The sequence below is a fragment of the Pinus tabuliformis genome, chromosome 2_2 (assembly GCF_031772625.1).
Source record: "Pinus tabuliformis cultivar Carrire ecotype Pingquan chromosome 2_2, CPIR1, whole genome shotgun sequence".
Taxonomy (NCBI): Eukaryota; Viridiplantae; Streptophyta; class Pinopsida; order Pinales; family Pinaceae; genus Pinus; species Pinus tabuliformis.
This window is the reverse complement of record NC_142300.1, coordinates 382,428,747-382,500,835: the sequence shown is the minus strand read 5'-3', so window position 1 is coordinate 382,500,835 and position 72,089 is coordinate 382,428,747. Positions and strand designations below refer to the sequence as shown.

Here is a 72,089-nt window from a genome sequence, read left to right as displayed (position 1 = left end):
CATGTGAACTATGGAATTTCTTTCCATCAAATCAAATGAAAAATCATAGGTGAAATGGTAACAGAGTGAAAAGAAGTTTAATGTTGTCAAAATTATTACGAAATGGAAATTTAATAATATATACAATCGTCAAGACTGGGAGGTCTTATTCTAAAGAGACATTGATGTCTTGCACACACAACCACTACTATGCGTCTCTATGAGCTAAGCGAAATTGTTTCATCTTCCTCTAAAGTATTATATAACTCTTAAATGAATATGAGTGATGTACGACATTGATTGGATTGTTGTAATGTATGATGAAAAATGTGAATGATATAATTCAGTTATTTAGATCATCAATTTTTCAAAATGATAAAAAAGTAAACGGTTAAAAAGAAAAAGAAAAAAAAATAGACAGTATAATATATAAACATTTTTTTTTCTCAAATATAAATATAATTATAAATTCATGCCCATTCTTTTACATTTTCTTACTGGACAACAGTTTGAAATATATTAATTGCATACTTATATTTCAAACCATCTAAACATTAATCCGCAAGGCAATCTCGACACGTTTTATTGAGCTAATATCATTAAACCTAAAGTTCTTAGAAATTCATGTCAATTCTTTTTCATTTTCTTACTGAACAACGTCATCAGTTTGAAATATATTAATTGCATACTTCTATTTCAAACCATCTAAACATTAATCCGCAAGACAACCTCAACACCTTTTCTTGAAAACTAAAGTTCTTAGAAATTCATGTCAATTCTTTTTCATATTATTACTGAACAACATTTTAATAATATGAAATTTTTTCAAACTATAAATGCATATCATATACTTAGTAGTTACTCCTTCAAACAAAAAACGAGGAGTGTTTACGTATTGTTTCAAATTAAAAATGGAAAAAACGTTTACTCACCCATTATTAAAAAAAGTAAAACATAATAAAAAAAATATTATCAGATCAATTAAATAACTTACTTTCATTTAACTTAAATATTTGAATTAAAAAAAAAATATTATAATTATTTTATTTTTTAAATATAATTATTTTTTAATTTATTTATAAAAAAATTGTAATTAATAAAATTCACTTTTAATTATCATTATTTTAAAAAATTTCACATACTTCTATTTCAAACCATCTAAATATTAATCCGCAAGGCAATCTCGATACCTTTTCGTGAGCTAATATCATTAAACCTAAGTTCCTAGAGTACACTGTACTATTATTATGGTTTACATAATCATATTATCAAAAAAACAACAATGTGTAAACTGTATAAATATTGCGATAAATTTACAACGGATTAAAAAATTTAATTTAAAATTAAGAGACACAATTCTATTTTACTATGTGTGGAATTTAATTTAAAATTTAGGACAACATTCACAAACTTGCAATAAGAAAAACCAACATGTAGAGTATTTTTTTAGGGAAAGCCAATTAGGAAAAATGCCTCGATCCTCTTGGCAATAGTCACATGAATAGAAGATGTATTACAACTATTTTCTCGTTGTGAACTTGCAAGTGAACAACCTATCTCTCTGCTCAATGACCCAAACTTAGTCAATTTATGGCTTTGCTTGAGCTCCTATTTCGTTGCGTAATTTGTGAGGAATAAGGCCCCTATTTTTTAGGATATTTCGTCCAATTGATTGCGCAATTCCAGGGTCTCACTGCATGCAAGAGGTGTACACTCAGACTAGTTTACAAATTCTTGTTACATTGCCTTGGAATCTCCACCAAAGCTGAAGAACTCGAATTATTTGCATGCACTAGCTATTTTAAGCTAATTGATGAGTTATGTAGATGATCATTGAGTTGTATCATTGCACAAGTTACCTCCAACTAGTTATATCAACAGTTAGAACTCCAAGACCTCTAACTCAAATTTGTTGTGCTAACTAAGTGAAAAAAGCCATGTCACCTCAAATGACTACCACCTAGTTATCTACTGATGTTTGAGGGGAAGAAATTCCTGCCAATGCATTTAGCGAAATAACTGGTTCGTCAGATACAATCTCCTTTTGGTTGTCTTCTTCGATTGCCTCCGGTTCCTCAAGTGGTGGATCTTCCTCGGTGGAGCTGTAGTCAGTGGCATCTATTTGAAAAAACTTGGGCTCCTTTCATTTATGACCCGGGGAATATATTTCATCACAGTAGTAACATAGTCCTTGCTTCCTTCTTTCAGCCATTTCCGCAGGTGACACCTTTTGAATCTTAAGTGTCTGAGTCGTGTTGGGAGCTTGTGGGGGACGACCTTTAGCAGGGAAATTGGGGCGGCTGTATTGGGCTGCTAATGCATGTTCCACCTTACGAGCTACCTGGCAAGCCTCTATCCACGTGGGAGGGTGGTGGAGTAGCACTCTAGCTTTGATGGCTTCTTTAAGACCACTGATAAAACATTCCATGTAGAACTCATCTGTGAGACCTTTAGTGCGGAAGGCTAAGGCTTCAAAAGCGGTAATATATTCATCCACTGTACCCGTCTGTCGGAGCTTAGTGAGACGCCCCAAAAAAGAGTCTTCCTGTTCAAAGAGATTTCGAGGAGCTTTGGTAAATTGGGCCCAATTCTGAAAAGGTCCATTGCAACGCTGATGCCATTCCCCCCATTTCCATCGTTCATTGTCCAAGTACATGGTCCCCACCATAAGCTTAGTCCAATCATCTAGGATATGATTCAATTTGAAATACTGCTCCATTTGTGCTAGCCATGCAGACGTGTGAGAACCGTCAAATTTATGCATATAAAACTTGGAAGGTCGCTGACTGGGTGGTGGATGGGTGTGCCAGACGTGAGGAGAGTGGCTCGACTCACCCTCATGGTATTCCTGGCCATTATACACCTTCTCGTGGGCTGGCTCCTTGCCCTTCGAGAGTGCTTGCTGTATCGAGAGACTTAGTCCGCAAATCTCACGTTGAAGGGAGCTCATATTTGCTTCAAGTTTGTCCAGCCTTTCATTGGCCATCGCTTGAACTCTAGTTTCTGCCATACACCAACTTGATGAAAAATTTGGGACCGCCTAATTTTTTTTACTAATAAATTGAATGGTACCACCTTGCCCAGCTCGTCGTCCTGATGCTGATGGGCTAGATCACCAATAAGCGCCTCAGAAGATCTCAGAATCGTTTTTTTTTTTAATCATAATTAGGAACTTATCATGGAGGAAATTATTATAATTGGAATCGTTCATTTCACTACGTCATTGGTGATGGCATGGCATAAGTTTACATACAGAAATAAGTGCATATGTATATATTCTTATGAAAAATGTAGAATACATATATCCATTTGCATGTATGAGCTAAATAACAAAATATTTTGTTATGCTCTTAACCTGCAAAATCATACCCAAATACAGAATATGTGAAGAAAAATATACCCAGAACACAGAATAGCAAAGATTTTATTATTCAGAGAGCAATGTTCACATGCCTCTTCGAGGGGGCAACCTCCAATAGAGCAGAGCTCGATTACAAAAATAAGACACAATACTCCTCGCAGGGAGTCTCTATCCTTTATATATGACTCATACATGCAATACCATGAACCAATACCGTAGGTTTTATTAATACCATCTATCTAATACTACGGCCCATTTGCAACTAACTGTGGTCCCGTCATTAATTGCGGGTTAACCACTTACAAATATTAATATGGGCTTTATTGACTCTTGACTATGACGTGATCCCATGACATAAATAAGGGGGTTAGGGTGGGACCCTAACATATTTTAACACCAATCAACATACAATTATACACATGCCGAACCAAAATTGAAACAAAAACAGAAAATCATAACAAGAAATCAACTCCAAATTCATAAATCAAATATTTAGATATTTCTTGGGTTTGATATTATAGATCAAGGCACCCATTTTTTTAATGTGGGTTGCTTGGAGCTCCATATTAAAAAGTTATGAATTGTTATCAATAATTATTAGGTGGGTGGTAAGGATTTAACCTCCATGAAACACTATAGAATATTCATAGTAGTATACACAAATCAATGATTGAGATTTATCTCCAAGTTATTTGTGTAATTTTTATGCTTTTAACTGAATTAATTAATTAAGAAAAAATGTTATATGAACAAGGGTCATATGAAATTAGTTATGGTTTTTGGGGTATGTAGTATTGCTAAGTCATATGTTATGAAACCAACTCACAAAAAGATAGGAAAGAAAGATAAACGCCTTAGAATTCAGCCTCTTCAAGGGGGAAACCTCCTTTACATTACACAAATGAATAATTCTTAGACGATACGAATGACAAGACCTCCTTTCTATATATAGGAGTCAAGGGGTCATAATATAATTAGAGCCAACATAACAATAATAATCTAAGGGTACAATAATAACAGTAGTGAGCTTCTATGGGGCACAATAATAACAATATGGGGACTACATGGGCACAACAATATAATAAGGGGGTTGTACTAATAACAATAAGGGGTTACACTAGTAGTATAGGGACCTAACATGCCCCTATCCTTAAAAAAGTGTTGTCCTTAAAGCTTGAGTAGTTCTTGATGCTTCTGTATAAAATTCTTGTCCTCTCTTGTAAAACCTTTAGTAGGTAAGTTCTTCCACTTCATGAGATACTGTAAAATTGACCGATTTCGTAGCTATCGGGTTCCTGTTTCTGTGACTGTTCCAGGTTCCAATATGATTTTTCCTTCCTCGTCAATTTCTGGCCATATTGTTTGAACTAGGATCTTCTAAAACTTTAGAACGAGTGGCCACACTTCATCATCCATCTTCCATTCATCCCTGCTTCGTCCACCCAATCTGGTTGGATAATAGAAATAGCCCAAAAAAATGCTTCCACATCCACATCATTTATTGAGAGTGCATCTGCAAGAACATTTTGCTTCGCTTTTTTGTAGATGATTTCAAAGTCATAACCCAACATATTTGTGACCCATTTTTCTGTTCTTCTTAAGATGATCATTATTCTAAAAAGTATTTAAGACTATCATGATCCATTTTTACCTTGAATTATCTTCCGATTAGGTAATGTCACCATTTATTAAGTGCATGTAGTATTGCCAACATTTCCTTCTCATAAATAGCTTGCTTGAGATGTAGACGTAAAAATACCCAATCGCCTACATTAAAACTTCTTTCACTACGATGTTGATATGTCTGTTGTTTCATTCGATTTTGCACCAAAGTGGCGTTATCTTTTAAAAGTTGGAGAACTCGTTGTTGATGCTCAATGTCATATTTCACTAATGTCATATTTCACTGCTTGAATCTTGGGAGTTTGAGTGGTAGTTTCTTCCAATGCATTACAAGATATGGTTGGATTCATTTCTTGATGCTCGATGTGATCTTTCACTTCTTGAACATTTTTCTTCTTGATATGTCCTCAATGTGCTCTGCCATTGAACCCTTTTGTTTGAGATTTATCAATTTGCTAAAGAAGGTGTTTCTCTTTGTATCCTCATAATGTGCTATCATTTCCTCTGTGAAAATTCACCACATAACAAGTGGTTTATGACAAAAAATCCCTTTATACCATAAAAATTGATCTGGTTCTAAATATGAAGATGCAATATGTACTTTTTGTAACAATTGCACCTCATGTAGATCAAAATATTGCTCCATTTGTAGTATCCAATTTACCAGATCCTTGCCATGAAACTTCCTCATATTGTCTTTCTTGATTTTAGGAGCTCAATCGTGAAATGGCTGTAACTTTGTAGTTTTAGATCTCCAAGTTCTAAAATTTGGTCGTGCAGTAGCCCTCTAAGTCCTCTTTCTAATCCCACAATTCGGATCAAGATTGGATTCTGAAAGGAAGAGTTATGTCAAATCGCCCACGATGGCCTGATTATAGACTAGTTTAGTAGAACCCACGTGTATGAAGTCACACGTGTCATTGTTTCAACCTGAGGACCTGACACTAATACACAGAAAACAACAATCCATGTTATTTTTGCAACTTCTGATGAAGTTTAAATTTGATGCTCAAAGAGAAAGTTATGATGATTTTCCTAAGGTTAACTATTTAGAATGTGATTTAGGATTTTGAAAAAACCCTAACTTCCTCATATTATATATCCAAAAATATAGTGACACAAGATATAAAATTCGAACCCAAGCTTCACCACAATTTCGGCTAAAATGGGTTTTAATTTCAGAGTCTCACCCTTCCTAGAAAAAAAATTATGGCGAAAATTCCACTATGACCTGTTTCAGATGAAATTCTGAAGCTTGCAAAAATCCTAACTTATATCATATCTCTGAAAATATAAGGATACAAGATCTGAAATTCAAACCCAAGGTTCAGACCAATTTCTTCTCAAATGGGTTTTTTTTTTAGCTTCTGAAACTTTGTAGTGAAAAAGTTATAGTGAAAATTCCACGCTGACCTTCTTGGAGCAGCGAAACCCTAGAATCCAAAGTTGTGATACCAAACGTTATGAAACCAGCTCACAAAAAGATAGAACAGGAAGATAAACACCTTATAATTCAGCTTCTTCGAAGGGGAAATGTCCTTTACATTACACAAATCAACAATTCTTGGATGATAGAAATGATAAGACCTCCTTTCTATATATAGGAGTCTAAGGGGTCATAATATAATCATAGCCGACATAACAATAATAATGTAAGTGCACGATAATAACAATAGTGGGCTTCTATGGGGCACAATAATAACAATATGGGGACTATATGGGCACAACAATATAATAAGGGGTTTGTACTAATAACTATAAGGGGTTACACTAGTAGTATAGGGACCTAACATCATATCAATGGCCCGTTATATTATAACAAAACATGTTTACATATTAATAATATTGATGATAAAGTAGGAATAATATATTTAATTAATTTTTAATATCTAAGTTAAAATCAAGTTTGTTATTTATTTGTTTTTAATGTTTTTGAAAATAATAATAATAATAAAGATAATTTAATTTTAAGGTTATGACTAAATTAGGTATTAAATTAGTATATGAGATATTTTCATTTAAAGTTTATAAAAGTATATATATTTGAACCATCTTTGAATTTGAACCTATAACATTTTAGCAAACAAAACACTCTTAACTGTAGTTTTATATATATTAAATTTCTCTCCTTTATATTTACGTTTTTAATATGAAATTGAGATTTATAATTTCTCCATCCCACATACAAAACAAATGTATGTAAAATCAACATTTCAATAATATGAAATTTTTCCAAACTATAAATGCATATCATATACTTAGTAGTTACTCCTTCAAACAAAGAGCGAGGAGTGTTTACGTATTGTTTCAAATTAAAAATGGAGAAAACGTTTACTCACCCATTATTAAAAAAAGTAAAGCATAATAAAAAAAATATTATCACATCAATTAAAAGACTTACTTTCATTTAACCTAAATATTTCAATTTAAAAGAAAAATATTATAACTATTTTATTTTTTAAATATATTTATTTTTAATTTATTTTTAAAAGAATTGTAATTAATCAAATTCACTTTTAATTATCATTATTTTAAAAAATTTCACATTTAGATCTTTATATTAATAAAAACTTGATAACATTACTTTTTACAATTATATTACATATTTAAATTACTAAGAATAATAAATAAATATGAATCACTATAATATGATATTGAAAATAAAATATAAATAAGCAGGCTCATGCAACATATCAATTCCCAAAGTCATAAAAATTTTTACAAGAAAATAGTTCTTACTTCATTAAAATATAATAAATTATCTTCATCTTGAAACTAAGAAAGATACAAGGGTTTTAGATAGGTTGATTCAGATACCTATATTTCAGAGTAGAATATTTATTTACGTATCATAAATAAAAGCTAAATATATTCATTTTTAGGATGTGGTTAAGGAGATTCATATTCAAAATCCATGATACCTATGATGGAGTGGGGAAGACACACCTTAAATTAAATTAAATTTAAAGAAACCATTTTCGGCATGGCCTTTTACACTATTCTTGATACTAGCATATTAATAAATATGATGTGATTTACATTAAATTATGTATTTTAAAAGATTCCATTCAGGTATTTGAGGGATTTTTTTAGGTAGAATGATACAAAATGTTTAATTGAAGAATTAAATGGGCTTAATTTTGATTTTTTTCCACCAATTTATAGCTAGATCATAACCTACCCAATTTTTTATATAACAGACATCCACACCAGTGTGACACTATTGCAACCCTGGACACATTTCCTCCCCTCCATCCTAACCTACCCAATTTATTTAAATATAACAAACATCCACACCAGTGTGACACTATTGCAAGCCTGAACACATTTTCTCGCCTCCATTCCCTCAAGTTTTTTTATATAACAGACATCCACACCAGTGTGACATTATTGCAAGCATGAACACATTTCCTCCCCTCCATCCTCCATCCTTTAGGCCGTTACCTTTATTTTGTTGTGATATTTTTGCAATAACATCATAGGCATGTTCAATTACTTCAGTGTATCTTTGTACCTTTAGTGGAAATTTCTAGTAAATATTAATAACAAAAATAATCCATATAGAGATAAATAAACATGTAATATTTTATTTTATTTTTATAGCAAAACTAATTATATATAAAGAGTCCTTTACAAATATGTTAATATTTTTTTTTTTTATAGAAAAACTAATTATATATAAAGATTCCTTTGGAAATATGTTTTGTATATCCAAATATAAATGCAACATGCATTAATATTTAATATGTAGAAAATGAATCATAAATAAATTATTTCAATATCGACTATATATACTATATAATGCTAAATAGAAAAAATAATAGTTAAAATTGTTTAATATAAATTTCATATGTATACATTATTTTTATTAATTTTCATTAACTAAATATTTAAAACAATAAAAACAAAGATAAATAAAATAAAATAATTTATTTATCACCTTTATATATCATATATATATAAACAGAAAGCATTACAATAGAACACCACATGAAAAATATCAAATCTTATTTATATAAATTTTAAATATTAATTTTTATTATTAATTATACAGATTTAATCTTCATTAAATATATCGTAATCTTAAAAAGTAAGCAACTATTGAAATTGTTAAATGTAATATTTTTGGTACAATGGATATTTAAATGTTGATATGATAGGAATCAAATTTTTAAATGTTAAGTTGAAAACATTAATGCTAAAATGTTGATGTTGAATTTGATTTTCTTTTTTATTATCTTTTTAAATAAAATATTTAAAATAAATTTGATGTTTATGGGAATTTCTCTGGCATGTCCATCACAGGTTAGTAGCTTTCTATTTTAAAATATCTTATTGCTAACTTATGGTTTTGTGTTTCAACTAAATGTTACACTTACACTAAATCTGTAGATATTATTTAGTGAAATTTGTAATTTATTCATTTTCATTGTGGAATTAACATGTAATATTTTCAATATTAATAATAAAAATAATACATATTTAAATATTTTATACATTATAAAAAAATATTTCAGTGTTATATACAAATATATATAAAAGTTTAATATGGATTAGATATATATAAAAAAATCATTTTTATTTCATTAATATGTATTTTAGAAGATTTGTAATTAGTATAGAATTAACATGTAACAATTTAAATATTAATAATAGAAATAATGGATAGAAAAAATAAATAAATCTGTAACAATAGAAATAGTGGATAGAAAAAATAAATAAATTTGTAATTTCTAAAAGATATTTATTAAAAAAATAAGTTTATTTAAAGAAAGAGTAATAGCATATAGTGTTTTATTTAAATTTTAAAATTAATTTAAATATTAAAGTGATATATAAAAATTTTCTATTTAAAATTTATAAATATATATATATATATATATATTAATTTTAACCTATAACATTTTATAAAAAAACACATACTCTTAACAATAGTCTTAAGCAAGACTGCACGAGTTAAAGCAGCATCATGGGCAAGATATACATTTAGGAAAACTGTGGAAAGGTAGGGCAGGATGTGTGGGGCACTGCACGACCGGACAGAGGTCGCACTAAGATTGCGGCAAGATGCACAATTTTGGTGGACGATTTGTTTGGCAACGCAACTCCCACAACTTTATAATTTGTAAACTTTGTATGTTGTTTACGTAAGTTTGATATGCATTGGGAAAATTGTTGGTAGTTTTATTATTATATATATAACTATTTTATTATTATATATATAATAAAAGCATTAGTCACTTAATCAAACTCATCTTCCTTAGTAAAATGCTCATATTTATTGATTTTAGACACATCTCGCTCCCACAACAGTATTCTAAAATACCATAATAAATAAAATTTAAAATACCAAAATATTCTTTTATATATATATATATATAGATATATATATATATATATATATATTTTCTTAAAAGGGACATTAACCATCAATGTATTTTACTATGCTCAGTGGCTGCGATAGCTTGTCTTATCTCCAAGAAGAGGAAGGTATAGCAACGGTTTAATCCGTACATAAAGAATGCCCTCACTAGCTCAGGGATGTGCATTGTAAATTTGATTCCGCTTCGCTTATGGGTCAACTTCTGCCAAACAACGTTCTGGAGTAGTTCTGGAGTAAATACATTTTCCAATTAAGATCCAGGAACTCTCAGAATTACGATCAGACTCGTCGATGACTTAAGAGATTTCGAGGTATTTGGAAGCTAAATTCCCATTTATTTTAAAAGCGTTTAAACAAGATCGGATGCAAAAGACTCGCTCACACCTTTGCCACTTTCTTTCACTATTGCAATGAAGGATGAGAAGGAACAAGGGGAGATGGCTTCAATTATAGAGTGTTTCATGAGAGACAATCCTGATTCTACCGTGGAAAATGCTTTAAATCAAATCAAGCGCATCCTTCATCTCTCCTTCTAGGAAATGAATTGGGAGTTTCTTAAGGATGAAAGTGCACCATTGCGTTGCAATAACTTCACTTACAATATAACACGATAAATCAAATCAAGCGCATCCTTCATCTCTCCTTCTAGGAAATGAATTGGGAGTTTCTTAAGGATGAAAGTGCACCATTGCGTTGCAATAACTTCACTTACAATATAACACGAGGTCTTCAAGTCCTCTACAAATACGGAGAACGGCGATGTAATACCCATTTTTAGCAGGGAAGTGATGAATACGGAGAACGAAGATGTAATACCCATTTCTAGCAGGGAAGCGAAGGAAACGATATTCAAAATTCTCGTCGACCCAGTGCCAATTGAGGAATAATGGCGACCTTGTTAGTAGCTGCATTTAATGTCACGACCTCTTTAACATAATATGTATAACAGTAAATTATAAATTTTTTTAATGGTAATGGTGGTCAACTCATGAACCCACCCCCTAACTCTAAGGAACATAACCTAAGTATTAACCAGGTTTAAGCGCTTGTATACACATACATAACCTTTATTATGTGTCTACCATGGAAAATTTTAGGGGCTAATGTTCGCCCAGTGGGCTAATTTTCCATGATTTGTCCACAAAAAAGATTCGCCAATTTCCAATTTTATAACAGACGATTCGCCCAAATTTTAGAATATAAAATTATTTTACCTTAAAAATCGCCAAAATTATATAGAGACTATATATAAAATAATTATAAATTTGATTAATTTTACAAATATATCAATAAACATTTATAATTTGCATATTAGGGATTAGTGAGATTCGCCAATGTTTTAAACTTCAAGAAAATTTTCCATCCTTAAAATTTTCCTTGGGACTCACTGTCTACCCCATCGAACTTGTGCTATCACCTGCGCATAAACACATGGACATAATTCTTATGGTGTCATGGTTAACATTAGTCGTTTACCCAACCCACACAATTCGATTTAACCCCAGATGGTGAGCGGATATTAAGCCAGCTCATTCCCTCCGTAGCCAAGTGGCATGAATTCACGTGAAACCATGTGGTTGACCCACTGTGGTTTCCGCGCCAGGTTTTCCCGCTCTGATGGACGATGGAGATCTCTCTGACCCATCGTGTGGCTCAGATCAGTTTAAGGGTTCGGAAACCAATACTTAAGGTGTCGGGTTCTTCGGATCAGCTCATTTGTTCACTACCGCCTCAGCCGAGCGTTTCCTCAGCTTGTCAACTTCCTCTGCACTACCCTGTCGTTCAGGTAATAACCTCTCCCCGTTTTCACACCTGGTATTCATTTACAGTCATGTATTGCGTACTCCTTGAAGTCATTTGATTATTCGACTGTTCTAGTTTGCTTACCGTAAGTTCTCAATGTGCAGGTGGGTCGGCCGTTCGCAGTCTCCTACTGCCGCAAGGGTTTTGCCGTCTTCCAGCTTCACAGGTATGCTCATTTCGCTCTTATAGTTTTTCCTTAGAAAGTGAGGTTTAATTGAGAAGTGTAAGGCATCGTTCTATGGTCTGAGGCGTGGCTCATGACCCTTTTACTTACATGTCTCAGGTCTGGTTATTATTCCTCCAAACCCTTGTTACATTTGCAGACGACCTCCTCTTGCCGGGACTTGTACTGCGTTAACTGTTAGGGTTTAGCTAGGGTTTATTTATGGCTTTCATGCCGTCCATATAATGTATATTTAATGTTGACGCTGATCTCCAGATATGGTGTGAATGTATTGAAGTTTGTGTATATACTTTTAAGCTTCCTCTGAGCTATCTACAGTTCCTTAAGCGGCAATGTTTCAGTACAGTTGTATTGTCTTGTTTGGTTCTAAGAGCTCTTCAATCCTCGACAGGACTCCTTATAAGACTACGTTATCAGTTCACCTGTTATTTAAATGAAATGCATTGCTCTTTGTTCACAGATTTTGTCCATGTATTTGATGGCCGGATCCGTCTTTGTACTGCCGGTTTTGCTATGAAACGATTTACCGTTCTAATGTTATTACTGTTATATCGTTCTTCCTTTGCTTACTGTACAATGCTACCCTAAAGGGTTTATGAGACAGTCGTGCTTTTATTTACGGCAATGTCTCATATCTTACAGATTTGGTTTCGCATGTATACGTTTTCGTCTGAAATATTCATATGTTTCATATTGTTTAATTGTGGCCTTAAGGGAAGTCATGCATTCGGTATGTGCATGCATTGGCAACCCTCTTCCGTATACACAGTCATTATCATGGCCGGTATTTACCTGAATCTGGTTTATATATATATATATATATATATATATATATATATATATTGTTTAGCTTCATGTTTCTAGTAACATTAGCCTCATCTTCGGTAATCCGAGAATATCTCCTTATAAGCTTGACTTACATCGTTAAATGCTAGTTGTTTCCTTTAGTCTTGGTTACCTCGACGGCGATTGATAATGTATCTATGCTTACGCCGTGCTAATCTTCTTGCCAATCTCTCGTTTACAGCACTATTTCATATATTATTCCTTAAGTTTGCACAGCATCAATATATAACAGTCTTGCTTGGGTTTACACAATATTGTTATCTACGCATTAATGCTTGGTCTATACTGTAATAATATTTATGCCGTATCTCTTTGATTACGCAGTGTTATAGTTATGCTATATCTCTGTGATTTATACAGTATTACGGTTATATATAAGCGCGGGTTTGCGCTGGTTCTTGACTGGTTTTCGATTAGGGTCTGGTACTGTCAAGCTTTTCCAGATTGCTTAACTCAGCACCGTTCCTTAGCCAAGGGTTCTGTTTAGATTATTTTCTTCTTATCATTTGATTAACTACTGCGGTCTCTCATACCGCCCACACCGCCTTTAGGGTTTGACTCTGTTATGAGCATTTATCTCTAAACAACCCAGTTTATTATTGCAGATGAAAAGATGACCACAGTTGTAAACAATAATCTACAGATGTCTCTGAAATTGTATGCATAAATCCTTTATAACAACTACCATTAACTATTGGAAGGAAACACAGATACCCGAACTTGGTCTGTACACCTTCAGTACCTGCTCTTTATTCTATAGCTTTGTTAGAAAATGCATACCTGGATAGCCTGCTACCGGTGTTCCTACTTCCAGAGGTCACCTGCAATTATTTTGCTCTTATCCTCCCAACCTTGAGATCCAGTTTACGTTGGATTCTCCCCCCGAGCCGTCTTGCAGGCCTGCAGCCCTCAACAAGTCACATGCACTACTGTGCTGGGTTATCTGGTCTCTACCAGACTTAACCCCTTTTCTCTATCTGCTCTCCTTCCCTGGAATTCTTCTCCGTCTGTTCCTCAACAGCCCAGAGGTTTTCCTTCCCAGGACTTTTCCTTGGGTGAGAAGCAGTTACTTCAGTTTTACAACTGATTTTCTTAAAATAGAAAATCCTCCACCAGGAGGCTGCCAGCATTTCATGAATATACACATGTAAAAATAATCTAATATATCCATTTTCATAATTAAATAATGTCATTTAGTAATAACAAGTCACCACTCATACAGTTTCTTACCACAGTAATTATTCCAGAATTACAAGTTACCGGGGTCATTACATCTCCCCCCCCTGGGATTGGACATCGTCCCGATGTCTATTCCCATTAAATAAATTTGGGTAAACTTTTCTAATGAGTTCCTCGTCTTCCCATGTAGCCTCCTCAGGCCCATAGTGCTGCCACAACACTTTAACTTGGGTAATAACCCGTTTCCGCAGCCGCACTTCTCTCCGGTCGAGAATGCTCTGTGGTTCGACCAGGACCTCGCCTTCCGGTTCGACCTGCAGACAACCAATACCTTCAATCAGTTTCCTATTGAGTATAGCTGCATAATCAAAACAACCGGATTAATTCTTACCCGCACATCTTGCCATCGGATAACATGTCTAGGGTCATATACATATTTCTTTAGGACAGAAACATGAAACACATTGTGAATCCTAATATGACTTGGCAGGGCAAGTTGGTAGGCCACTGGCCCCACTCTAGCCAAGATCTGAAAAGGTCCAAAATATCGAGGAGCCAGCTTGGCGCACCCACTCCACTGCAGTGTGCTCCTTCTGGTTTGAATCCTCACAAACACATGGTCACCAACCTTATACTCTGTGAATCTTCTTTTCCTGTCCGCAAAGCTTTTCTGTCTGTCTTGTGCAACCTTTAAGTTTGCACGCACTCTTTTCACCATATCCTCCATGTCTTTAAGCATTTCTGGACCCAAACTCAGCTTGTCCTCAGGTCCACCCCAACTTGAGGGTGTGCGGCACTTTCTTCCATACAGGACTTCAAAAGGACTTAGCTGGGTTGAAGTGTGATAACCATTGTTATATGAAAATTCGACCAGATGTAAATACTCTTCCCATTGACCTGGTTTCAGCATCACATACGCCCTCAACATGTCTTCCAACACTTGATTAACTCGCTCAGTTTGACCATCGGTCTGCGGGTGATAGGCCGTGCTAAAGTTCAGCTGAGTACCCAACTCAGCAAACAGTGTCCTCCAAAAAGTGGAAGTGAATTTCACATCTCGATCCGATATAATTACCTTTGGCAACCCATGCAATCGGAACACATTTTGCATAAAGAGGTGAGCAATTTGCACCGCCTTGTAAGTGGACTGCACAGGGATAAAGTGTGCTGCTTTACTCAATTTGTCAACCACTACCATGATAGAGTCATTACCCTTCTTTGTTCGTGGCAACCCAGTTATGAAATCCATGGAAATGGTTTCCCATTTCCATTCCGGAATAGGCAAAGGCTGTAACAATCCTGCTGGATGCTGATGTTCTGCCTTAATTTGCTGGCATTCCAAACACCGCGCCAAGTACTCAACTACCTGTTTCTTCATTCCTGGCCAATAATACTCCTTCTTGAGCGCCGTGACCATCTTTTGGTACCCTGGGTGGCCAGTGTAGTGGCTGATATGGAACTCATCTAAAATCAGCCTTTTAAGGTCATTTGAATCAGGTACATACAATTTCTTATTGAAACACAGCATTCCATCACTATCTAGTGTATATCCTTGCTGTAATCTTTCATTAACAGATTGTTGTACCTGCTGTTTTAAGTGCTGGTATTCAGAATCGCGACTTGCTGCTGTTTTTATTTGTTCAACCAGCGAACTCCGCCACTTGCTGACTGATAGTTCACATAAACAATGGACCTTTCGACTTAATGCATCAGCCACTCGGTTTTCTTTGCCCTTTAAATGCTTTATTTCGAAATCAAACCCACTTAGGAAATCTGCCCAACGGCCTTGTCTTGCATTCAAGGTAGGTTGGCTGAAATAATGTGTCAAACTGTGATGATCAGTTAACAACAGGAATTTCCTCCCTAGGAGGTAATGTCGCCACATTTTCAGCGCATGAATAACAACTGTTAATTCCAGATCATAAGCAGAGTATCTTTGTTCATGCTCCTTTAGCTTCCTTGATTCATATGCTATTACTTTTCCTTCCTGCATTAATACTCCTCCCACACCCTCCTTGCTTGCATCAGTGCACACCACGTAATCCTTATTAGGATCAGCTATACTCAGGATGGGTGCAGTGGTGAGTAAGTGCTTCAAGCGGTCAAAGCTCTGCTGGCATTCTGATGTCCACCTAAATATCTTCCCCTTTTTCTGCAATGAGGTGATAGGATAGGCTATCCTAGAAAAGCCTTCCACAAACCTCCGGTAATAGCCAGCTAACCCCATAAAAGACCTGATATCAGCAACATCTTTGGGTATGGGCCATTCCATAATAGTTTTTATTTTCTCGGGGTCTACTGCAATTCCTTCTTTAGTGATCATGTGGCCCAAATACTGGATTTCCTCCTTGAAGAAATCACATTTACTGAACTTAGCGTATAGCTGGTGTTCTCGAAGAGTTTGTAACACCATCCTCAGGTGTTCTTCGTGTTCCTCTTGAGAACGAGAATATATCAGAATATCATCGATAAATATCAGCACAAACTTGTCCAAAAACCGGTGGAACACGCTGTTCATCATACACATAAAGGTGGCAGGTGCATTGGTCAAACCGAAAGGTAGCACTACAAACTCGTAGTGCCCATAGCGTGTCCTGAAGGCGGTTTTGGCGATGTCCTCATCTTTAATCCTGATCTGATGATAACCAGATCGCAGATCGATCTTGGAAAATACTTTTGCCCCTTTCACTTGATCAAAGAGTTCATCTATCCTGGGTAAAGGATATTTGTTTTTGACCGTGAGCTTATTCAGCTGTCGATAGTCTATACACATACGTAGGGTGCCATCTTTCTTTTTCACAAATAATACTGGAGCTCCCCATGGTGATACACTGGGACGTATGTACTGTTTATCCAACAGCTCTTGTAGTTGCATTTTCAACTCTGTTAACTCTGGTACGCTCATTCGGTATGGTGCCCGTGATACCGGTGCTGCTCCCGGTATTAATTCTATAGTAAAGTCTATGTCCCTCTTTGGGGGCAGCCCTGGTACCTCTTCAGGAAAAACATCTACAAATTCCTGTACCACCGGGATATTGCCTAGTGCAGACATCTTATCTTTCTGGTTTGCATAACCAACTTGAATGGCGTAGATCTGACATTTCTTTCTAAGGCACTTAGCTAACTGAGAAGCAGTGATAGGCCGAATCTGGACAGGGTGTTTAATCCCCTGCAATTCTTGTTGCTGCCCCAAATCATCCTTGTAATAAATGGTTTTGGTTTTGCAGTTTACTAAGGACCAATGCTTTTCCAGCCAATCCATACCAATCAGGATGTCATAAGATCCTAATGGGAGTACATTCAGGTCTGCTGTTATTGGCTGTCCAGCTATGCTTAAGGAACAGTTATTAATTTTAGCTAGAACCCGTCTCTTGGCTCCCGTAGCCAACTGTACCAACCATGGATTTTTGAACCTTTCCGATGATAGCTTACAATGTTCCACTACTTTTGGGCTAACATAACTTAAAGTAGCTCCTGGATCAATAAGAACAGCTATAGAGAGGTTTGAAATCTTACCTTCAAATTCCACCATGGTCGGTTGATATTCCGCTTGCCGGTCCTCCAAGGCTGCGTTAATTCTTGGTACGCTGCGTGCCACATCCCCAACGGTCGAGGCTTCGTGGATCTGAGATATTTGGTCGACTCCTTTACGCTGCGGGCAGTTTTTAACATAATGCGGTCCTCCACATCCCCAACACTGGACTGGAGGTCTGGTTCCTTCAATCTCTGATCTGGCAGGCGGTTCACTAATCCTGCTTTCACTTGGCTTGGCCCGGAAGGTACCTTTAGTTGTATTTCTGTTAAACTGCCCCTTCCCAGCACCCTTACCACCATTTCCATGACTTCCTTTGTTATTACCAGCAACTCTGTTGCTTTTTCTGTCATTCCATCTTTTGCTTGAAATATCTCCTTTTTGTTTGTTCTGCTGGTAACAAATTCTTGCCTTACGAATTGCCTCGTCCATGGTTCGGGGATTGTCAAACTCTATTCGTTCCCTTATATAGGCTGGTAGGCTGCTCACAAATCTCTGCACTTTGGCCTTTTCTTCTTTGATATATGGCACATAGCGAAGCAGGGAAGTGAAGCGGTTAATGAATTCATCCATGGACTGTTGTCCCAGTCGTAAATCATGGAATTCCCGTGCCTTCTCATCATAAAAACGCTCGGTTAGATATCTCTCCTTAAAGTATTTCTGGAACTTTTCCCAAGTGATGTTCTGTTCACTCACTCCTTTTACAATTTTAATTTCTTCCCACCACAAGGTTGCTTTACCCTGTAGCTGGAAGATGGCCAGCCGCGCCTTCAGATTTTGGTCATATTCATACAGTTGGAAATACTTGTTAATGTTAATTAACCAAGCCTCTGCCGCTTCTTCCTGCTCTCCATCGAAAAGTGGAGGTTTGATTTTCCGGAATTCTCCCTGTAATTCCATTTTCTGTCTCTTTGAGGTCTGCTGCTCTAGAACATTGTCAGAATGATCTTCCTTTTCTTCTGAAATTTCAGGTGCGTAACCCCGCTCTTCAGTTTCCCTTTGTTGTTCTGCACTGGGGTTGGCTAATGGTGGATGTTTGTCTGACAGACTCTTCAATATCCTTTCCTGCTCCACTGTCAATCGCGCGTTGTCTTCTCGCAGACGCGCCATCTCGCTTTTCAGCTCTTGAACAGTTTGCAATATCGCCAGATTGGTACTGCGCGTCTCAGCACCAAGCTGTATCCACAGCTCTGGATTTTCCAGAGGGACATTGCCTGCTCCCTGCATTTCCTCCATCTTACTTGTTGACTGCTAGCAGATTGTAGTTTCTGTATTGATTTCCTAATTGATAGACAAGAAATCAATTTAGTTGCATTTATTACTTCTTCATATATGCATTATAATTTTTTATTTTTTTACAGCTGGGCTTCACTGCTCCAGAGGCCACAGTTTTGAAACTTGGCTCTGATACCACATTGTCACGACCTCTTTAACATAATATGTATAACAGTAAATTATAAAAAAATTTAATGGTAATGGTGGTCAACTCATGAACCCACCCCCTAACTATAAGGAACATAACCTAAGTATTAACCAGGTTTAAGCGCTTGTATACACATACATAACCTTTATTATGTGTCTACCCCACCGAACTTGTGCTATCACCTGCGCATAAACACATGGACATAATTCTTATGGTGTCATGGTTAACATTAGTCGTTTACCCAACCCGCACAATTCGATTTAACGCCAGATGGTGAGCGGATATTAAGCCAGCTCATTCCCTCCGTAGCCAAGTGGCATGAATTCACGTGAAACCATGTGGTTGACCCACTGTGGTTTCCGCGCCAGGTTTTCCCGCTCTGATGGACGATGGAGATCTCTCTGACCCATCGTGTGGCTCAGATCAGTTTAAGGGTTCGGCAACCAATACTTAAGGTGCCGGGTTCTTCGGATCAGTTCATTTGTTCACTACCGCCTCAGCCGAGCGCTTCCTCAGCTTGTCAACTTCCTCTGCACTACCCTGTCGTTCAGGTATTAACCTCTCCGCGTTTTCACACCTGGTATTCATTTACAGTCATGTATTGCGTACTCCTTGAAGTCATTTGATTATTCGACTGTTCTAGTTTGCTTACCGTAAGTTCTCAATGTGCAGGTGGGTCGGCCGTTCGCAGTCTCCTACTGCCGCAAGGGTTTTGCCGTCTTCCAGCTTCACAGGTATGCTCATTTCGCTCTTATAGTTTTTCCTTAGAAAGTGAGGTTTATTTGAGAAGTGTAAGGCATCGTTCTCTGGTCTGAGGCGTGGCTCATGACCCTTTTACTTACATGTCTCAGGTCTGGTTATTATTCCTCCAAACCCTTGTTACATTTGCAGACGGCCTCCTCTTGCCGGGACCTGTACTGCGTTAACTGTTAGGGTTTAGCTAGGGTTTATTTATGGCTTTCATGCCGTCCATATAATGTATATTTAATGTTGATGCTGATCTCCAGATATGGTGTGAATGTATTGAAGTTTGTGTATATACTTTTAAGATTCCTCTGAGCTATCTACAGTCCCTTAAGCGGCAATGTTTCAGTACAGTTGTATTGTCTTGTTTGGTTCTAAGAGCTCTTCAATCCTCGACAGGACTCCTTATAAGACTATGTTATCAGTTCACCTGTTATTTAAATGAAATGCATTGCTCTTTGTTCACAGATTTTGTCCATGTATTTGATGGCCGGATCCGTCTTTGTACTGCCGGTTTTGCTATGAAACGATTTACCGTTCTAATGTTATTACTGTTATATCGTTCTTCCTTTGCTTACTGTACAATGCTACCCTAAAGGGTTTATGAGACAGTCGTGCTTTTATTTACGGCAATGTCTCATATCTTACAGATTTGGTTTCGCATGTATACGTTTTCGTCTGAAATATTCATACGTTTCATATTGTTTAATTGCGGCCTTAAGGGAAGTCATGCATTCGGTATGTGCATGCATTGGCAACCCTCTTCCGCATACACAGTCATTATCATGACCGGTATTTACCGGAGTCTGGTTTATATATATATATATATATATATATATATATATATATATATATATATATATATATATATATATATATATATATATATATATATTGTTTAGCTTCATGTTTCTAGTAACATTAGCCTCATCTTCGGTAATCCGAGAATATCTCCTTATAAGCTTGACTTACATGGTTAAATGCTAGCTGTTTCCTTCAGTCTTGGTTACCTCGACGGCGATTGATAATGTATCTATGCTTACGCCGTGCTAATCTTCTTGCCAATCTCTCGTTTACAGCACTATTTCATATATTATTCCTTAAGTTTGCACAGCATCAATATATAACAGTCTTGCTTGGGTTTACACAGTATTGTTGTCTACGCATTAATGCTTGGTCTATACTGCAATAATATTTATGCCGTATCTCTTTGATTACGCAGTGTTATAGCTATGCCATATCTCTGTGATTTATACAGTATTACGGTTATATATAAGCGCGGGTTTGCGCTGGTTCTTGACTGGTTTTCGATTAGGGTCTGGTACTGTCAAGCTTTTCCAGATTGCTTAACTCAGCACCGTTCCTTAGCCAAGGGTTCTGTTTAGATTATTTTCTTCTTATCATTTGATTAACTACTGCGGTCTCTCATACCGCCCACACCGCCTTTAGGGTTTGACTCTGTTATGAGCATTTATCTCTAAACAACCCAGTTTATTATTGCAGATGAAAAGATGACCACAGTTGTAAACAATAATCTACAGATGTCTCTGAAATTGTATGCATAAATCCTTTATAACAACTACCATTAACTATTGGAAGGAAACACAGATACCCGAACTTGGTCTGTACACGTTCAGTACCTGCTCTTTATTCTATAGCTTTGTTAGAAAATGCATACTTGGATAGCCTGCTACCGGTGTTCCTACTTCCAGAGGTCACCTGCAATTATTTTGCTCTTATCCTCCCAACATTGAGATCCAGTTTACGTTGGATTCTCCCCCCGAGCCGTCTTGCAGGCCTGCAGCCCTCAACAAGACACATGCACTACTGTGCTGGGTTATCTGGTCTCTACCAGACTTAACCCCTTTTCTCTATCTGCTCTCCTTCCCTGGAATTCTTCTCCGTCTGTTCCTCAACAGCCCAGAGGTTTTCCTTCCCAAGACTTTTCCTTGGGTGAGAAGCAGTTACTTCAGTTTTACAACTGATTTTCTTAAAATAGAAAATCCTCCACCAGGAGGCTGCCAGCATTTCATGAATATACACATGTAAAAATAATCTAATATATCCATTTTCATAATTAAATAATGTCATTTAGTAATAACAAGTCACCACTCATACAGTTTCTTACCACAGTAATTATTCCAGAATTACAAGTTACCGGGATCATTACATTTAATAAGTATGTTTTTAAGGTCATGAGATTTAGAATTAACTTTTATATAATAATATATTGGAAAATTTGATTGGTTGGTTATTAAAATTTGTTAAAATATTTTCTCACTAATATTAAAATCTATTAAATCATATATATTTTGATATTTAATTTCATTTCATGTATACAATATACTAATATCATTATATGTGAAATATGTGTTTTTTTCTGAATTTTTTATGTTTAAATTTAACCATATTAATTATGAATATTGTTTTTAAGTAAATTATATAACTAATTTTAATTATATTTATTTTACATATTAATTTAATATTTGGAAAAAAGAAAAAAAAAATTCACCAACATATTTATGATTTTTAATCTAGTAAATTTAAGGAAAATTAGATATATTAAAGAACGTTCAATATTGTGGAAAATATTATCAAATCAAAATTTAATATAAAATAAACTTAAAAAGCATTTCATCCTAATTTCCTTGATTTCATTTTATGATGTAGTTTGTCCTCACGCATTCTTAAAAAAAAATTGATATCAACACCCTTTTGAATTATGTTGACATAATATTTTAAATAATCTGCATACATATACATTATTGCTTATTTATGAAAAATGCTAATGCGTTCGATAAATACAATTTATTGTCATAATTCACCACTCGCATACGAGTATAATACTTTAACTGCAACGAAATCTCCACTCTTGTCTTGATCTATTATCATTAAAACAAAGTCGTAATAAATTTTGTAGATGCTTTTATGCAATGTATTATGGGTGCGGGATATAAATCATACGAATTAAAAATGGGTTTATCAAACCCAAATTTTATATCCGACCCGGAATAAATATATGACAAGTTAGAAAATGAAAAGGAGGTTATTAATTAAAATGTTAATATTTATATAAGAAGTTTAGATTAACTAAAAGTAATGAATAAAGAAATGGTTCCTAATACGGCATACACACTGAAAGACACAGAAAGTTCTAGCGTGAATTGACATCTGTTCTTTTTATTGATTTTAAAAGAATGGTTAATTGGATGCCCAACAAATTAGATCTTAAAAGAATGGTTAATTTGATGCACACTATATAATACTAAATAGTTATAATTATTAAATTTCAAAATTATATCTTTTATTAATTATTACATATATATTGTGGACTAAATTACTTTTGTTGTTATATCCACGAAAAAACATGAAGAAAGGATTGGTATTTTATATTCCAATACAAAATATATAATAATTATAATATTTATAGATTTTTAGATTAAATTACTTTTGTTGTTATATCTACAAAAGAAAAGTTAACAACAAAAAAATAGGAAGAGAGGATTGACACTTTATATTCAAAAGCAAAATATATATTAATTATTAATATTTAAATAGTTTTATTATTTAATAGAAATAATAATAACATAATATATAATTATTATTTATATATATTCATAATATGGTTGAATTATATATTTATCAAAGATTTAAAAGAATGAAAACCTAAACTAATATGTAGAAAGATCAACACAAAATAAAAAAATTTAAATACAAACTCTAAGCACTAAAGTGGTTGTTCTCGTTAAAACAAATTTATTTTAGTTTATTGTTTTATGATTTTTATTATCATCCCTTTGGTTTTTCTTATAATACCTTCTTCATTTATTTTTTTGGGTAGGTGTATAGTTACTTTTCTACTAAATTGTACAAGCTACCTATTCTAAGTTAGTTTCCTATTTTTATACTAATATCTTAGTATTTTTGTACTAGAAATTCTTCAGGGCTATTTTTTCTACATTCTAAAATATCTTATATACTCTCAAATATGATTGTTTTAAAAAAATGTTCAATACGAAAAATTTCAATACAAACATTGCAAATATGATTTATAATAAACACATAAATATGATTAATAATAAACACATATGTTATAGAAAATTAAAAATAATATTTTTATAAAATATTAAATATTTAGATATAATTAATGAAAAAGAATATAACAAAAAACAACATGTTACATATAATATCATTATGTGTATATTAGCATATACACACATGGACTAAACTCATAAAAAATTAGACTTTTGCGGCATAGAAGAAGAAATAGGGTAAACTAAAAACCAAATTGTTCATAGATTAATGCATTTTCATTATATGACTTGTTTGTTAACAAAACTAAATATTTGGAGAAAATAGATGAAATAGAGTTTCCTAAAGGAAGCAAACGGAGTATGATGGAAGGAAATTATATAATTATTTAAATAAATTATTTTACTTGTTTTAGAAAATATTATCAATAAACAAACCATTATCATATTCAAAACTAGATGCAATATTTGTCTACCACTTTAAGGGACAATCTACTAAATACAATAATATTTACTTGAAAACCCATTACATAGATTCTATTATTATATATAACTAAAGCCTTAGTCACTTAATCAAACTCCATTAATGAGGCTGCATCCACTAACTGTTGGACCTTCTTTGATGAGGACACTTGACATTTATTGATTTTAGATGCTACTACCTCATAGGGAAGTACTTCATAAAGGTATCCCTCATTAGATTAAGTAACGAGCTATTTCACTAACTAAGATAGTTAGGGTAAGAACTTAAGATGACATCCCACTTACAAGGAAACCTTTTCCTAAGGGGTGGATATGGGGATACTGGTTAAGAGTCTTGTTTAGTTCCCATGTAGCATATTCAAGTTGTGGATCCTTCAATTGTATCAAAACTTCCTAGAAATGCTCTTAAATAGATGATGCTTGTGAACGATTGGAAGTACATTAGGATGAAACCAAATGGAACCCTCCTTGTCCAATTCCTTAAAATTGGTTTGAAATCTACAACTGGAACCAAGAAATTTCTTTCATTATGACACACAAAATATTAGTTGGAGCTCAAAATTATAGTTATAGTTGATTTGTAGGCCTATAGACCTATAGATTTGATGATGTTATATTCTCCAAAATAACTCACTTATGGTGGATGACCATATCTTTGAGTTAGGTCTATTTATAGGGTTGGAGACCCAATAATACCTAATAACCTTCTTTAAAATGACATTCAAAGTGATTTTTATTAACCCACTTCTTTACGGAATTATGATCCATTACTAAATAGATTTAAAAATATGAAGAATGTTATCATGGATTGTTATGGTGTTTTTGATCAGGCTACCCCTATGAGATCACTGACTAAGGTAGTTATCCATAACATACTCAAATGAGGTCACCTTAGTAAGAACATGATAGGAAATATTATGATGATGATGATGATGGTGGTTAACGTCCACTGAGACCAAATTGGTCTATCGGACCTACAATTTTCTTAATTTTTACTTGTCTGGCTCCTCGTCTTTCTTGGCGAGATTGGTGTTGTAGCTTTCTTTCTTTTCTCTACGGTCTTCCAACTTCCTTTGTCTTGCATCTCCTTCAATCAGAGGTAACTAGTGGACCCATTTCACTTTCTATTCAATGAAAAAAAAAAGTAAAATAATATTCTAAACATTTTCTAACTACTTCTACCTAGCCATAAATTTAGGTTTATATGTTGTATTGAGATTCAATTGGGTAATTTGAAGTGGAAACAACTCCTACTAGAAAAAACTATTGGAGGTAAGATCATGACTAGTCAAAATGGAGTTAGGAATGCCATGTTATTTAAAAATATATAAAAAAAATCATAAATAAATTATTTCAATGTCAACTATATATTATATAATGTTAAACAGAAAAAATAAATAGACACATACATAATAATTAAAAATGTTTAATACAAATTTGATATGTATATAAATTATTTTCACTTTACATTTCATTATTTTTATTAATTTTCATTAAGTAAATATTTAAAACAATAAAAACATAAATAAATAAAATAAAATAATTCATTTATCACATTTATATATCAATATATAAACAAAACATTAAAATAAAACACAGCATGAAAAATGTCAAATTTTATTTATATAAATTTTAAATTTTAAATATTAATATTTATTATTAATTATACTAATTTAATTCTCATTAAATATATCTTAATCTGGAAAAATTTTCATTAACTAAATATTTAAAACAATAAAAATAAAAATAAATAAAATAAAATAATTCATTTATCACATTTATATATCAATATATAAACAAAACATTAAAATAAAACACCACATGAAAAATGTCAAATTTTATTTATATAAATTTTAAATTTTAAATATTAATTTTTATTATTAATTATAATAATTTAATTCTCATTATATATCGTAATCTGAAAAAGTCATCAAATATTGAAATGGTTAAATGTAATATTTTAAGTGCAATGGATATTTAAATGTTGATATGAGAGGAATCAAATTTTTAAATATTAAGTTGAAAATATTAGTGCTAAAATGTCGATGGTGAATTTGATTCTTTTTCAAATAGATTATATAAATATATATATATATATATATATATGTTTTTTTATTTTTATTTTTTATAAAACAATAAAAATATTGATTTTTTATCCAATAATAACGAGTTTAAAATAACCAGTTTAATATATATATATAAAATAAAAAAAATCATAAATAAATTATTTCAATATCAACTATATATTATATAATGTTAAACAAAAAAATAAATAGACACACACATAATAATTAAAAATGTTTAATACAAATTTGATAGGTATATAAATTATTTTCACTTTACATTTCATTATCTTTATTAATTTTCATTAACTAAATATTTAAAACAATAAAAACATAAATAAATAAAATAAAATAATTCATTTATCACATTTATATATCAATATATAAACAAAACATTAAAATAAAACACCACATGAAAAATGTCAAATTTTATTTATATAAATTTTAAATTTTAAATATTAATTTTTATTATTAATTATACTAATTTAATTCTCATTAAATATATCGTAATCTGAAAAAGTCATCAAAATATTGAAATGGTTAAATGTAATATTTTAAGTGCAATGGATATTTAAATGTTGATATGAGAGGAATCAAATTTTTAAATATTAAGTTGAAAATATTAGTGCTAAAATGTCGATGGTGAATTTGATTTTTTTTCAAAAAGATTATATATATATATATATATATATATATATATATATATATATATATATATTTATTTATTTATTTATTTTTTATAAAACAATAAAAATATTGATTTTTTATCCAATAACCAGTTTAATATATATATATATATATATATATATATATATATATAAAATAAAAAAAATCATAAATAAATTATTTCAATGTCAACTATATATTATATAATGTTAAACAAAAAAAATAAATAGACACATACATAATAATTAAAAATGTTTAATACAAATTTGATAGGTATATAAATTATTTTCACTTTACATTTCATTATTTTTATTAATTTTCATTAACTAAATATTTAAAACAATAAAAACATAAATAAATAAAATAAAATAATTCATTTATCACATTTATATATCAATATATAAACAAAACATTAAAATAAAACACCACATGAAAAATGTCAAATTTTATTTATATAAATTTTAAATTTTAAATATTAATTTTTATTATTAATTATACTAATTTAATTCTCATTAAATATATCGTAATCTGAAAAAGTCATCAAATATTGAAATGGTTAAATGTAATATTTTAAGTGCAATGGATATTTAAATGTTGATATGAGAGGAATCAAATTTTTAAATATTAAGTTGAAAATATTAGTGCTAAAATGTCGATGGTGAATTTGATTTTTTTTCAAAAAGATTATATATATATGTTTTTTAGTTTTATTTTTTATAAAACAATAAAAATATTAATTTTTTATCCAATAATAACGAGTTTAAAATAACCAGTTTAATATATATATATATATATATATATATATATATATATATATATAATAAAAAAATCATAAATAAATTATTTCAATGTCAACTATATATTATATAATGTTAAACAAAAAAAATAAATAGACACATACATAATAATTAAAAATGTTTAATACAAATTTGATAGGTATATAAATTATTTTCACTTTACATTTCATTATTTTTATTAATTTTCATTAACTAAATATTTAAAACAATAAAAACATAAATAAATAAAATAAAATAATTCATTTATCACATTTATATATCAATATATAAACAAAACATTAAAAGAAAACACCACATGAAAAATGTCAAATTTTATTTGTATAAATTTTAAATTTTAAATATTAATTTTTATTATTAATTATAGTAATTTAATTTTCATTAAATATATCTTAATCTGGAAAAATTTTCATTAACTAAATATTTAAAACAATAAAAACATAAATAAATAAAATAAAATAATTCATTTATCACATTTATATATCAATATATAAACAAAAACATTAAAATAAAGAAAAATGTCAAATTTTATTTATATGATATTATTTATACTAATTTAATTCTCATTAAATATATCGTAATCTAAAAGAGTCATCAAATATTGAAATGGTTAAATGTAATATTTTAAGTGCAGTGGATATTTAAATGTTGATATGATAGGAATCAAATTTTTAAATATTAAGTTGAAAATATTAGTGCTAGAATGTCGATGGTGATTTTGATTTTTTTTTATATTATTTTTTTAAACAAAATATTTAAAATAAAATTGATTTTATCTAAACATTTATGGGAAGTTACTTGGCATGTCCATCACAAGTTTGTAAGTTCTAGGTTAAAATATCTTATTGCTAACTTATGGTTTTGTGTTTCAACTAAATGTTATAGGCTGTAGATATTATTTAGTGAAATTTATAATTTATTCATTTTCATTTTGGAATTAACATGTAACATTTTCAATATTAATAATAAAAATAACATATATGTAAATATTTTTGTGTATTAAAAAAAAAGAAAATATTCCAGTGTTATATATAAATATATATAAAAGTTTAATATGGATATATAAAAATATTATTTTTATTTCATTAGTAAATATTTCAAAAGATTTATAATTAGTATAGAATTAACATGTAACAATTTAAATATTAATAATAGAAATAGTAGATAGAAAAATAAATAAATTTGTAAATTCTAATAGATATTTATTATAAAAATAAGTTTATTTAAAGAGAGAGTTATAGTATATGGTTTTTTATTTTCAATAATTAAATTTTAAGTTTAGGTTCAAATTAAATATTAAATTGTAATGACCCCAGATTTATGTAAATTTGAAAGTTACTGTGGTAAAAGACTAATACAGTTGTTGTTATGTTTTAAACAAAACTGTGGCAAACTAATTCTGATTGAATAATTTAAATTTAAATATTTTCTTGGAATTGCTGGCAGCCTCTAAGAGGTGAATCTTAAAGAAAATGATCAGTTGTGATAACTGATGGAACTACCCTCCAAAAGAGGGAAAAACCCTGACTGAGGGATTCTGTGCTGTTGGGACAGACAGAGGAAAAACAAATCTTGCTCCAAGAGTAAAGGAGAGAGAGAGGTTAAGTCTGGTGAGGACCAGATAACCTGGCACAAGAAGTGCACTGTTCCTGTTGAGGGCTGGGGGCCTGCAGGATTGCTCGGGGGGAGAACACCGTCTGAAGGATGGATTCTCATGGCTGGGAGGAGAGCAGAATTTAAGTTCAGGTGACTTTTGTTTGAACAAAACCATTCCTGTCAGAGGTGATCAGGTACGGTTCCCAAACCAGTAGTCCCTGTTATAAAAAGCATTGTGTATGGAATTTACAGTAATTTATTTATGAAAGACTCTGTGTGATTCCTAAATACTGATGGGAAAATAGCATTTTGTGCATCTGTAAAGGTTAAATAAAAATTGTCCGTTAATGGACCAAATGAGTTAGCACTCAGTCAGAATTAATAAGGCGGAAGAGTAAAGTCAAGAAGGGCATGGGTGTACAGAACCCTACTCAAGGTTCGGCTACGAGGTAGCAGCCTTGATCCAAAAATTATTAATAAAGCAGTATTAATCAATTTGTTTAACAATGGACAGGTTAAAAAGAAAGGTGCCTTACAACCTGTGGACTGATGAGTGTCGTAGAACAGTGCATGAAAGAGGGTTTATGCCTTTATAGAGAAAGAAAAGGTATCGACTGCAACAGCAGAAATCTTGTGACAGCGAATAGAACGCTGGTAGATACCCTAGGTTTTCCAAACCACGTGCGTTCAACAGAAAAGCTCTGCGCAGAGAGCGTTGGATGACGGGTCACCTTATAGTATTAAAGGGTGCCATAGAACCTCCTGGCTTAAGGTAGAAAACCCAAGATGAATTTATAATAAAGAATGTACAGAACGAGAACATTTCCGTATGCTGTGAAGTACAGAGACGGAAGCATTAACTGAAGTGAAGAATAAGGCTCTGAGTATTAGAGCTAAACCTGATAACTATGAAAGTATATATTCATTTTAATGCATGCAAATAAAGAAAAACATTTATCTGTAAACCTGAGACGAGAATTTGTATCTGGCAATAACAGATAACCTTGTTCAATCTGAGCAAAGAACTGAGCATATGAGTAAAGAAGGGTGACTCCGTTAAACAGTAAATATATGTAAGCAAACCATAACTTTTCGGGCCTATGCATGCAAGCAAAGGGAAAGTAACCTTGTGAAACCGCAAGCCTGTGCATAAAGAACCTAACCACAGACACATATTTAATAGCCGCGGAACTGTATAATGAAATAGAAGTCATGCAAGCAACTAATCCTTTCACGGAATGAGGGATTGTTAACCAAACATTATTTACGCGCTAAGCTATGATAAATCAACTGGTAAACGTAACATTTCTTTTACAGAATCTATAGCATGACTATCATCATAATATGGTAAATGTCAAGACAGTGATGTCCAAAAGAAAAGACCAAAAACCCATATAGAAAATTAACGCGGTGACTCTATTTCTGAGAAAGAATGTACAAAATGAAATGTTCAATATATAAGTGAAATGTCTGTGGGCTAAGCAGAGTATTACATCATTAAAAGGCAAACTTATACTCTGAGTAAATTAATACATGTGCGAACAGAATCAGTTCCATTAAATACATTTATAACCCCATCTGCGCGTGGAGGCCAGATGTGAACATTCTTAAACATAGCTATGATCTAAGTCTGCCGCCAGTGGCTCGGCAATACAAAAAAGGAAGACCTCGATGGTTACCACAGAACCCCGAATTTCTGAAAGAACAACTTGTAACCATTAACACAGACAATCTTAGTTAAGCAACAAGCCGGATGTAAGGTTCTTCACCGAGAGCAACTCGGAGGGAACGAGACTACCAAATGGGGAAACTGAGACCTGCATAGACCATTTAAGGTATGCATGACGGTAAACCCTGAAATGTATTTGAATAAACCTACCCTTAGGGCATGTATGACTGTAAACCCTGAAATATTTCCGAATAAACCAACTTTCAAATGCTGAGAAGCTTACCTGGGTTTGATAGAAGTCGTTGCAGAGTAATCCCGTGGGAGTTGACCAAATGTAACCAGGGCCGCTGCACCAGGATTTGTCAAGGGAAAACCAAACTGCAATAAGTAATAAACCATGCGATTCCAGCCATAAAAAAAAATACAGAATAATGAACAAGAACACCTTCTTAGTACCTGTAAGGTTTAAAGCGAACAGGGTCCAGCTCCGGCATGACAGAACGGCAGTATAGTGCTGTTGATAGCGAACTCGAGGAGGAGTGAGGAACCATTCCGCAAAGACCGCGGACAACAAAGGAAACAATAGTGTGAATGGTCGATTAAATATCCACGCAAAACCCTGAACAATTTCCAGCCCTCCGATCTCAGGAAGAGATCTGGACCGTCGGAGTATGGCGGGAGTAGCTGGCGGAGGAATCAACGTTGGCAATACCGAGAAGTCACATGGCTGGGAGAACCAGGCCATGCCACCTGCCCAAGAAGGACGGGCGGACATAAAAGCTTCGGTGATCTGTCAATGAAGGGTACTGCGGTGGGATCCGAAAAGCCCACGCCATTAATACCAAGAGTTAAAATATCTGCAGTGACTGCGGAAGTTTAAACATTACATAACCTACCACCTGTACTGGAGATGTTGCCGCATGGAGACGTAACCGAGACCTTATCATAGGTGTCAATCAAATGAAATACATTGGGTAGCAATTGTATAATGTTAATATTGTATGCCAACCGTGTCGTGGGCCATATGTTTTCCATTCCATGCAAACTGTAACCTATACGTTTATCTTTGTAAAGTATAATGTGCAAATAAGGCTGGTGATCACATAATGAGCTGCAAGTAAAGGATTATCGTGTGTGTAATTTATATATCCAAAAGATTTTTTTTTTTATGTTAAAGTAGGTGTGACAAATTGGTATCAGAGCCCAGTTTCAACACTGTGGCCTCAAGTAAAGCATATACAGTATGCAGAAGGGTACACCAAGTAAAACTAATGCAAACCAACAAACGTACTTAACTGTGTTTTGTTATCTGGAATGAAATACAGAATTGCAATAGCTGGCAGTTAATCAAAGTGGAGACAAAATGCAAGGACCCAGCAGTAACCCTCAAGAGAATGCAGGACTGTGGGTGCAACTGGATGCAGAATCACGGAGTACTAATCTTGCAATCCTGGAAACTGTCCAGGAATTGAAAAATGAAATGGCACGGTTGCGAGAGGACAACGCACGTCTAACAGTTGAACAGGAAAAGATTCTGAAGAGCCTGTCAGACAGGCAAAACCCACCCCTGTCCAACCCCAGTGCAGAACAGCAAAGGGTAACAGAAGATCAAGATTATCAAATGGAACCTGAACATTCTGAAGATAAGGAGGATCACTCTGATAATGCACCCCAACAGCAAACATCAAAACGTCAGAAAGTGGAATTGCAGGGAGAATTTCGAAAGATTAAACCTCCACATTTTGATGGTGAGCAGGAGGAAGCTGCTGAAGCCTGGTTGATCAATATGAACAAGTATTTTCAGTTGTATGAGTACGACCACAACCTGAAAGCAAGATTGGCAATCTTCCAGTTACAGGGCAAGGCAACCTTGTGGTGGGAGGAAATCAAGATTGTCAAGGGGGTCAGCGAACGAACTATTACATGGGAAAAGTTCCAGAAGTATTTCAAGGAGAGGTACCTGACAGAGCGCTTCTATGATGAGAAGGCCAGAGAATTCCACGACTTAAGACTGGGACAGCAAACCATGGACGAGTTCATTAACCGGTTTACCTCACTGCTACGTTATGTACCTTACATTAAGGAGGAGAAGGCCAAGGTTCAGAGGTTTGTGAGCAGCCTACCGTCATACATAAGGGAAAGGATTGAATTTGATAACCCTAGAACCATGGATGAAGCCATCCGTAAGGCGAGAATCTGTTACCAGCAGAGTAAACAGAAGGGGGACACTTCAAGTAAGAGATGGAATGAGAAAAGAAGTGGTCGGGTGGTTGGAAGCAGCAAAGGAGGTCGCGGCAGTGGGAATAAGGGTGCTGGTAAAGGACTAAGTAGTAGACCTGTTGCAAGGAACGTGCCCCGGTCCAGACCAATGAGCGAATCTAAGGCAAATGAGCAGTCTGTTAGACCAGATGGTGAGGGGATGACCAGACCACCAGTGCAATGCTGGGGTTGTGGAGGACCCCACTATGTTAAAAATTGTCCACAGAGGAAAGGAACAGACCAGATATCTCAGATACATGAGGCATCAACGGTTGGGGACGTGGCACGTAGCGTACCCAGAATCAATGCAGCGCTGGAGGACCGTCAAGCGGAGTACCAGCCATCTATGATTGAGTTCGAAGGTAAGATCGCAAACCTATCCATAGCTGTTCTTATAGACCCAGGGGCTACCTTAAGTTATATTAGTCCAAAAATTGTAGAACAGTGTAAACTGCAAGCTGAAAAATTCAAGAATCCATGGCTGGTCCAACTAGCTACAGGAGCCAAGAGACGAGTCTTGGCCAAGGTAAATAATTGTGCCTTAGCCTTAGCAGGGCAGCCAGTAGTGGCAGATTTGAATGTGTTACCGTTGGGCTCCTACGATATTTTGATTGGGATGGACTGGCTGGAGAAACACTGGTCCTTGGTGAACTGCAAGACCAAGACCATATATTATAAAGATGATCAGGGGGATCAGCAAGAATTACAAGGAATTAGACACCCTGTACAGATCCGACCCATTACAGCTACCCAGCTAGCTAAGTGCATCAAGAAGAAATGTCAAATCTACGCTATCCAGGTGGGGTATGCAAATCAAAAGGACAAAACTGCCATGCTGGGTAACATTCCGATAGTGCAAGAGTTTGCAGATGTTTTTCCCGAGGAAGTGCCGGGATTACCACCAAAACGGGATGTGGATTTCACTATTGAGCTAATTCCAGGAGCAGCACCTGTATCACGGGCACCCTATCGTATGAGTGTGCCAGAACTAACAGAATTAAAGATGCAGCTACAAGAACTATTAGATAAAAACTATATCAGACCCAGCGTGTCGCCTTGGGGAGCCCCAGTGCTGTTCGTCAAAAAGAAAGATGGAACCTTTCGGATGTGCATTGATTATCGCCAGTTAAATAAGCTTACAATCAAAAACAAATATCCTTTGCCTAGAATCGACGAGCTCTTTGATCAGGTGAAGGGAGCCACGGTATTTTCAAAAATTGATCTGCGATCTGGTTACCATCAGATCAGAATAAAAGAGGAAGATATCGCTAAGACCGCCTTCAGAACGCGGTATGGGCATTATGAGTTCATGGTGTTACCCTTTGGGCTGACAAATGCACCTGCCACTTTCATGTGCTTGATGAACAGTGTGTTTCATCGGTTTTTAGATAAATTTGTGCTGATATTCATAGATGACATCCTGATTTACAGCAAATCAAGGAAGGAACATGAGGAGCACCTTAGATTGGTGTTGCAAACTTTGCGGGAACATCAATTATATGCAAAGTTCAGTAAATGCGACTTTTACAAGGAGGAGATACAATATTTGGGCCACGTGATCACTAAAGAAGGCATTGCAGTGGACCCTGAAAAGATTAGAACTATAATGGAGTGGCCTATACCAAAGGACGTGGCAGATATTAGGTCCTTTATGGGGTTAGCAGGGTATTATAGAAGATTTGTCGAAGGCTTTTCGAGAGTAGCATACCCAATCACCTCTTTGCAAAAGAAAGGAAAAGTATTTAAGTGGACCTCAGAGTGCCAGAAGAGCTTTGAACAGCTCAAGCACTTACTCACTACTGCACCTATATTAAGTATAGCTGATCCTAACAAGGATTACGTGGTCTGCACGGACGCAAGTAAAGAAGGTGTGGGAGGAGTGCTGATGCAGGAAGGAAGAGTCATTGCTTATGAGTCCAGAAAGCTGAAAGAGCATGAGCAGAAGTATTCTGCTTATGACATGGAGTTGGCTGCTGTCATTCATGCCCTGAAAATGTGGCGACATTACCTTTTGGGCAGAAAATTTCTGTTATTAACAGACCACCACAGTTTAACGAACTACTTCAGTCAACCCACCTTAAATACGAGACAAGCTCGCTGGGCTGACTTCCTAAGTGGGTTCGACTTTGAAATTAAGCATCTAAAGGGTAAGGAGAACCGAGTAGCGGATGCATTAAGTCGGAAGGTGCAATGCGTGTGCAAAATTTCAGTTAGTAAGTGGCAAAGTACCTTAGTGGAAAAGATAAAAATAGCGGCTGAACAAGATGTTGTTTATCAGCACATCAAACAGCAATTACAGCAGCAATCTGATAAGGAATTACAGCAAGGGTACAAACTAGATGATGCTGATATGTTGTGCTTTAATAATAAGCTGTATGTGCCCAATGAAGACAGCATTAAGAAGCTGATTTTGGATGAATTTCATACCAGCCATTATACGGGACATCCGGGCTACCAGAAAATGGTTACCGCACTCCGCAAAGAGTACTACTGGCCAAAAATGAAGAAAGAGATAGCTGAGTATTTAGCACGCTGTCTAGAATGTCAGCAAATTAAGGCGGAACACATGCACCCAGCAGGGCTGTTACAACCTCTACCCATTCCGGAATGGAAGTGGGAGACTATCTCCATGGATTTTATAACGGGACTGCCCAAAACCAAGAAGAATAATGATTCCATTATGGTGGTAGTGGATAAGCTGAGCAAGGCAGCACACTTCATACCTGTGCAGTCGACATACAGGGCTGTACAAATTGCCCATATTTTCATGCAGCATGTGTTCAAATTGCATGGACTGCCGAAAGTGATTATCTCCGATCGGGATGTCAAGTTTACATCAACCTTTTGGAGGACCTTGTTTGCTGAACTGGGAACACAGCTGAACTTTAGTACAGCTTATCATCCCCAAACAGATGGTCAAACAGAACGAGTAAATCAAGTTGTGGAGGACATGCTGAGAGCATGCGTTATGATGAAGCCGACTCAATGGGAGGACTATCTCCACTTAGTCGAATTCGCATACAACAATGGATACCATTCCTCAACTCAGATGAGTCCTTTTGAGGTTATGTATGGGCGGAAGTGCCGCACACCCGCAAGCTGGGGTGGACCGGAGGACAGGTTGCGAATTGGTCCTGATATGTTACAGGAAATGGAGAACACAGTGAAAAGGGTGCGTAATAACTTGAAAGCCGCTCAGGACAGGCAGAAAAGTTTCGCTGATCGAAAGAGAAGATTTAAGGAATTCCAGGTTGGGGATCATGTGTTTGTGAGGATCCAACCAAGAAGGAGTACCTTGCAGTGGAGCGGATGTGCCAAACTAGCACCTCGTTACTTTGGACCTTTCCAGATCTTGGCCAAAGTAGGACCGGTCGCTTACCAACTTTCCCTACCAAGCCATATTAGGATTCACAATGTGTTTCACGTATCCGTATTAAAGCAATACGTTTACGATCCTAAACATGTGATTCAATGGCAGAATGTGCGGGTAAGAAGTAATCTGGTTATTATGGATAAGCATTGGTTATAAACTGAAAAATAACTAAATCCGTTGTTGTTTGCAGGTCGAGCCGGAAGGCGAGGTTCTGGTCGAACCACTGACCATTCTCGACCGGAGAGAAGTGCAGCTGCGGAAACAAGTTATTTCCCAAGCTAAAGTGCAGTGGCAGCACTATGGACCAGAGGCCGCTTGGGAAGATGAGGAACTCCTTAGAGAGCCTTATCCAAATCTTTTTACAGGAGATAGACATCGGGACGATGTCCAATCTCAGGAGGGGGAGATGTAATGACCCCAGATTTATGTAAATTTGAAAGTTACTGTGGTAAAAGACTAATACAGTTGTTGTTATGTTTTAAACAAAACTGTGGCAAACTAATTCTGATTGAATAATTTAAATTTAAATATTTTCTTGGAATTGCTGGCAGCCTCTAAGAGGTGAATCTTAAAGAAAACGATCAGTTGTGATAACTGATGGAACTACCCTCCAAAAGAGGGAAAAACCCTGACTGAGGGATTCTGTGCTGTTGGGATAGAAAGAGGAAAAACAAATCTTGCTCCAAGAGTAAAGGAGAGAGAGAGGTTAAGTCTGGTGAGGACCAGATAACCTGGCACAAGAAGTGCACTGTTCCTGTTGAGGGCTGGGGGCCTGCAGGATTGCTCGGGGGGAGAACACCGTCTGAAGGATGGATTCTCATGGCTGGGAGGAGAGCAGAATTTAAGTTCAGGTGACTTTTGTTTGAACAAAACCATTCCTGTCAGAGGTGATCAGGTACGGTTCCCAAACCAGTAGTCCCTGTTATAAAAAGCATTGTGTATGGAATTTACAGTAATTTATTTATGAAAGACTCTGTGTGATTCCTAAATACTGATGGGAAAATAGCATTCTGTGCATCTGTAAAGGTTAAATAAAAACTGTCCGTTAATGGACCAAATGAGTTAGCACTCAGTCAGAATTAATAAGGCGGAAGAGTAAAGTCAAGAAGGGCATGGGTGTACAGAACCCTACTCAAGGTTCGGCTACGAGGTAGCAGCCTTGATCCAAAAATTATTAATAAAGCAGTATTAATCAATTTGTTTAACAATGGACAGGTTAAAAAGAAAGGTGCCTTACAACCTGTGGACTGATGAGTGTCGTAGAACAGTGCATGAAAGAGGGTTTATGAATTTATAGAGGAAGAAAAGGTATCGACTGCAACAGCAGAAATCTTGTGACAGCGAATAGAACGCTGGTAGATACCCTAGGTTTTCCAAACCACGTGCGTTCAACAGAAAAGCTCTGCGCAGAGAGCGTTGGATGACGGGTCACCTTATAGTATTAAAGGGTGCCATAGAACCTCCTGGCTTAAGGTAGAAAACCCAAGATGAATTTATAATAAAGAATGTACAGAACGAGAACATTTCCGTATGCTGTGAAGTACAGAGACGGAAGCATTAACTGAAGTGAAGAATAAGGCTCTGAGTATTAGAGCTAAACCTAATAACTATGAAAGTATATATTCATTTTAATGCATGCAAATAAAGAAAAACATTTATCTGTAAACCTGACACGAGAATTTGTATCTGGCAATAACAGATAACCTTGTTCAATCTGAGAAAAGAACTGAGCATATGAGTAAAGAAGGGTGACTCCGTTAAATAGTAAATATATGTAAGCAAACCATAACTTTTTGGGCCTATGCATGCAAGCAAAGGGAAAGTAACCTTGTGAAACCGCAAGCCTGTGCATAAAGAACCTAACCACAGACACATATTTAATAGCCGCGGAACTGTATAATGAAATAGAAGTCATGCAAGCAACTAATCCTTTCACGGAATGAGGGATTGTTAACCAAACATTATTTACGCGCTAAGCTATGATAAATCAACTGGTAAACGTAACATTTCTTTTACAGAATCTATAGCATGACTATCATCATAATATGGTAAATGTCAAGACAGTGATGTCCAAAAGAAAAGACCAAAAACCCATATAGCAAATTAACGCGGTGACTCTATTTCTGAGAAAGAATATACAAAATGAAATGTTCAATATATAAGTGAAATGTCTGTGGGCTAAGCAGAGTATTACAGCATTAAAAGGCAAACTTATACTCTGAGCAAATTAATACATATGCGAACAGAATCAGTTCCATTAAATACATTTATAACCCCATCTGCGCGTGGAGGCCAGATGTGAACATTCTTAAACATAGCTATGATCTAAGTCTGCCGCCAGTGGCTCGGCAATACAAAAAAGGAAGACCTCGATGGTTACCACAGAACCCCGAATTTCTGAAAGAACAACTTGTAACCATTAACACAGACAATCTTAGTTAAGCAACAAGCCGGATGTAAGGTTCTTCACCGAGAGCAACTCGGAGGGAACGAGACTACCAAATGGGGAAACTGAGACCTGCATAGACCATTTAAGGTATGCATGACGGTAAACCCTGAAATGTATTCGAATAAACCGACCCTTAGGGCATGTATGACTGTAAACCCTGAAATATTTCCGAATAAACCAACTTTCAAATGCTGAGAAGCTTACCTGGGTTTGATAGAAGTCGTTGCAGAGTAATCCCGTGGGAGTTGACCAAATGTAACCAGGGCCGCTGCACCAGGATTTGTCAAGGGAAAACCAAACTGCAATAAGTAATAAACCATGCGATTCCAGCCATAAAAAAAATACAGAATAATGAACAAGAACACCTTCTTAGTACCTGTAAGGTTTAAAGCGAACAGGGTCCAGCTCCGGAATGACAGAACGACAGTATAGTGCTGTTGATAGCGAACTCGAGGAGGAGTGAGGAACCATTCCGCAAAGACCGCGGACAACAAAGGAAACAATAGTGTGAATGGTCGATTAAATATCCACGCAAAACCCTGAACAATTTCCAGCCCTCCGATCTCAGGAAGAGATCTGGACCGTCGGAGTATGGCGGGAGTAGCTGGCGGAGGAATCAACGTTGGCAATACCGAGAAGTCACATGGCTGGGAGAACCAGGCCATGCCACCTGCCCAAGAAGGACGGGCGGACATAAAAGCTTCGGTGATCTGTCAATGAAGGGTACTGCGGTGGGATCCGAAAAGCCCACGCCATTAATACCAAGAGTTAAAATATCTGCAGTGACTGCGGAAGTTTAAACATTACATAACCTACCACCTGTACTGGAGATGTTGCCGCATGGAGACGTAACCGAGACCTTATCATAGGTGTCAATCAAATGAAATACATTGGGTAGCAATTGTATAATGTTAATATTGTATGCCAACCGTGTCGTGGGCCATATGTTTTCCATTCCATGCAAACTGTAACCTATACGTTTATCTTTGTAAAGTATAATGTGCAAATAAGGCTGGTGATCACATAATGAGCTGCAAGTAAAGGATTATCGTGTGTGTAATTTATATATCCAAAAGATTTTTTTTTATGTTAAAGTAGGTGTGACATAAATTAAATATTAAATTGATATATGAGATTTTTCTATTTAATGTTTATAAACATATTTATATTTTAACTTTTTTTAATTTGAATCTCTAACATTTTATCAAAGAAACATATAATCTTAACAATGATTGTAGGGTTGTTAGAAGACTACACATTCAAGCAGCATCATGGGCAAGTTATATGTTTTGAAAAACTGTGGAAAGGTGGGGCACGATGTGTGGGGCAGTGCATGAAAGGGCAGAGGTCGCACTAATGTTGGGGCACGATGCATAATTTTGGTGGACGATTTGTTTGGCAACCAGGCAACTCCCAAAATGTTATAAATTGTAAACTTTGTATATTGTTTACGTAAGTTTGGTAAGCGTTGGGAAAATTGTTGGTAGTTACCACCTACCATCATAACTATGTTTTGTACAATATAACATATTGTTCATTGTTGTTTATAGTTCTCGCACAACGTCGTTAATTGAAGTAAATATGATTTTCTTGCGCCTACCATCATAACTATGTTTTGTACAATATAACATATTGCTCATTGTTGTTTATAGTTCTCGCACAACGTAGTTAATTGAAGTAAATATGATTTCCTTGCATAAGTGACAACATCTCCCTCGTATATTTTTAATATTTTTTAACCTAACGTTAAGTTAGGTGACAACATCATCTCCCTCATATACATACACTAGGACTCCCTCATACACTGGATTGTAGAGAGGCTCTCTGCGCAATAACATAGGAGGCATTACAACATCTCTTCGTGGAATGATGATCCTATTGACGCAATAATTAACCATGTAAAAAATCAAATTCTCCATTATTAATTATGGAAAGTTATTTTAAACTCGTTATTATTGGATAAAAAATCAATATTTTTATTGTTTTATAAAAAATAAAAATGAAAACAAATATCTATATATATATATTTTATATATATATATATATGTATTTTAGGCCTATAATCAATTGCTTGAAAAAATATATAAACTATACACCATTATAAAAAACATGTAAATCTAAAGAACTCCTAAATAATAGGAATATACTGAATAACAGGAATATACTCCTTTACTTATTAATCAACACATTAAAATAAGCAACACACGAAACACACTGAAAAAAATAAAAAATATATATTTTGGTCTTAAAAATTATAGTGTAATTTATATATAGGTGAAGGTAGCATTTAAAAGAATATTCGTCAATATACCATCGGCCTTTTTGCTAGAAAATAATGCTTGTATTCGCACTGTGTCAACGTGTAATCTAAAGATTCTACGTTTCCCTGATTCGTCTTTTGTCAAATCTTCGACGGCGTTTTTTCTTGGAAATGTAATCTAAGATTCTACGTTTCCCTGATTCATCTTTTCTCAAATCTTCGACGGCGTTTTTTCTTGGAAATAATAAAAATTCTGACCATTTTGCACTCAAAGGATCCGAATCTTCTCCTCCCATGGGGATCTTTTCCTCCCTTATTCATTTTGACTTCATACGCACAAGTCTATATATATATTTATAGAAGCGAGCGGCTATTGTCCATTCATCAAATAAAATCGCATAGCAAAAGTGTAGTGCTATGGCTGAGATTTCTTGCTCTGATTCAACCAAATTCAGCGATGAGTCTTCCATCCCGCGACGCACTGCCAATTACCACGGAAACGTGTGGGACGATGACTTCATACTTTCTCTGAACTCGCCCTATGGGGTGTTGGGTATTTTTACATGGAGAAAATACCAAAACCAAGATTCAAACACAACAGAGGCAATGCTCTGTTTTACCTCCACAGGATCCTTTTGTGCACAAGAAGACTTAAAAACAATTTTACTGAGAGACAGAGTATTTCACCACCATAAAAACTTTCTATTCATTAAAAACTAATACAAAAATTTACCACTGTAAAATCCCTTTTATATTCACTGCTGTGAAAAACAACTTACTGCTGTAATAAAAATTTACATAATCGCTTCACCATTTTCTTTATGCACTGCTGTGCAAAACCACACATGGTTTATGGTTTTTCTACTCCTCAGTTTTACGATGGCCAACACTAAAACATTACAACCTGTTCATATCTTTTTACACACTGCTGTGTGTTCCACCTTTTACTGCACCCACATATTTTTACGCTGCTGTGAACACAAGTTCTTTACCTCCCGTGTGCCATACAAAAAAAAGTCAACAGTAAAAACATATTACATGCGATTTTTTTTATTTTTAATACATGCCGTAAAAGTAATAGGCTTCTATTAAAACGTGCCCATACCTATGTTTTAAATGCACCATACCTTTTCATAAAAAAGAAACTTACGTGCTATACAAAAACATATATTGTAATGTGCACATACTCATATTAAAACGGGCCACCAAAATCTTGTACCAACATTAACTCTTTCACCTACGGCGGTCAACCAAAAGTTTAATCCACGCAAGACTTTAATTCACCTCGTATGTAGCTTTAGTTCATCAACGGTGGAGAGCGATGGAGTAAATCCGACGGAGGTCAACAATATCGGAAACCTATTTGCTACCAAACTTTAACGCCCGAGAAAATGACGTTGCGTTACGTCAGGGCTGAACCACGTGTCAGCTCCAAAATTTCTCGGGTTCGATCATCGGAAAATCCCTTCTGCCTGAAATCAACCCGAGAGCTTTCCGGCGAGGTTTATTGATCGGTTTCTGGCAGCTGCATTGAAATTAGATTTCAACACTCCCCTTTAATTTCAACAGCTGGGTATTCGGTCATACCCAGACACTTTCTCAAAAATTCAAAGTTCTTCTGATCCAGTGGCTTTGTCAAGATGTCTGTAACCTGTTCTTGAGTCCTGCAATGTTCTAGGACAATTTCTCCATTGTTCACCAATTCTCTGATGTAGTGAAACCTTGTATCAATGTGTTTCGTTCTCTTATGAAACACTGAATTCTTTGACAATGCAATAGCTGAGCTATTGTCACAAAAGATCACTGTCGCTTTTGCCTGCTCTTGGCCTAAGCTTCTCAACATTCTTCTCATCCACACTGCTTGACATGCTGCTGCTGTAGCTGCCACATATTCAGCCTCTGCTGTAGACAATGCTACAATGGACTGCTTCTTAGAAGCCCATGAAATGGCTCCTGATCCCATATTAAAAACATAACCAGAAGTGCTCTTCCGATCATCTACACTTCCAGCCCAATCACTGTCAGTGTATCCAACCAAATCTGAATGTTCTGAGGCATGATATAAAATTCCAAACATTTTAGTGCCTTTGACATACCTCAAAATTCTCTTTGCTGCCTGCCAATGTGCCTCCTTTGGCCTCTCCATGAACCTGGAAATTAAACTAACAGCATACATTAAATCAGGCCTAGTTGCTGTTAAATACATAAGGCTGCCCACAATGCTTTTGTACAAGCTAGGATCAAAATCCTTGCTGCTGTCCTCTCTGCTGAGTTTTAATCCCATCACTGTGGGAGTGATTGCTGCCTTGCATTCTTCCATCTTAAATCTGCCCAAAACTTGCTTTACATATCTTGCTTGAGATATAAAAATTCCTTTTTCATTTTGATCTACTTCTATGCCTAAGAAGTATCTCAACAAACCCATGTCAGTCATTTCAAATTCATCCTTCATGACTGATTTAAAATTCTCAATAAGATAAACATCATTGCCTGTGAAAATAACATCATCAACATATAAGACAACAATCAAAATTTTACCATCTTTTTCTTTGATGTAGACTGTGGGTTCTCCTTCACATTTGTCAAATTCATTATCTAATAGATATGAATCTATCCTGCTGTACCATGCTCTTGGCGCTTGCTTCAGCCCATAAAGAGCTTTCTTCAATTTGCACACTTTGTGCTCTTCACCTTTCTTCTCATATCCGAGAGGTTGTTCCACATAAACCTCTTCCATTAACACTCCATTTAGGAATGCTGACTTCACGTCCATTTGGTAGACTTTCCATTTGTTTTGTGCTCAAGGAAAATTTTAAGGATGGAAAATTTTCTTGAAGTTTAAAACATTGGCGAATCTCACTAATCCCTAATATGCAAATTATAAATGTTTATTGATATATTTGTAAAATTAATCAAATTTAAAATTATTTTATATATAGTCTCTATATAATGTTGGCGATTTTTAAGGTAAAATAATTTTATATTCTAAAATTTGGGTGAATCGTCTTTTATAAAATTAGAAATTGGCGAATCTTTTTTGTGGAAAAATCATGGAAAATTAGCCCACTGGGCGAACATTAGCCCCTAAAATTTTCCATGTTTGTGCTGCTATGGACAGCACTGCTCTCACGGTTTCCATTCTTGCAACCGGGGCGAAAGTCTCCTCATAATCTCTTCCATACTGCTGCTTGTAGCCTTTAACAACCAACCTTGCCTTGTGCCTTTCTATCTTGCCTTCAGCATTGCTCTTGGTCTTGTAGACCCATTTCACACCAATGACTTCTTTGCCTTTTGGTAACTCAACCAAATCCCATGTTTTGTTTCTCTCTATGGCATTGATTTCCTCACCCATAGCTTCTATCCATTTCCTATCTTTGATTGCATCCTCGAAATGAATAGGATCATCAACATGACAATACAAGGCAAATAAGGAATTCATTCCTTCATCATAAATGTCACTTAGATTTCTAAATTTCTTACCTCTCTCACTTGGTGTGCAAGTGCTTGAAGATGCACTTGAATTTCCTCCTTGTGGTGTGCTTAGAGAAGCACTCTCATTGATACTCAATGGTGTACCTTGCTGTCCTTGTGTCGGCGCTGCTATTTGGGGATGCATTTCAGCCACTTCCTCTTCATCTTTATCATGAGACAAACAGTTTTTAACATTGACTGTTTTCTCTATGCTTCCATCCCAAGCTTCCTCTTCAATGAATTGAACATCTCTGCTGACAAAGAACTTCTTGGTAGATGGAATGTACAGCCTGTAGGCTTTGGATTCATCACTGTATCCAATGAAGATGCATTTCTCCCCTTTGCTGTCCAACTTCCTCCTTAGCTGATCCAGAATGTGTGCATAAGCCACACATCCAAAAACTCTCATGTGGGTGACTCCTTGCTTTCTCCCACTCCATGCCTCTTCTGGCACTTTGTTCATGACTGCCTTTGTAGGACACCTGTTCAATATATAAACTGCACAATGTATAGCTTCAGCCCAATACTCATTTGGAAAATGCTTTGCTTTCAACATGCTCCTTGCCATCTCCATGATGGTTCTGTTCTTCCTTTCAGCAACTCCATTTTGTTGCGGAGTGTACCTTGCTGTGAATTGTTTATGAATTCCATTTTCTCTACAAAATCTTAGGAATTCCTTGGAGATATACTCACCTCCTCTATCAGTTCTCAAAACTTTTATATGCAACCCGCTTTGGTTCTCCACAAATGCCTTAAAGTTTTGGAATTTCTCAAACACTTCACTTTTGTTTTTGAGAAAATATATCCAAGTCTTTCTAGTAAAATCATCAATGAATGTCAAGAAATATAGGCTGCCAGCTAATGATGGAGCTTGCATTGGTCCACACAAATCTGAGTGGATAATCTCTAAGGGTGCCTTTGCCCTTATGCTCTTCCCTGATGGAAAACTTTCTCTATGTTGTTTTCCCAAAATGCAACCTTCACATAGGCTGTCCGGTTTCTCTATCAATGGTAATCCTCTTACCATTCCTTTTCTGCTCAATAAGTTTAGACCTCCAAAATTTAGATGCCCGAATCTCAAGTGCCATAACCAGTTCTCATCCTTTGGCACGCTTTGGAAGGCCTCTTGGGTGACTGCTGCCATTTCCCTTTTGTTCTTCAAGTCTGCCCTGATCCGGAGAGGGAACATCCTGTTCCTTGTCATCTTCACTTCAACAATGCATCTTTTGGTGGGTGGTATGTCCATGATGGTGCACACATCATTTACAAAGTAAACATTGTAACCCTTTTGGATAAGTTGTCCAACACTCAATAGGTTACATCTCATTCCGGGGACATAGTAGACATCTGCTATGGTTTTTCTTTCTCCTTGTTTTGTAAATATTTTTATCTCCCCTTTTCCCATAACAGACACTTTACTATCAGTTCCTAGTGTGACCTATGATTTCAAATTCTGATTTAAGGCTGAAAAGAGGGCTATGTTCCCTGTCATATGGTTGCTGCAACCTGAGTCTAAAAACCATATGTCCTCACTATGTGTTTCAGCCATGTTACAAGCTAACAGGACATTGTCTTGACTGTTGTTTTCTCTTGTAACATTTGCATTTTGTCTGTTGTTCTTATCATGTTGTTTCTTTCTACAATCACTAGCATAAAGTCCATACTTTTTGAAATAATAGCATTGAACATTAGATTTATCATACCTTTGTCCTTGAGTCTGATACTGATCTCTTTGTTGGCTGCTGCCTTGACCTTGGTTCTGATTTGGATTGCTGCCTCTTCCTTGTGCATTTGATGGGTTGTTCCTTCCACCTCTGTTCTGGCTTCTGCCTCTTCCTCTCTTGTTTCCTCTGCCTTGACCTCTTCCTCTTCCAAAGGACATCTGGGTCTTGAAGGCTTGCTCAAGGGATGAGTTTTCATTCCTACTCAACCTCTGCTCATGTGTTATCAGTGATGCATGTAGTTCATCAACTGAATAGTTTGAGAGATCCTTTGTCTCTTCAATGGTGGTGACTATGGCATCAAACCTTGAGGGTAAGACCCTCAATATTTTCTCCACAATCCTTCTGTCTTCAATGGTTTCTCCATGAGTTCTCATTTGTGTGATTACACCAATCACATGAGTGAATAATGAGTCAATGTTATCTGACTCCTTCATGTTCAGATTCTCAAAATCCTTCCTCAGCAATTGTAGTTTTGCTGTCTTCACTCTTTCCATGCCTTGATAGGCTGTCTTGAGGGTTTGCCATGCTTCATTTGATGTTTTAGCTACTGCTATCCTTGGAAATATACTCTGGTCTACTGCTAGATGCAACAATAAAATGGCATTTGCATCCTTCTTCCTATTGCTCTTTAGCTGATCTCTCTCTCCCTGAGTTAGTGCATTGAACTCATTTTCATCTGCTACTTCTTCAAACCCAGATTCAACTATTTCCCATAAATCTTGAGAGGCAAATAAAGCTCTCATGGTTATTGACCAGTAGTCATAGCTTTTCCCATTAAACTGTGGGAGTTGGGTATTAAACATACTCATACCAGTGCTTGTGCTGGCCATTCCTTGACTGCGTGTTTAAAAAAAACTGACTGCTTCTTCAGCAACACAAAAAAAAACTTTTGGAATACCTGAATCCTTTGCTATCTGAGTCTTCTGTCTGCCTGAGAGGTTTTGCTGCAGCAACAACCTTCTCCCTTCAGCTTCTTTAACTTCTTTAAAGAGCCTGGTCCTGCTCTGATACCAGTGTTGGGTATTTTTACATGGAGAAAATACCAAAACCAAGATTCAAACACAACAGAGGCAATGCTCTGTTTTACCTCCACAGGATCCTTTTGTGCACAAGAAGACTTAAAAAAAAAATTACTGAGAGACAGAGTATTTCACCACCATAAAAACTTTCTATTCATTAAAAACTGATACAAAAATTTACCACCGTAAAATCCCTTTTATATTCACTGCTGTGAAAAACAACTTACTGCTGTAATAAAAATTTACATAATCGCTTCACCATTTTCTTTATGCACTACTGTGCAAAACCACACATGGTTTTTCTACTCCTCAATTTTACGATGGCCAACACTAAAACATTACAACCTATTCATATATTTTTACACATTGTTGTGTGTTCCACCTTTTACTGCACCCACATATTTTTACGCTGCTGTGAACACAAGTTCTTTACCTCCCGTGTGCCATACAAAAAAAAGTCAACAGTAAAAACATATTACATACGATTTTTTTTATTTTTAATACATGCCGTAAAAGTCATAGGCTTCTATTAAAACGTGCCCATACCTATGTTTTAAATGCACCATACCTTTTCATAAAAAAGAAACTTACGTGCTATACAAAAACATATATTGTAATGTGCCCATACTCATATTAAAACGGGCCACCAAAATCTTGTACCAACATTAACTCTTTCACCTACGGTGGTCAACCAAAAGTTTAATCCACGCAAGCCTTTAATGCACCACGTATGCAGCTTTAGTTCGTCAATGGTGGAGAGCGATGGAGTAAATCCGACGGAGGTCAACAATATCGGAAACCTGTTTGCTGCCCAACTTTAACGCCCGAGAAAATGACGTTGCATTACGTCAGGGCTAAACCACGTGTCAGCTCCAAAATTTCTCGGGTTCGATCATCGGAAAATCCCTTCTGCCTGAAATCAACCCGAGAGCTTTCCGGCGAGGTTTATTGACCGGTTTCTGGCAGCTGCGTTGAAATTAGATTTCAACATGGGGTATACTTTCCATCTCTCTCTCATGGGGCCGATTTGTAGATTTGTCATCCGCTCTTTCCTTTGCTTTTAGTCACATATTTGTAGCTCTTTCTTTTAGATATTTTTGGGGGCTTGTTAGCTATCAGTGCCATGATATCTCCATCTTTGTGATCTATATATTTTAATTCCATTGTACTGGAATCAGGCACCTGGATATTATGAACGCGCTGGAAAGCTTATTGAGGAGATCAAGCATATGCTTTTGAGCGAAATGGAAGATAACACTTACGATGTAATCAAACGTCTGCAGATAGTAGATACATTGGAATGCCTTGGAATTGATCGACACTTTCAACCTGAAATAAAAATGGCGGCTCTAGATTACGTTTACAGGTTAGTCATTTTCAAAGATGTGAAGAAATTTAGTTTAGCGATTACATATATCTGCACATCGATACTTTGGGGTTGTCTTCTATTCGTTCGTTTAAAGCTGACTGTTTTGAGCTGAGTAGATATTGGAACGAAAAGGGTATCGCGGTGGGATCAAGAGATTTTCTCAGCAAGGATCTTAACACTACAGCTTTAGGTTTTCGGGCTCTTCGACTGCATCGTTATAACGTATCAGCAGGTGGTATAAATGCTATTGATTTTACATTGCATGTTAAGGTAGAATATACCCTTTTAATGTGGTCGGAAAGTACCAAGTGAAATAGTTCAAATGGTTAACTTAGTTCAGATGTAATTACTGTTGTAGGGAATTTGTTAATGGATGACATCCATTAAATAGGTTTGTTTGTCTGGAAATTTTCAAGGTAATAGATGCAGTTGTTTTTTATTGGATTGGTGTTTGAATATATCAGTGTAACTGTACAAAGTGGGTTGTTGTTAATGATTTTAGGTGTTTTGTTACTTTTCAGTAAATGTGGAAAGCATCTTTGAAATTCCGATAAGTTTTCTGAGATTAGTTCAATTCCTTTACAAATAGAGAACCATTAAGAAGCATTAATCTTGTTTATTTCCTGAAAATTTTCCTTGATTTAATTCGGTACTTATATTACTAACCTACCAAGCAGGTGTGTTGGAGAATTTCAAGGATGGAAACGAGAAGTTTCTCGGCAATTACAGTGGAGATAAGGAAGTGAGAAGCATGTTGTCGTTACTTCGAGCTTCAGAAATTTCATTTCCCGGAGAAAAAGTGATGGAAGAGGCGAAGGCATTCACACGAGAATATCTAAATCAAGTTTTGGCTGGACGCGGGGAAGTCACCGACGTATATCAAAGCCTTCTGGAAGAGGTAAATAGCAAACACATTTGTAGGGTACCTGAAATTGAAAAAGGATGGTGTCCATTGTTTATAGAGGATTTGACATCATCACTGTTGTTTAGGTCAAGTACGCGTTGGAGTTTCCATGGTACTGTAGTACGCCCAGATGGGAGGCTCGTAGTTTTATCGAAATATACGCGCAAAACCGTCTGTGGCTCAAGTACGTACGACAGTGCCATGTTAATTAAATACATTTGATTTTATCTGCAAATTACAGCAATTATTATTGCATACTAAACTCCTATGCCAACTTTTTTCAAGGTCGAATATCAACCAAAAAAGTCATGGAGTTAGCCAAATTGGACTTCAATATTTTGCAGAGCATACATCAGAAGGAAATACAGTTTATTACTAGGTAGTAATCAATACCTCTATTTTTCATTTCATACAGCGTGCTTCTTTGCTTATTCTTCTATTTAATTTTTATTTTAAATACAGTCGATAATGTCACGATGTTTAACTTCAGTTTTCATAAGATGAATTTAATATAATTTTTACATCCTTGAACCTAGAAATTAGATGGAAAAATTACTCTTTTATTTAAAAAAGAAATTAACTATTTATTTTTTATAGTTTAAATTATTTATAAATTTTAGGAATTAAAAAATATAATTTATTTTTTATAACTAAAATTATTTATAATTTTTTGAGTTTTAAAAGATATTTAAATTATTTCTAATTTTTATGAGTTTAAAAGTGAGAAGAATAGTGTGCCTCAATATTATTCTCACGAAAAGTTTATTTTGCTACACAAGGAGGAAGTTATCTCCAATTATTCTATATTCCTAAACTTTTCCTTATTCCATATTTTCAATTTTTTTTTAATTTAATTAAAATATAAATATTTTTTATTTTTTAAATTAGAGCATGAAAGTTTTTAATGTTGTTTTTATTTTTTAAATAATATTATAATATTTTTAAATTTAAATTATTAATATTTTAGTCAAAAGTCTTACTAACACACGTAGTTGAGGATGGGTCTTGTCAACAAACGACCACAATCAAATTTTAAAGATCATGGTTGTGTTGTGTGTTAGGGGAATAGACATGTTAACTTGGTGCCGCCGTGGCGCAGGCCACTACTATCTCGGGGTGACTTTGACGGCAACAATCAAATCTTAAGGAGGGTGGTTGTGCCATGTGTTAGGAGGACTAGACAGGTTAAGTTGGTGTGACCTAGGCCACTACTAAGTTGGTGTGACCTAGACCACTACTATGCGGGGTGACTTTAGATACCCCACGTCGTGCCTCCTCAATCCACAAGTCAAGTCTAAGAAACAACTTGAGAAATAAATAAAAACATTACTATTTTAATTTACATTTATTAGTTGTAAAAAATAATATTTTAATATATAATTTTTATACTATATTAAAAAAAGTCACTTTGACCACTTAAATGAACCTAGGTAATCACTACTCCATGTACTAATGAAACCTTTAAAACAACTTAACTAACCAAAAAAACTATTAATATTTTAAATACTTTTATTATTCTTAAAAAATAATATTTTAATATATAATTTTTATGATGTTAGTTGTTTTTTTTTTTCATTTATAATAAATTTTAAATTGATATTTTCAAATATATTTATTTATATTCAATCCAAAACTTTTTAAACAAACTAAATAATATAATAACCATCTTAATTAAAATAGGTACATAATAAGAATAATACACCTAATTATTTTAAATTTACTAGTAGATTTACCTAATTAATTTAAAATTTACCAAATATTTACCTATATTTAGCTTTTTAGAGAAATATTAATTGAATAATAAATTTTTTAGTAGTTTGACCAGGGTCTCTTGGTCAAATTAGCTGTTAGAAATGTAGCCGTTGGGATCTCTGCACACTCTATTTATTCACGCTAAGCTAGATTGGTTCTTCAACTTGTCCTGACGATGAACCACACTAGTTGGTTCGAAACGCGTCGACAAAAGATTCGCTATGTGATTTTGCCGAAGATATCTTACAATATTATGGATCACAGAAGTCTAAATTCCTCAAACTAAATATATTTACAATTGGTAATTGTTTTAATCAAATTTTAAAGAATATAAACCCTTATTAAATTTTAAAGAATATAAACCCTTATTTTAGAAATTTCAGTTTATACATTAAATTTTTAATAATATTATTAAATAATGATTTTTTTAATTATTAATAAAGTGAAAAAATATTTTTTTATAAAATTAAAAGTAATCATTTTAGACAGTAAAATTATGATAGTTTATCTATGTGTTAACTATTACCGGAGACTTTAATTCCTCCGCAGGTAGATCTTTTCTTTCCCTTATTTTCTTTTTGAGAATTTAGTCACCGTACGTCTCTCCGAAAATAAAGCTCGTTAATGTTATGCAGAAAGAAAGGCATTCTGATTATGAATTTTGGGGATTCTAGCATGACGTTCTGCGATACTATTATGTTCTGCACAGGTGGTGGAGAGACTCAGAAGTTGCTCAGGTGAAATTATATAGGAGGCGTCACGTGGAATATTACTTTTGGGCCAATACATGCACTTTCGAGCCCGAGTTTTCTCAAAGCAGAATAGCCTTCGCAAAATTGATAACCGTCGCAACTGTTCTAGATGACCTATATGATATTCACGGAACGTTGGAAGAACTAAAAACTATCACAGAGGGAGTGAGACGGTGAATGCAACTGATTTATTGTGAGTTTCTCACCATGCTCCAAGCTTATATATCATGCACTTTTTATATAATTGTAAGATTTGTTCTCATTACTTCTAATGCCATTTTCAGATGGGATCTTTCGTTGATGGATGACCTTCCAGAGAACATAAAAATTGCAATCCAGTTTTTCTTCAATACAGCGACTGAATTGGCAGTTGAAGTTGCTAAAAGGCAAGGACGGGATATGACAGCCATGCTGAAAGATAACGTATGTGTTTAGGAACATATGTGATTTTATAGGAGGGTTAGGCTTTTTTGTTTTCGTTCCAGGCTTGCTATGGAATGGAATAATGAAAAGCATATATATATGTGTGTGAGAGACATTGACAACCGGTATGTTCAGTGGCAGCGATTCCTTGAGTCTTATCTGCAAGAAGCGGAATGGATAGCGACTGCACATGTGCCTACGTTTAATGAATACATAAAGAATGGCCATGGTACCACGGGGATGTGTATTATAAACTTGATTTCGGTTCTCTTGATGGGTGAACTTCTCCCGAACAACATTCTGGAGCAAATACATTATCCTTCTAAGATCCAGCAGCTCATAGAATTGACGTCCAGACTTATTGATGACTTACAGGATTTTGAGGTATTCGGCATCTAAATTTACATTTATTTTAAGATCGTTTAAACAAGTTCGGATGCATAACATTGTCTGCAAAATACGCACTCACACCTTTGGCACTTGCTTTCACTATTGCAATGAAGGATGAGAAGGAACGCGGGGAGATGGCTTCAAGTATAGGTTGTTATATTAAAGATAATCCTGATTCTACCGTGGAAAATGGTTATAACAAAATCGATGTCGGGAATTTTTTGTTATTCCAAACAAAATACAGTGGAAAAATCCTCTGTTTCCGCTGTTGAAAATTTTCTGATAAATTCTGAAAAAACAAAGATATGAACAGAGAGTAATACTATGTTTTCTGATAATTCAAAAACACAAGAACAGAGCATAAAATAATACTCTATTTTGTCTCAGGATCAAAAACTCATCAAAATAATACTTTGTCTTTGACGCAGAAAAATACTCTGTTTTTAACTCAGAAAAACAGAAAAATTCGTTCTCTGGAAACGGTGTTGCAGCAACACAGTTTTTTTTCAGTTGTTGTTCGTAGTGTTGCAGCAACGCTGTTCGTGGTGTTGCAGCAACGTAAATTTTTTCAGTTGCTGTTCGTGGTGTTGCAGCAACGGGGATTTTTGACGTCAAGTATTTTTCGACTTACGAGAAATTTTTTGACAAAATAACTTTTGGTGAAACAGCAACGCACAGAAAGAAATTTCTATTTATGAAAATAAACCAACACATAAAACTAAGTCTTCCTCACGTAGAGGGATCTTCACAAAATATTATGCTAAAGAGCATCTTCCTCTTGACAGAGGGATTACAACAGAAAATTTCAGCACTGCTGTGCAATACAAAAAAAACTCTCTTGTTCTACACTGTTGTGTGCTCCCCTTTGCTCTCTATCTCTCTCTCTATTTCTAAACTACTATGTCTGCATTTTATAGTGCGGGAAAGGGTCTTCACCGCTTTAACTTGCTGATAAAGTTTCTGATGTTCATAATAACAGATTTGATCTTTTGCTGTATTTCTTGAGTCGGTTGTGCTGAAACCCAAGACTAATAAATGCTACGTCGGCTCGAGGCTGGTTCTTTTATGTTTCAGCCGTTCTGCTCATTAATGTGGTTGCTGAAAAGTAACGGTGTGGCGCTGGATCTGATCTTCTTCCTTCTGGAAACACAAAAATAATTAAAGAGTGAAAAGATGGTAATGGCGGTGACAAAAAAGATCGGAAAAAAATGTGGGGCGCCGGATCACGACAAATGAATAAAGTAAAATAGTTGCTGCTGCTGCACAGCAGTTGGAATTAATATTCCAAAACTCCCCTTTTAATTTCAACTGTTGGGTTATCAGTTATACCCAGAAGTTTCCTTAAAAACTCAAAACTTTTCTGATCCAATGGCTTTGTCAGAATATCTGCAACCTGTTCCTGAGTCCTGCAATGTTGTAAAATGATTTCTCCATTGTTCACCAATTCTCTAATGTAGTGAAACTTTGTGTCTATGTGTTTTGTTCTCTTGTGAAATACAGAGTTCTTGGATAATGCAATAGCTGAGCTATTGTCACAAAAAATAACTGTTGTTGATGCCTGCTCCTGGCATAGACTTCTCAACATTCTCCTCATTCAAACCGCTTGACATGCTGCTGCTGTAGCTGCCACATACTCTGTTTCTGCTGTAGACAATGCCACAATTGGCTGTTTCTTGGAACCCCATGAAATGGCTCCTGAACCTATGTGAAAAATGTAACCAGATGTGCTTTTCCGGTCATCTACACTTCCAGCCCAATCACTATTTGTGTATCCAACTAAATCTGAACATTCTGAAACAGTATAAAATATGCCATACCTTTTTGACCTTTAACATACCTCAGAATTCTCTTTGCTTCCTGCCAATGTGTTTCTTTTGGCTTCTCCATGAATCTGGAAATTAAACTAACAACATACATTATGTCTGGCCTAGTTGTAGTCAAATACATGAGGCTGCCAACTATGCTCTTGTACACACTAGGGTCAAAATCTTTGCTGCTGTCCTCTTTGCTGAGTTTTAATCCCATCACTGTGGGAGTAATTGTTGTCCTGCATGTTAAATCTTCTCAACACTTCATTTACATATTTTGCCTGTGAAATAAAAATTCCATTTTTATTTTGATCTACTTCTATTCCTAAGAAGTATCTCAGCAAACCCATGTGAGTCATCTCAAATTCTTCTTTCATGACTGATTTGAAATTTTCAATGAGGTAGTCATCATTACCGGTAAAAATCACATCATCAACATATAACACAACAATTAAAATTTTACAGTCTTTTTCTTTGATGTAAACAGTGGGTTATCCCTCACACTTCTCAAATCCGTTCTCCAGTAGATAGGAATCTATCCTACTGTACCACGCTCTTGGTGCTTGCTTCAGCCCATAAAGAGCTTTCTTCAATCTGCAGACTTTGTGCTCTTGGCCTTTCTTCTCATAGCCTAGAGGTTGCTCGATGTAAACCTCTTCCAGTAATACTCCATTCAAGAATGCTGACTTCACGTCCATTTGGTAAACTTTCCATTTGTTTTGTGTTGCTATGGACAACACTGCTCTTACTGTTTCCATTCTTGCAACTGGTGCAAAAGTCTCCTCATAATCTCTCCCATATTGTTGCTTGTATCCCTTGACAACAAGTCTTGCCTTATGCCTTTCTGTCTTGCCTTCAACATTACTCTTGGTCTTGTAGACCCATTTAACTCCAATGACTTCTTTACCTGTTGGTAGATCAACTAAATCCCATGTCTTATTTCTTTCTATGGCATTCATCTCTTCATCCATAGCTTCTATCCATTTCTTATCTTTAATTTCATCTTCGAAATGAACAGGGTCATCAACATGACAATACAAGGCAAACAAAGAATTCATTCCTTCATCATAAATATCACTTAAATTTCTGAATTTCTTACCTCTTTCATTCGGTGCGCAAGTGCTTGTAGATGCACTTGAATTTCCTCCTTGTGGTGTGCTTGGAGAAGGACTCTCATTTCTCCTCAAGGGTGTCTTTTGCTGTTCTGTTGTTGGCGCTGCTGTTTGGGGATGTGTTTCGGCCAACTCCTCCTCATCATCATCCTGAGACAAACAGTTTTTAACATTAACTGTTTTCTCTATGCTTCCATCCCAAGCTTCCTCTTCAATAAATTGAACATCTCTGCTCACAAAAAACTTCTTGGTGGATGGGATATATAACCTGTAAGCTTTGGATTCTTCACTGTATCCAATGAAAATACATTTCTCCCCTTTGCTGTCCAATTTCTTCCTTAGCTGATCTGGAATGTGTGCATAAGCCACACAGCCAAAAACTTTCATGTTGGTGACTCCTTGCTTTCTCCTACTCCATGTTTCTTCTGGTACTTTGTTCATCACTGCTTTTGTAGGACATCTATTCAAAATATATACTGCACAGTGTACAGCTTCAGCCCAATAATCATTTGGCAAATGCTTTGCCTTCAACATGCTCCTCGCCATATCCATGATTGTTCTATTTTTCCTTTCAGCAACTCCATTTTGCTGCGGGGTGTACCTTGCTATAAATTGCTTATGAATTCCATTTTCTCTGCAAAAACGTAAAAATTCTTTGGAGATATACTCACCTCCTCTGTCAGTTCTCAAAACCTTGATACGCAGCCCACTTTAATTTTCTACAAGTGCTTTGAAATTTTGGAATTTTTCAAACACTTCACTCTTATTCTTCAGAAAATAAACCCAAGTCTTTCTGGTAAAGTCATCAATAAATGTTAGAAAATATTGGTTGCCTGCAAGTGATGGAGCTTGCATCGGTCCACATAAATCTGAGTGGACAATTTCTAAAGGTGCTTTTGCCCTTATGCTTTTCCCAGTTCGAAAACTTTCTCTGTGTTGTTTTCCCAATATACAACCTTCACAAAGGTTGTCTGGCTTTTCTATCAATGGTAATCCTCTTACCATTCCTTTTCTACTCAACAAATTAAGACCTCCAAAGTTGAGATGTCTAAATCTCAAATGCCACAACCAATTTTCATCCTTTGGTACACTTTGGAGAGCCTCTTGTGTCACTGCTGCAATTACTTCTTTATTTTTCAGATCTGCCCTTATTCTGAGAGGGAACATTCTGTTCCTTGTCATCTTCACTTCAGCAATACAATGTTTGCTGGGTAATCTGTCCATGATGGTGCATACATCATTCTGAAAGAAAACATTGTAACCCTTCTGAACAAGCTGTCCAATACTCAAGAGATTACACTTCATTACAGGAACATAATAAACATTCGCTATGGTTTTATTTTCACCTTTCTTTGTAAATATTTTAACTTCTCCTTTTCCCATAACAGAAATATTACTATCAGTCCCAAGTGTGACTTGTGACTGCACACTCTGATCTAAAGCAGAAAACAGGGCTATGTTTCCTGTCATATGGTTGCTGCAACCAAAATCTAGAAACCATATATCCTCATTGTTTGTTTCAGCCATATTACAAACTAACAACACATTATCTTGACTGATATTTTCTCTAGTGATATTTGCACTAGATCTATTACTCATATCATGCTGCTTTTTCTTACATTCATTTGCATAGTGCCCATATTTTTTACAATAATAACATTGGACATTGGATTTTTCATACCTTTGTCCTTGAGCATGATGTTGTCCACTTTGTTGACTGCTGCCATGGCCTTGGTTCTGATTTGGATTGCTGCCTCTTCCTTGAACGTTTGCTGGACTGTTTCTTCCGCCTCTGTATTGGCTTCTGCCTCTTCCTTTCTTGTTTCCTCTGCCTTGACCTCTTCCAAATGACATCTGGGTCTTGAAGGCTTTCTCTAGAGATGAGTTTTCATTTCTACTCAACCTCTGCTCATGAGTTATCAGTGATGCATGAAGTTCATCAACTGAAAAATTTGAGAGATCTTTTGTCTCTTCTATGGTGGTGACAATCACATCAAACTTTGAGGGTAGGCACCTCAATAGTTTCTCCACAATCCTCCTTTCTTCAAGAGTTTCTCCATGAGACCTTATCTGTGTGACTAAACCAATTGCTTGTGTGAAGAATGAGTCAATATTGTCTGACTCCTTCATACGCAGGTTCTCAAAATCTTTCCTCAGCAACTGTAGTTTTGTTGTCTTCACTTTCTCCCTGCCTTGATAGGCTGTCTTGAGAGTTTACCTTGCTTCTCTGGATGTATTGGCTGCTGCTATCCTCGGAAACACACTCTCATGCACTGCTTGATATAAGAATACAAGGGCTTTTGAGTCCTTCTTCTTATTGCTCTTCAACAGCTCTTTCTCTGCCTGAGTTAATCCAATAAACTCTTCTTCATTTGCTGGCTCTTCAAATCCATATTCAACAAGTTCCCATAAATCATGTGAGGCAAACACGACTTTCATGGTTATTGCCCAGTAGTCATAGTTTTTCCCATTGAACTGTGGGAGCTGGGTATTAAACATACCCACGCTGGTACTGGCCATTATTGTAATACTTGATTGTAAAAAAAAATCACTTAATTGTCTTCAGCAGCTACACAAAAAAAACTAATATGAAAAATACCTTGACAGCGTTTTCGCTTTGCTGGATAATCTGCTGCAGCAACAAATCTTCTTTCAGCTTCTTTGATGTCTTCAAAGAGCCTGGACAAGCTCTGATACCATGTCGGGAATTTCTGGTTATTCCAAAAAAAATACAGTGGAAAAATCCTCTGTTTCCACTGTTGAAAATTTTCTGATAAATTCTGAAAAAACAAAGATATGAACAAAGAGTAATACTCTGTTTTCTGATAATTAAAAAACACAAGAATAGAGCATAAAATAATACTCTATTTTGCCTCAAGATCAAAAACTCATCAAAATAATACTTTGTCTTTGACGCAGAAAAATACTCTGTTTTTAACTCAGAAAAACAGAAAAATTCGTTCTCTGGAAATGGTGTTGCAGCAACACAGTTTTTTTTCAGTTGCTGTTCGTAGTGTTGCAGCAACGCTGTTCGTGGTGTTGCAGCAACGTAAATTTTTTCAGTTGCTGTTCGTGGTGTTGCAGCAACGGGGATTTTTGACGTCAAGTATTTTTCGACTTACGAGAATTTTTTTTTGACAAAATAACTTTTGGTGAAACAGCAACGCACAGAAAGAAATTTCTATTTATGAAAATAAACCAACACATAAAACTAAGTCTTCCTCACGTAGAGGGATCTTCACAAAATATTATGCTAAAGAGCATCTTCCTCTTGATAGAGGGATTACAACAGAAAATTTCAGCACTGCTGTGCAATACAAAAAAAAACTCTCTTGTTCTACACTGTTGTGTGCTCCCCTTTTCTCTCTATCTCTCTCTCTATTTCTAAACTGCTGTGTCTGCATTTTATAGTGCAGGAAAGGGTCTTCACCGCTTTAACTTGCTGATAAAGTTTATGCTGTTCATAATTAACAGATTTGATCTTTTGCTGTATTTCTTGAGCCGGTTGTGCTGAAACCCAAGACTGATAAATGCTACGTCGGCTCAAGGCTGGTTCTTTTATGTTTCAGCCGTTCTGCTCATTAATGTGGTTGCTGAAAAGTAACGGTGTGGCACTGGATCTGATCTTCTTCCTTCTGGAAACACAAAAATAATTAAAGAGTGAAAAGATGGTAGTGGCGGTGACAAAAAAGATCGGAAAAAAAAGTGGGGCACCGGATCATGACAAATGAATAAAGTAAAATAGCTGCTGCTGCTGCACAGCAGTTGGAATTAATATTCCAAAAATCGAGGGCTTCCTTCATCTCGCCCTTCAGGAATTGAATTGGGAGTTTCACAAGGAGGACAGTGTACCATTGTGCTGCAAGAAGTTCTCTTTTAATATAATACGAGGCGTTCAATTCATCTTCAGATGCGGAGACGGCCTATCCGTATCGAACAAGGAAGTAAAGGACCAAGTGCCTATTGAGGAATAATGACGACTCTCTGAGTAGCTGCGTAGAATAACTATGTTCTTAATGTCTTATGCTTCTTAAATCTAAGCGGATAGATTAAATAGGTTGCTCAGAATTAGAATAACAAGGTTTTTGCAGGTGTTTATTGCCCTAGTTTGTCCAAGTTCTTCCATGTGAACTATGGAATTTTTTTCCATCAAATCAAATGAAAAATCATAAGTGAAATGGTAACATAGTGAAAAGAAGTTTAATGTTGTCAAAATTATTACGAAATGGAAATTTAATATATACAATCGTCAAGACTGGGAGGTCTTATACTAAAGAGACATTGATGTCTTGCACACACAACCACTACTATGCGTCTCTGTGAGCTAAGCGAAATTGTTTCATCTTCCTCTAAAGTATTATATAACTGTTAAATGAATATGAGTGATGTACGAAATGGATTGGATTGTTGTAATGTATGATGAAAAATGTGAATGAGATAATTCAGTTATTTAGATCATCAATTTTTCAAAATGATACAAAAAGTAAACAGTTAAAAAGAAAAAAGAAAAAAATACATAGTATAATATATAATTTTTTTTTTTTCTCAAATATAAATATAATTATAAATTCATGCCAATTCTTTTACATTTTCTTACTCGACAACATCATAAGTTTGAAATATATTAATTGCATACTTATAATTCAAACCATCTAAACATTAATCCGCTAAGGCAATCTCGACACGTTTTCTTGAGCTAATATCATTAAACCTAAAGTTCTTAGAAATTCATGTCAATTTTTTTCATTTTCTTACTGAACAACGTCATCAGTTTGAAATATATTAATTGCATGCTTCTATTTCAAACCATCTAAACATGAATCCGCAAGACAACCTCAACACCTTTTCTTGAAAACTAAAGTTCTTAGAAATTCATGTCAATTCTTTTTCATATTATTACTGAACAACATTTCAATAATATGAAATTTTTCCAAACTATAAATGCATATCATATACTTAGTAGTTACTCCTTCAAACAAAGAGTGAGGAGTGTTTACGTATTGTTTCAAATTAAAAATGGAAAAAACGTTTACTCACCCATTATTAAAAAAAGTAAAGCATAATAAAAAAATATTATCACATCAATTAAATAACTTACTTTCATTTAACCTAAATATTTCAATTTAAAAAAAAAATTATTATAATTATTTTATTATTTAAATATAATTATTTTTTAATTTATTTATAAAAGAATTGTAATTAATAAAATTCACTTTTAATTATCATTATTTTAAAAAAATTCACATACTTCTATTTCAAACCATCTAAATATTAATCCGCAAGGCAATCTCGATACCTTTTCGTGAGCTAATATCATTAAACCTAAGTTCGTAGAGTACACTGTACTATTATTATGGTTTACATAATCATATTATCAAAAAAACAACAATGTGTAAACTGTATAAATATTTTGATAAATTTACAACGGCTTAAAAAATTTAATTTAAAATTAAGAGACACAATTCTATTTTACTATGTGTGGAATTTAATTTAAAATTTATGACAACATTCACAAACTTGCAATAAGAAAAACCAACATGTAGAGTATTTTTTTAGGGAAAGCCAATTAGGAAAAATGCCTCGATCCTCTTGGCAATAGTCACATGAATAGAAGATGTATTACAACTATTTTCTCGTTGTGAACTTGCAAGTGAACAACCTGTCTCTCTGCTCAATGACACAAACTTAGTCAATTTATGGCTTTGCTTGAGCTCCTATTTCGTTGCGTAATTTGTGAGGAATAAGGCCCCTATTTTTTAGGATATTTCATCCAATTGATTGCGCAATTCCAGGGGTCTCACTGCATGCAAGAGGTGTACACTCAGACTAGTTTACAAATTCTTGTTACATTGCCTTGGAATCTCCACCAAAGCTGAAGAACTCGAATTATTTGCATGCACTAGCTATTTTAAGCTAATTGATTAGTTATGTAGATGATCATTGAGCTGTATCATTGCACAAGTTACCTCCAACTAGTTATATCAACAGTTAGAACTCCAAGACCTCTAACTCAAATTTGTTGTGCTAACTAAGTGAAAAAAGCCATGTCACCTCAATTGACTACCACCTAGTTGTCTACTGATGTGGAAATTCAAATTTTCTCAATTTTACCAAGGAAAAGTGAAATTTAGACATTCTTCTTACTCTTCTCAAATATTTCTTTGATCCAATCACCCACATGTCATATTCCAAGCATGAATGTGGGATCTAAGAAAAACTCAATCAAAACCAAGATAAGGGTTCTAGAGGCCAAACCACCTCAACCTTCAATGAGTGATACCATGTCATGGTCGTACATAATTAACCATCACCCAATTGGTTTATACCCAAGCTGTCGAGGGCTCCTCAGTGTTTGTTCGAACGAGGCCTTCCTGGACTAGTAAGTCGGCTCACAACCAAAGGAATGTGACCACCAACCAGAAGACAAAGATAAAACCCACAACACCATGGCTTTCTAGGAAATGGCAAGGCTAATCAAATCCACTGTCAATCTAGGCAATCGTCTATGCCAATGACAGATCATGACCAAAAAACCACATGCATGTGACATGCATGCCAAAACTTGCAAGGAAATCATACATGAAAATCGATACCTACAAGCAAAACCCATTGTAGTTGTTGATCACAATGCCCTATTGCGCTTTCCTGCTTTTCCTTTTCCTTCTTGCTCCAATCCCAAGTATGCCACACTCCTCCAAGAGTGCTTCAAGAAAACTCTGTGTCCAAGAGTATGAGAGAGAGAGATAGTAGAAAATGAAAGCTCCAAAACTGAATTGCCAAAATGTTACAAAATGATCTTGGGAAGAAATTTTATTCAATTATTTTCTTCAATTTTCATTTGTTTTCCTTCATTTTCCTCCTCACATGAAACCTGTTACCTTTCACCTTCCTTTTTCTCATAATTTCCATTATTTTCATAGATAACATGCCAATTAATGGCACTTTTCATTTCCAAATTCTTTACCATTTCCTTTGCCAATTTTCTTAGTAATCAATTAATCACAAGTGATCCCCATCATTATGCTTTTTCCCAATATTTAACTTGGAATACGTGTCCCATGAGCATGGTTTTATTTTTCCTTTATTATCTTTGTTACTTACATTTTTTACCAGGGATGTTACAGAACTTTCCCTCTTGGCAGAGCACTGTCCTCGGTGTTCAATGACACCTACAATCAACAAGACTACTGAAAAGAAAAACATAGTTCACATGGAGCTTTATAACTTAGCTTGTTGCAATATTTACACTGATCATCCTGTTGAGAAAAAAACCAACATGAGAAGCATAACAACACGATAACCATAATGACATGACACCCATAACAAGTGTTGGAGCTTTATAACAAATCTCATGGCAGTATTTACATTCATGTACATATATACATATATCAAAACATCACACCAAAACGTATCCCATAAACAGTTGCTCAACTTGGGAATAGAGAAGTATACATAGCCCACATTTTATTCGCCATCTCACATGCAACTTCATTAGTCCGAAAGTGCTTCCAATATACTTTAAGCTGCTCAATTACTCAGTTCCAGAGCATGGGCATATTTATCTGCAAAATCGACTATGGTTCTGGTTGGAATTCTCCTTATCGTTCCACCTGCAATACAGACCATTAAATCACATGATCAACATCTTTAACATACTTCTTAAGAAATGAAATATGGAAAACATCATGGATTTTCACTATCAAAGGCAATGCAAGTTGGTAGGCTATTGGTATAATACTCTCAAAAATATTGAAAGCTCCACAAAATGGAGGTGCACCTTCTCACATGATGCAATGCTTAAGGATTTCTTCCTAGGATTGATGCACAAACTCACATGATCCCCAACTTGAAAGGCCTTAGACATCCTGTTCTGATCTACATAGCTTTATTGTTTGTCCTTTGTTACCGTCAGATTCTTCTTGATAACCATCATTTCTTATTCCATATCTGCCAACATGTCTTGTCTTATCAATACCCTATTCACTAGATCACTCCAAATGATGGGAGTATTACAACTTTGCTCGTACAGTGTCTCAAAAGAAATCATCGTTAGTGACTCCTGATAACAAGTATTATAAGCGCACTCAACCAACAAAAGTTATTCCTCCCATGTTATCTTATTATGCATCACATACATCCTCAATGTGTCCTCCATTATGTTGTTGATCCTCTTTGTTTATCCATTTGTCTGTAGATGATAAGTTTTACTAAATGTGAACTTTGTACCCAAACCGAAATTTAACTCTTTCCGAAATTTAGAAGTGATCTTGGCATCACTGTCTGACACAATCTTCTTCGCAATACCATGCAAACTTACTACATCTCTTATGAAAGCATGTGTATATCATTAGTTGAATATGCTGACTTCACTGGAATGAAGCATGCTACCTTTGTCAACCTCCCAACCACAACCATAATAAAATCATGTTGTATGGATGTCCTTGGAAAACCCATAATGAAGTCAATGGAAATGACCTCCCATTGTCACTCTAGTTTTAGAATCAACCGTAGTAGACCACTTGGATGATTACACTCTACATTTACTTGTTGACAATCCAAGCACCCAACCACAAAATCTACAACTTATTATTTCTAATTCAACCAATAGTAGAATTTCTTCATTGCTTTCAGTGTCTCTTGGTCTCGTGGGTGACCTGAATATGGTTTAACATGAAATTCCCTGAAGATAAGCTTCTTGATCTTACTGTCATCTAGAACATATATCATGTCCCTAAATCTGACCAAGGCATCTACTATGAGATAGTAGTCGACATCCTAATCACCATTAACCTGTTGTAACCTATGCATAAACTCCATGTACCTATTATCTTGTTGTCTTGCCTATAATATAGGATCTTGTAAATCTATCCCCTATGAATTCATAGCTGCTATACAATTTACAATTATCCTCATTCTAAGAGCATCTGCAACCCTATTCTCTTTACCTTTAATGTACCTCACCTAAAAGTCAAAATCATTGATCGTGGCCAACCATCTAGCTTGCATGGCATTCAGATTTGGTTTCTCAAATAAATACCTCAATCCACCATGATCACTCATTAGTAGAAAACTATTGTTAAGAAGATAATATCTCCACATCTTTAATGCATGAATTATTGTTTCCAACTCAAGATCTTCTATCAGATAATTCTTCGTGTGCTAATTTAGTTCCCTGATTCATAGCATACCACTTATCGTCCCTGCATAAGAAATCCACCATTTCCTTTCTTGTAAGCATCTTTCACACCAAAAATTATTTGTCTGAATCTGCAATATTTAAAAATGGATCATTTGTAAAAAACTACTTTAATTGTTCAAAATTTGGTGCACATTCTTACATCCATTCAAACTTCTAACCTTTCCTCTGCAATGATGTGATAGGATATGTAATTTGAGAGAATTTCCTCATAAACCTCCTATAGTAACCTACTAGTCCCATGAATAATCTTACCTCATCCACATTTCTAGGAGATTTCCACACCATGATAGCCCTTATCTTATCTAGATCCACTGATATGCCTTCCTTACCACATGTTCGATGTAGTCTACCTTTTTCTAAAAGAAGTTTCATTTGCTAAGCTTGGTATATAACTAATTCTCTCTTAGAAATATCAATACTATTGCAAAGTGTTTGGCATGTTCTTCCTCATTCTTGGAATATCCCAGTATTTCATCAAAGAATACAATAACAAACTTATCCAGCTAAGAACACAACAAACTATTCATCAAGCACATAAAAGTAGTTGGGTGAATTGTTAGACAAAAAGGAACTGCGGCAAACTCATAATGCCCATACCTGGTCTGAAAAGTAGTCTTATAGATGTCCTCTTCCTTAATGCGTACCTGATGGTATCCACATGTAAAATCAATCTTCGAGAACATTGATGTGCCCTTCAACTTGTTAAATAATTTATCAATCCTCAGCAAAATATACTTGTTGTTGATGGTCACCATGTTCAACTCTCTATAATCGATGCAAAACATGAGATTATCATCCTTCTTCTTCACAAACAATACCAGTGCAATCCAAGGCAACATACTTTTCCTAATGTACCCCTTATCGCATTTTCTTCAACTGCAACTTGAGTTCCACTAACTCTAGTTTGCTAATCATGTATGGTAGCTTTGATGGTGGTGTTGCCCCTAGCAACAACTAAATAGAAAAGTCCACTATAGGTTTTAACCCTGTACAGAAATTACATGCATAGAAATTCTAAAACACAGAAAATAAACAATGCGAGAGCATAACACATAAAACACATATACACAAAGATTTTCATCTAGATCCCAAAACCAGGACTACTAGCTTGATTTTTTATTATGTTCCTTTCATTGTTACAATACATATTTATACATGCTGAAGCATCCAATACCATGGAACGAGAACCATCACATCCAAACCATGTACCAAAAACCATCGCGTCCAAAACCATGTGCGAAAAATCATGCACAAAACCATAGGTAGGTCCGCCCAACCTAATATAGGGTCCAAAAACAAAATTTTTTGGGGCGTTGCCCTAGACCCCATAGAGTGGGGATACATGCACCCCTTAAACCCCTTGTGACTCCCCTCGCTACAGAATCGACGCAATGAAGGGGGCACTCCACCCCCTTCTAACCCCCTGGTTAACTACATGGGCTAGTCGTGGAAAGAATATAACACAACCCAAAATTCTCTCGCTTGTTGCTTTCTTTCCACAGGGGGCCACGAGAGAGCTTAGTCATTTATCTAACCCCGCAATGCCCATTCTTTCTCTACACTAAGAGAACTTCTCAGAGCTCACAGATTTTGTCAATGCATCTGCAGTATTCTTCAAAGTGTCCACCTTTACCAGCAACACCTTTTTGTCTTCTATCATATCCATCACAAAGTGATACTAAACATCAATGTGCTTTGTCTTTGAACGATATGCAAGGTTCTTTGCTAAGAAAATTGCACTTTGGCTGTCACAGCCTATCCTTATAGCTCCCTGTATTAACCCCATACTTGAACACAATCTCTACAACCAAATTTCTTCTTTGCTTGCATGAGTGGCTACCATGTATTCTACCTCTGTAGTAGATAGTGCCACTACAAATTGTTTCTTACTCGTCCAACTAACTGCACCTCCAAATAGGTTAAACACATACCCACTTGTTGATCTTCTCTGATCCATATCTCCAGCCCATTTTGCATCAACAAAGCCACAAATATCCAACACTCTGTCCAATCCTAGTCTTCCTTGGTAGCACAAACCATAATCACTAGTGCCACACAAATACCTAAAAACCTGCTTCACTGCTATCCAGTGCCCCTTCCCTAGTTTTGACATAAACCTGCTCAATACACCCACTGCATGTGTAATGTTTGGTCTAGTACAGACCATCGCATGCATTAGGCTACTGACTGCACTTGCATATGGAACACGGTACATGTCCTCTACCTCTTCTTGTGTCTTGGGACACTGTTCAGCAGATAACTTTACACCTACAGGAATAGGAACCTTCACCGGTTTACTATCCTGCATATTAAACCTCTGCAATATTGCCTCAACATACTACCTCTGGGTTAACTAGAGCTTCCTCTTTGTCTGATCTCTTTTAATTTCCATGCCCAAAATATAGTTTGCAGCGCCAAGATCTTTCATGTCGAATTTGGAGGACAATTTGGTCTTCAAATCTTGGATAATTTCTTTTTCATTTCCAACCAGCAACATATCATCCACATACAAGACTAGATAAATAACATGGTCACCAATTAATTTAAAATACACACAATGATCTCATTTGCTTCTGGTCAAGCCAAGTCCCCATATAAATGTATCAAATTTCTGATACCACATCCTTGGTGACTGTTTTAACCCATACAGAGACTTCTTTAACTTGCGTACCAGTTCTTTCTTACCCTTCACCGCAAAGCCTTCAGGTTGCTTCATGTAGATCTCCTCTTCCAAATCCCCATGAAGAAATGTTGTCTTCACATCCATCTGTTCTACCTCAAATTCAAAAGCAGTAACAGCAAATAAAAGTAATCTCATAGAAGCTACCTTGGCAACAGGAGAAAAAATATCACCAAAATCAATTCCCGACACCTGGGAATAACCTTCTACTACCAACTGAGCTTTCTATTTCTCCACCTTTCCTTCTGAATTTGTCTTCTTCTTGAACACACATTTGCTGCCAATGGGTTTCCTTCCAGCCAGAAACTCCACCAGATCCCAAGCCTCATTTTTGTGCAGAGATGCGATTTCATCATCCATGGCCTCTTTCCATAGTTTTCCATCCTCTGAATCTATTACTTCCTTCACAGTTCTGGGATCATCATTAATAATAGATAAAGCAAAATTTGAATAGAAAGTAGATGGACTATACCTTTCTGGCTGCCTTCTTTGTCAAACTGATCTTCTCACACCCGGAGTTTGTGGCTCTTTATCTTCTGATTCCTCCTTTGCTGTAGAGTCTGATTCTTCCTCCTTTAGCTCAAACTCTATCTTCTCAGGTTCCTTTGGTTGGAGTTCATGTTTAATAACATCTTTCACCTTTCTGAACACCACATCTTGGCTGTACACAACCTTCCTTGTTATTGGGTTCCAAAGCTTAAAACCCTTTAAACCATCCTTATACCCAATAAAGATGCACTTTTCAGATTTACTATCCATCTTGGTTCATTTCTCGTTTGGAACATTTACCTATGCATCACATCCAAATACCATTAGATGTGAAAGAGAGGGTTTCTTAGCAGTCGATACCTCTTGTGGAGTCTTATCCTCCAACGCTGATGAAGGTGATCCTTTAACTAGGTAACATGTCATCTCCATTGCCTCTGCCCAGAATTCATGTCCTAACCTGGCACCACGGAGCATTTTTCTTGCCCTTTCCATCAACATCTTATTCATTATTTCTGCAACTCCATTTTGTTGAGGTGTATATGGAGTAGTCTTCTGCAGTGCTATACCACACTTCTTACAAAATTCTTCAAATTCCTTATTGCAAAACTCTCCACTGTCATCTGTCCTCAGCACCTTTATCTTCTTCTTTGTCTGGTTTTCCACCAAAGCCTTAAATTCTTTAAACCTGTCAAAGACTTTAGATTTCTTCTTAAGGAAATATATCCATGTATTCCTTGAGAAGTTATCTATAAATGATACATAGTACACATACCTACCCAGTGATGGAACCTTCACAGGTCCAAACACATCATTGTGAACAAGCTCTAGTATCTATTTCATCCTCTTACCACCAGAGGTGAAACTCACCCGATTCTGCTTCCCATATACACAATTTTCAAAGAAATCAAAATCCAGAGAGCTATTACTCATACCTTCTACCATACCTTTACCATTAAGTATTTGAAGGCCCTTATCTCTAATATGTCCACGCCTTTGATGCCACAGCATGGTCTTCTCTTTAGATACCACTAGATGTTTTGCTCCACTTTCAGGAACCACATAACTGTTGCATCCATCAACAACAGTGCTACCTTGCAGCTTGTACAGAGTTCCAATTCAAACTCGCTGCATCAATACTAATGCCCCCCGAACCATCTTGCAGATATCATTCTTGAACACTGTTCTTACACCTGCATCATCTAACTTCCTTACATAAATAAGATTTCTAGCTAATGCAAGAATATGCAGAACACCCGAAAGTGTTCTAACCCTTCCACCTTGCAAATTCAACTTTACTTTTCCACGACCAATGAATCTAGCCTTGTTGTCATCCCCCAAGAAGACATCACCACCATCATATTTCTCATACTCACAGAACCACTCTCTATGGGAAGTGAAGTGAAATGATGCGCCTAAGTCAATCAACCATGCCTCATGATCTACATGTGTACTTGAAGAAGCCAAGTACACATCCCCACCTTCATCTGAGGTGGTTTTCACCTCTGCAGAAGGAGAATCATCAGATCCCTTTTCTTTACCAGGAGCTTTAGATTTACAGTCCCTTTTGTAGTGCCCTTCCTTTATGCACTTCCATCACACCACCTTTACAGGTTTTCCTAGAGATTTAGATCTTCCACTCAATGACTTATTTTTGTTCCTATTCTATGACCGTCCTCGTACAGACAAGGAATCACCATTTTGGCTCTCCATATTTTTCCATCTCATCTCCTCCGTCAATAAGGACAAGACTATTTCATCAAATTATAAGGCTGTTGAATTGCTACCGATTACAATAATAAGACCATCCCACGAATCTGGTAGAGAACACAAAAAACTAATGCACTTATCTTCATCTGAAATTTTGATATCAGCAGACGATAACTGACATACCACAATATTAAATGCATTCAGATTCTCTTTCATTGAGTCTCCATCTTAAATCCTCATGTTATACAACTTCTTCTGTAGGAACAATTTATTCACCAGAGACTTAGATTGGTACGAAGTCCCTAACTTGTCCCACAAAGCCTTCACCGTAGCTTCCTTTGATACATTCAACAATACTGAATCTGAGAGACACAATTGTATTGTGCTCTTTGCTTTCCGATCTAACTTCTTCCATTATTCATCGGACACTCCCATTCGTTTGGTACCCGGATCTACCACAATGCACTAACCTTTATCCACCAACAGATCCTCCATCTTGAGTTTCCACAACTCAAAACTATGACCATTAAATTTCTCGATCTCTATCTTTCCACTACTCGTCATCTTCTTTCACCACCAAAATCGATCTCACAGATCTCCCACTGAACAGGGTCTACCAAAGGCCTGAGAGAAACCCCTCAGCAACAAAGGCGTCCCTTTGAAGCCAAAACAGCTCTAATACCAAATGTAAGTTTTAACCCTATACATAAATTACTTCCATATGAATTCTAAAACACATAAAATAAACAATGCAAGAGCATAACACATAAAACACATATACATAGAGATTTTCCCCTAGATCCCAAAATTGGGACTACCAGTTTGATTTTTCATTATGTTCCTTTCAATGTTACAATACATATTTATATATGCCGAAGCATCCAATACCATGGACCGAAAACCATCGCACCCAAAACCATGTGTGAAAGATCATGCACAAAACCATAGGTAGGTCTGCCCAACCTAATATAGGGTCCAAAAACAAAATGTTCCGGGGTGCTGCCCCGGACCCCATAGAGTGGGGTTACGTGCACCCCTTAAACCCCTATGACTCCCCTGGCTACACAATCAGTGCAATGAAGAGGGGGCTCTACCCCCCTTCTAACCCCCTTGTTAACTATGCGGGCTAGTCATGGAAAGAATATAACACAACCCAACATCCACTTCCCTGTAAGGTGACAACTATGAAATCTCTGTCAGAAACACATCCTGAGATTGTTGTAATACTAGGTACCTACTCAAGACATCTACATTCTCAATTTCCTTACCTTTATCACTGGAAATAGGAACTACAAATAACACACAAAATTTTATGTGAATACACTTGGCCTGCATAGTTGTCACCATTTTACTAATGTTTCCTTTTTCTTACCCTGCAAGACCTTTTGTTCCCTTTTCTCATTGAAACCCTTGTTAGATTTTTCGTAAAATTCCACCTTAATCCTATGAAAATATATCCAATCGATATCAAAAAGAATACTATATGTTGAGGTAGGCGTACCATTCAACTGAAATGCACTAGCTCATACCTAGTGATGTACAATCTTCTTTATACTTATAACGAACTGCACTAACCAAGATTAACCATGT

The 72,089-nt window shown here is 35.5% G+C and overlaps 2 protein-coding genes and 1 pseudogene across 8 annotated transcripts; 1 reads left to right on the top strand and 2 right to left on the bottom strand.

Moving 5' to 3' along the window:
• Positions 1-31,308: 31,308 nt before the first annotated feature.
• LOC149192854 (uncharacterized) lies at positions 31,309-32,200 on the bottom strand. Of its 4 annotated transcripts, none has more exons than XM_089406475.1 (3): positions 31,816-32,200; positions 31,643-31,737; positions 31,309-31,544 (listed from the first exon to the last, which is right to left on the bottom strand). In XM_089406475.1, exons 1-3 carry the CDS (start codon positions 32,132-32,134, stop codon positions 31,521-31,523), a joined length of 438 nt encoding a protein of 145 aa, XP_089262601.1. In that variant the 5' UTR covers positions 32,135-32,200; the 3' UTR covers positions 31,309-31,520. The 4 variants fall into 4 exon arrangements, with proteins under 4 accessions (XP_089262601.1, XP_089262600.1, XP_089262602.1 ...); XM_089406474.1 differs by having other exon boundaries at positions 31,309-31,507; positions 31,816-32,194; XM_089406476.1 differs by having other exon boundaries at positions 31,309-31,507; positions 31,643-31,706; positions 31,816-32,172.
• Positions 32,201-39,253: 7,053 nt separating this feature from the next.
• On the bottom strand, positions 39,254-40,202 carry LOC149192853 (uncharacterized). Of its 4 annotated transcripts, none has more exons than XM_089406471.1 (3): positions 39,817-40,202; positions 39,645-39,739; positions 39,254-39,546 (listed from the first exon to the last, which is right to left on the bottom strand). In XM_089406471.1, the coding sequence occupies exons 1-3, from the start codon at positions 40,133-40,135 to the stop codon at positions 39,523-39,525; spliced, it is 438 nt and encodes a 145-aa protein (XP_089262597.1). In that variant the 5' UTR covers positions 40,136-40,202; the 3' UTR covers positions 39,254-39,522. The 4 variants fall into 4 exon arrangements, with proteins under 4 accessions (XP_089262597.1, XP_089262596.1, XP_089262598.1 ...); XM_089406470.1 differs by having other exon boundaries at positions 39,254-39,509; positions 39,817-40,197; XM_089406472.1 differs by having other exon boundaries at positions 39,254-39,509; positions 39,645-39,708; positions 39,817-40,187.
• Positions 40,203-42,117: 1,915 nt separating this feature from the next.
• On the top strand, positions 42,118-60,398 carry LOC149192852 (delta-selinene-like synthase, chloroplastic; annotated as a pseudogene).
• Positions 60,399-72,089: the final 11,691 nt, after the last annotated feature.

Coding starts and splice junctions, on each gene's coding strand:
- LOC149192853 (XM_089406469.1), bottom strand. CDS start 40,135: ATGTCCGCCCGTCCTTCTTGGGCAGGTGGCATGGCCTGGTTCTCCCAG. Junction 39,709..39,816: donor GTTCGCTTTAAACCTTACAG/GTACTAAGAAGG, acceptor ATCCTGGTGCAG/CGGCCCTGGTTACATTTGGT. Junction 39,547..39,644: donor ACGACTTCTATCAAACCCAG/GTAAGCTTCTCA, acceptor AATACATTTCAG/GGTTTACCGTCATGCATACC.
- LOC149192854 (XM_089406473.1), bottom strand. CDS start 32,134: ATGTCCGCCCGTCCTTCTTGGGCAGGTGGCATGGCCTGGTTCTCCCAG. Junction 31,707..31,815: donor GTTCGCTTTAAACCTTACAG/GTACTAAGAAGG, acceptor ATCCTGGTGCAG/CGGCCCTGGTTACATTTGGT. Junction 31,545..31,642: donor ACGACTTCTATCAAACCCAG/GTAAGCTTCTCA, acceptor AATACATTTCAG/GGTTTACCGTCATGCATACC.